The sequence below is a fragment of the Nicotiana tabacum genome, chromosome 14 (assembly GCF_000715075.1).
Source record: "Nicotiana tabacum cultivar K326 chromosome 14, ASM71507v2, whole genome shotgun sequence".
In the NCBI taxonomy this organism is placed as follows: domain Eukaryota; kingdom Viridiplantae; phylum Streptophyta; class Magnoliopsida; order Solanales; family Solanaceae; genus Nicotiana; species Nicotiana tabacum.
Window position 1 is genome coordinate 72,232,398 of NC_134093.1, and position 72,089 is coordinate 72,304,486.

Consider the following 72,089-nt stretch of genomic DNA (forward strand, 5'->3'; position numbering starts at 1 on the left):
ATGGAGACGTATGTACTTATCTTTGAGAGGCTACATGGCTGTTAGGAAAACTTCTCTTTCTTTCTTTCTCTATAGTGCATATTTGTTATCCCTAATATTGAATCTTTGTTCTTCTATTTCTCATAGATGGTGAGGATACGCTCTTCTAGTATAGCTGAGCAACCGCCCTTACCCCAGGCTAGGGCTGCGAGAGGCCGGGACCGAGGTGGAGGCAAGGGTAGAGCATGCGCCATAGTTAGAGGCCCTGCTAGAGTGGCCATTATGGAGCCACCAGTAGCTCCAGCTGAGGAGAAAATTCATAGTTATGTTGAGCCGGTGGGACCAGCTCAGGCTCTGGAGGTATATGTTGCTATACCTGGACTCTAGGAGACTTTGGCCCGTATTTTGAGCGTGTATAAGGGTTTGGCTTAGGCGAGTATAATCCTTGGTTCTACAACTACTTCACAAGCTGGGGAAGGAGCCCAGACTCCTGATGCACATACACCAGAGTAGGTGGCTCGTGGTTATTAGACACTGGGGTTCTGCCTATGTAGCCAGTCGTTGTAGTTCAGCCCAAGATTAGACCATCCTTTACTGTTGAGGAGCATAAGAGGCTAGAGAGATTATAAATATTTCATCCTCCTCAGTTCAGTGGACAGTAAACTTGATCAGTGTCATTGTCTTCTATGCACTTTAGGCCCGATGGACTCCAATAGGGTGGAGTTTACTACCTTCCTGTTGTCAGGACCAGCATACAAGTGGTGGCAGACTTATGAGTTGAGTAAGCAAGTTGATACAACACTACTCACATGGTCTCAGTTCTCACTTTTCTTCCTGGAGAAGTTTATACCACAGACTCGCAAAGATGAGTTGCGTAGTGAGTTTGAGAATCTACTCCAGGTTGGTATGACCATGACCCAGTATGAGATAAGGTTCACGGAGTTAGCTCGTCATGCAATATTCTTGGTCCACCTGAGAGGATAGAATCAGGAGGTTCATGAGGGCCTCAACTATGGTATCTGTTATGGGATGGCCTGAGAGGCAGAGATTGATACTAGTTTTCACCAGGCAGTTGAGATTGAGAGGTGCTTTGCCACGTGATTCCCTTGATATTCCTGTTAATATATCTACATACGGTGGTGATTCTATTGTGGTGGATCATCTATACTGGTCTTATGTGATTACAGTTGGGGGTTATGATACTTGGGTTGATCTTCTGTTGCTTAATATGGTTGATTTTAAGGTGATTTTGGGTATGGATTGGTTATCTTCGTACCATGCTATTATTGATTGTCATGCTAAGACCATAACGTTGACTATGCGGGGTTGCGAGGTTATAATGGAGGGGTTTTGTTGGTTAAGCTCCTAGTAGAGTGATTTCTTTCTGAAGGCTCAATGTATGGTTGAGAAAAGGTGTTTGGCATAAATAGCCTTTGTGAGGGATGTTAGTGCTGATCTTCTACTGTTAAGTCAGTTCAAATAATGAGGGAGTTTCCAGATGTCTTTCCTGCAGACCTACCGGGCATGTCACCCGATAGGGATATTGATTTGGTGTGGGGCACTCAACCCATAGCCATTCCATTGTACCACATGGTGTAACACCCCGAAAAATTTCAAATTACTTAAGTGTAAGGTCTAGTAAATTTTGCAAAGAAAATAATGTTTCATGGTGTCGGACTAGGCTTACGTGTTTGAGGATTACGTTAAGTGTAAGGTCTCGCAAGCTCACCGCGGCTCGGAATTTTTGGGTTGAAAAATGCACGAGAATGAAAAGAATATTTTTGGCAGAAAAATGTAATTCTGCGGTCCATTATGCGACTGCAGAATCACTTTGCGGGCCGCATAATGGCCGCAGAAGTGAGCAGGAGAAGGGCCAGTGCGGGGAAATTATGCGATCGCATAACTGTTTTGCGGTGCATTATGCGATCGCATAACAGTTATGCGGACCGCATAGTGACCGCATACACAGATAGATTTTGGCCAACTTTGGACACCAATATGCGACCGATATGCGGTCCGCATAACCATTATGCGGTCCTGTTCCGGAGCTTCATTTTTGGGTTTTTAAAACCCGACCCTATTTCGTCAAATACATGCTTTGGGTCATATTTGAGCTATTATCTGACATTTTAGAGTGAGAGAGGGTTCCCTAGAGTGAGAAGGTGTTCTCCAATAGTTGTTCTTCAATTCTTGCCCAAGGTTTGGAAGATTGAGAAGGGAACCTTACTAGGTCTTCATCCTAGAAGTAAGATTCTACACCCTAACCCTCAATTTCGAACTTTGTGTAGAAATGGATAATAAACAAGATAATTTCTGGGCAAGAGGGTTGGTTATTTTACATGCATGTGTTATCAAGGGGTGTAGAATGATTGTTGAGCTAAAAATGGTAAAGGTTGGGTTGTGGGATGATGGAATCCTCCATAAAAGGATCTTGAAACCTTAATGCACATCTAGTGTTTGATAAAATGCTCAAATGAGCTAGAACCATGATCATCTTCCTAATTTTGGTTTAATTTGTATATTTCTATAATAGATTGAAGATGCTAAAAATTTCGGAACATTTAGAGTGTAAGGAAGCTCAAGTGAGGTATGTTGGCTAAACTCTCCTCTTATAATTGAATCCCACGATATTCATGTAAATTATGCAAGTTTCGAGTGATTCATTAGGAAATTGGTTATTCCGAGTAAGATTGGGTTGAACGATATATGTTCAACAAGCATCACAAATGCTCTATTAATGTTATGTTACTAATTGAGGATGTGTTAAAATATGGGTTGTGCATTAATAATGTTTCGACTCTAAGTCAAGTTCAAATGAAGGCTATTATGCCAAAATTTGTGAAATATCTCTATGTGCATTAGACTCTAACTTGCTCACACGTGTACTACACACTTTGATTTGAATTGTGTTTGTTGTTGATGATGAGGATGATATTTGAAATTCCTAATGTGAGCATGAAATCCTGAATATGGCCAACGTGCCAAAAATGATCTTATAATTATGGCCACTAGTGCCAATGAAATGAAAAGATGTGAAAGTATAATGAAATGCGATGATTGATATAAAAAGGTTGATGTCTCAAATAAGACGGCCTAGCCGATCGGGTCGTGATCGGACACCATGCCGCACACATGGTGGTGATTGTGCTGGAAATTGTAATTGAAATGGTAATTGTGATTGATGTCCCTAATGAGATGGCCTAGCCGATCGGTTCGTGATCGGACTCCGTGCTAAAGACGGTGGTATTGATATCGAGAGAAATTGTGGTTGATGTCTCTAATGAGATGGCCTAGCCGATCGGGTCGTGATCGGACCCGTGCTAAGAGTACGGTGGTACTGGTTTTGTGAATAATGGTATTATGGACAATGGTACATCAATACTAAAAATCTCCCAATGTGAGATATGGGAATTAATTTGAACACTGTCTTGATCCTAAATCGAGGTTTGATGTTAATAAAGGCTTTCATTGATATTATGATAATCTTGTTTGTATTAATTGTCATTCTATTTAGAGACTGTTTAATTATACATACTAGTGCTATTCGACGGTACTAACGTCCCTTTTGCCGGGGGCGCTATATCTTTAAATGGATGCAGGTGGTTCCACAACAGGAGATATTGTTCAGTGATAGCAGTACACCTTCTTCCCAGCTGACTTGGTGAGCCCCACTTCATTCCGGGGTCATGTATCTTTTGTACTTTGTGTATTCGGTTTGAGGTATAGCCGGGGCCTTATTGCCGGTATTATCATTGTACTCTTCTTTATCTATAGAGGCTCCGTAGACATAGTGTGGGTTGTGTATTGGTACTGGGGAAAGACAAACTATGTTATGTTGCGGTTGTATTACTTGTCCATTTGAGACTTTAAAATTGATAAAACTATTGGAAATGAATTGGTATTGTAGACATGAACACATTTTCGTTTAATTAATGATAATATGTATTATCTCTATTCGTGGATGAGTTTGGGTAGAATGAAATCTAACAGGCTTGATCAGTCGGGTTCACTCAGTTGAGCGCCGGTCGCGCTCCTCGGTTTTGGGGCGTGACAAACTTGGTATCAGAGCCTAAGGTTTTAAAGTGTCCTAGGATGTCTCGGAGCCGTGTCTAGTAGAGTCCTTATTATCGGTGTGTTGTCGACCACATCTATAATTAGGATGCTACATGGGCATTTAGGAATAATACCCTTCTTTCATGTTCTTGATCGTGCGATAAAGCTGGTTGTAAGATTGTTCCTCCTTTAACTCCTGCGTTGCTCTAATTTTCAGTATATGGCACCTAAGAAGAAGATAAGAACTGGCCAAAGAGCCAATGTCACCCCTGGAGTGACAGTTGACCCTATAATTGATAATGCGAGTGAGCACCCGAGGAGTGAGAATATTCCTCCAGTTACTACACTGCCTGACTCTACTACAACTAACCATACCGCACATGTCCCTACACCTACTGAAGGTGCAGCAGTTCCTCCAACTGATATACCAGTTCCACCTCTAATTCCAGCTTTCGATTCTGGTATTTCTGATATTGATCTTAGGGGAGCCATACGGATGTTGGCTCAAATAGTGGCTTCCCAGACCCAGAGGTCAAATGTTGCACCCACTTCTTCCAGTCAGCCAGGGGATTCTACTGGTTCCAGGGTAAACAGGTTTCTCCAATTAGATCCTCCAGTGTTCACGGGTACTAATCCAGAGGAAGATCCCCAGGATTTCATTGATGAGATGCACAAGACTCTCAGAGCTATGCGTGCTACTGAAACAGAGGCAGTGGAATTGGCCTCCTACCGCCTGAAAGAGGTGGCATATTCTTGGTTTGAACTATGGGAGGAGTCCCGTGAAGAAGGGAGCCCTCCGGCGAGGTGGGGTGAGTTTGTTGATGCCTTCATTGATCATTTCTTGCCTGCCGAGACTAAGGCAACCCGTGCTGCTGAGTTTGAGAACTTGAGGCAAGGTAGCCTGAGTGTGTGGGATTACCATATGAGATTCGCGTACCTGTCTAAATATGCTATTTACATGCTGCCCACTATGGAGGCTAGAGTTCGCCGATTTGTGTAGGGCCTTAGTCCCTTGGTAATTAATGAGGCCGCTACAACAGCCTTGAATTCTGATATGAACTATGGAAAGATGGTGGCATTTGCTCAAGCCACAGAGACCCGCAAATTAAGGAACAGAATGGAGCGAGAGGGTAGTAATAAGGCCCGGTCTACGAGCAACTTTGGTGGTTCTTCAGGTGGTAGCAAGTCAACATTCAGAGGAGGGTCGTCAGGGCCATCACAGTCCTTTGCTCAATCTTCAGCTAGTGCACTGCCATCAGGGCCTAGTCAGCAGTAACAGTGGAGCCGTTTCAGGCCCAGTTAGGGCAATAGGGGATCCAATCAGCAGGGTCGTCATGGTGGTAGATTCCAGCGGCAGAGGAAGCCCCCATGCCCTAGGTGTAGAAAGATGCACCTAGGAATATGCTACATGGACATACACATATGCTACGGATGCGGATTGAGGGGTCACATTTAGAGGGATTGTCGTTCGTCCCGCCAGGGTGCGGGCAGGGGCATAACACAGCCAGCCAGTTCTGCAGCTACTACATCCACAGCACCTCCTCCAGCTCGAGGCACTCCAACACCTATAGGGCGTGGTGCAGCTAGGGGTGGAGCACAGAGTTCGAGAGGATCCAGCCGTATCTATGCTATGAGGGGTCGCCAGAATTCAGAGGCTTCTCCAGATTTTGTCACAGGTATATTGACTGTCCAATCTCATGATGTATATGCTCTTATTGATCCCAGTTCCACTTTGTCATATGTCACACCTTATGTTGCTAAGGAATTTGGGATAGAACCAGAACAGCTTTATGAGTCGTTCTCTGTATCTACTCCGGTTGGTAAGTCTATTTTAGCCACGCGGGTTTATAGGGATTGTATTGTTACGTTGCGTGGTCGAGACACCATGGCCGATCTTATTGAATTGAGAATGGTCGATTTTGATGTGATAATGGGGATGGATTGGCTTTACTCTTGTTTTGCCAAGCTTGATTGCCGAACCAGAACTGTTAGGTTTGAATTTTCAAATGAGCCAGTTATTGAGTGGAAGGGTGATGATGTAGTGCCGAAGGGTAGGTTTATTTCTTTTCTTAAGGCCACAAAAATGATCAACAAGTTATGTATTTACCATTTGGTCCGAGTTACGGACACCGATGCTGAGGCACCTACACTTGAGTCCGTGACTGTTGTGAATGAATTTTTGGGAGTATTTCCGGATGCACTCCCTGGGATCCCACCAGACAGGGAGATTGATTTTGGGTTTGATGTGATTCCAGACATACATCCTATATCTATTCCACCCTACAGAATGGCACCAACAGAATTGAAGGAGCTAAAGGAACAATTGAAAGATTTGTTAGAAAATGGTTTCATCCGACCTAGTATGTCGCCTTGGGGCGCACCTGTTCTCTTTGTAAGAAAGAAAGATGGGTCACTACGTATGTGTATTGACTATCGGCAACTTAATAAGGTAACAATCAAAAATAAGTACCCACTGCCAAGGATAGATGACTTGTTTGACCAATTGCAAGGTGCTAGGTACTTCTCCAAAATTGATTTACGATTCGGGTATCACCAATTGAAGATCAGGGAGCGGGATATTTCGAAAATAGCTTTTAGGACCCTGTATGGACATTTTGAATTTTTGGTGATGTCTTTTGGGCTAACAAATGCCCCAGCAGCCTTCATGGATCTTATGAATCTAGTTTTTAAGCCATTCCTCGACTCCTTTGTGATAGTGTTCATTGACGATATTCTTGTATATTCACAAAGTCAGGAGGACCATGCCGATCATCTCAGGGTAGTTCTGCAAACCCTGCAGCAGCACCAGTTATGTGCAAAGTTTTCAAAGTGTGAATTTTGGCTTGAATCAGTCACATTCTTGGGTCATGTAGTTTCTAGTGAGGGAATTAAGGTTGATCCTCAGAAAATTTCAGCTGTGAAGAATTGGCCGAGGCCTACAACTCCAACAGAGATTCGCAGTTTCTTAGGCTTAGCTGGGTATTACAGAAAGTTTGTAGAGGGGTTTTCTACTCTTGTCTCTCCATTGACTAAATTGACGTAGAAGGCAATTAAGTTCCAATGGTCAGATGCTTGTGAAAGGAGTTTCCAGGAATTGAAAGCAAGATTGACTACGGCGCCGATGTTGACTCTACCAGAGGGTATAGATGGATTTGTGGTATATTGTGACGCTTCAAGAATCGGGCTTGGGTGTGTATTAATGCAACATGGGAAGGTGATAGCTTATGCTTCTAGGCAACTAAAGAATCATGAAAAGAACTATCCAACACATGATTTAGAACTTGCGGCGATGGTATTTGCATTGAAAATTTGGCCTCATTATTTATATAGGGTCCATGTGGATATATTCACCGACCATAAGAGCCTTTAATATATTTTCAAACAGAAGGAATTGGATCTGAGGCAGAGAAGATGGCTTGAATTACTCAAGGATTATGACATTGATATTTTATACCAAGCAGGGAAGGCTAATGTTGTGGCGGATGCTCTTAGCCGAAAATCTATGGGTAGCTTAGCACACTTGGAGGCATATCATAGGCCATTGGCCAAATAAGTTCATCGATTGGCTAGTTTGGGAGTTCGTCTTGCGGACTCTAGCGAAGGAGGGGTAATTGTGCAAAATAGGGCTGAATCATCACTTGTAGTGGAAGTCAAAGAAAAATAATACAACGATCCATTGTTGGTGCAATTGAAAGAGGGGATTCATAAACATAAGACCATGGCCTTTTCTCTTGGCATGGATGATGGTACACTAAGGTACTAAGGGCGACTATGTGTTACAAATGTGGATGGTCTCCGGGAAAGAATTTTGACTGAAGCTCACACTTCTAGGTATTCTGTGCACCCAGGTTCTACCAAAATGTATCATGATCTTAAGGAAGTCTATTGGTGGAATGATATGAAGAGGAATGTGGCGGACTTTGTGGCAAGATGTCCGAATTGTCAGCAAGTGAAGGCCGAATACCAAAGGCCCGGTGGGTTGGCACAAAATATAGAAATTCCAATGTGGAAATGGGAAATTATTAATATGGACTTTGTGGTAGGATTAACGCGCACGTCGCACAAGTGTGACTCAATTTGGGTGATTGTGGATCGACTCACGAAGTCAGCACACTTTTTGCCGGTTAAGTCTACCAACACAGCGGAGTAGTATGCTCAGTTGTATATCAAAGAAATTGTCAGGTTGCATGGCACCCCAGTTTCCATCATTTCTGATCGGGGAGCACAATTCACTACTAATTTTTGGAAAACATTTTAGCAAGGTTTGGGTACTCAGGTGAATCTCAGTACAACCTTTCACCTGCAGATTGACGGGCAGGCAGAGCAGACTATTCATACGCTTGAGGATATGTTGCGCGCTTGTGTTATAGACTTCAAAGGTAGCTGGGATGATCATTTACCACTCATAGAATTTGCATATAATAATTGCTATCATGCTAGAATTCAGATGGCACCGTTCGAGGCTTTATATGGTAGGAGATGTAGATCTCCCATTGGGTGGTTCGAAATTGGGGAAGCAGAGTTGATAGGGCCAGACCTTGTGCATCAGGCTATGGAAAAAGTTAAAATCATTAAGGAGCGGTTGAAGACTGCTCAGAGTCATCAGAAATCTTATTCGGATATTATTCAGAGGATTGGTGAGGTAGCATACAAGCTTGAGCTACCACCTGGGATGTCATTAGTACACCCGGTATTTCACGTGTCTATGTTAAAGAAAGTATTTGGAGACCCGACAGTCATTGTTCCGATTGAGACTATTGAGGTAAATGAAGAATTGACTTATGAAGAGATTCCAGTTTCTATTATTGATCGGCAAGTCCGAAAGTTGAGAAATAAAGAAATTGCATCCGTGAAAGTGTTATAGTGAAACCAACTGGTTGAAGAGGCTACTTGGGAGGCCGAAGAAGAAATGAAGAAAAAGTATCCTTATTTATTTGAATAACCATGTAATTATGAGTTGTGCCTTATGAAAATGCTAAGGGATATTCCTATGAAATATGTATGACTTGTACATTTGGTGTTAAGGATATTCCGTTCTAGTAATATAATTGCTTGTGAGGCCACAGTTGGTGTTGTTTTGTATTATGTTACGTTGCTGGATTATGTATATGCTATTAGGATGTGTTTCTGGGGCACTCTGACAGGTGGATAGACCTAATTACAAAGGAAACTCTGGCGAAAGTTTTGGAAATTTAGTGAGTTAGTCAAATTTTGGGTTGCTGGTGTGTGGTATGAAAGACTAAGTTGCATAAGATGTTAATAACATAATTTGACCCCCATTCGAGGACGAATGATCCTAAGCGGGGGAGAATGTAACACCCCGGAAAATTTCAAAGTACTTAAGTGTAAGGTCTGGTAAATTTTGCAAAGAAAATAATGTTTCATGATGTCGGACTAGGCTTTCGTGTTTGAGGATTACGTTAAGTGTAAGGTCTCGCAAGCTCGCCGCGGCTCAGACTTTTTGGGTTGAACAATGCACGAGAATAAAAAGAAAACTTTTTGGCAGAAAAATGTAATTATGCGGTCCATTATGCGACCACAGAATCACTCTGCGGGCCACATAATGGCCGCAGAAGTGAGCAGGAGAAGGGCCAGTCCGGGGAAATTATGCGGTCGATTATGCAATCGCATAACTATTTTGTGGTGCATTATGCGATCGCATAACAGTTATGCGGACCGCATAGTGACCGCATACACGGACAGATTTTGGCTAACTTTGGACACCAATATGCGACCGATATGCGGTCTAAATACACTATTTGGGTCATTTTTGAGCTATTATCTGACATTTTAGAGTGAGAAGGTGTTCTCCAATAATTGTTCTTCAATTCTTGCCCAAGTTTTGGAAGATTGAGAAGGGAAACTTACTAGGTCTTCATCCTAGAGGTAAGATTCTACACCCTAACCCTCAATTTCGAACTTTGTGTAGAAATGGATAATAAGCAAGATAATTTCTGGGCAAGAGGGTTGGTTATTTTACATGCATGTGTTATCAAGGGGTGTAGAATGATTGTTGAGCTAAAAATGGTAAAGGTTGGGTTGTGGGATGATGGAATCCTCCATAAAAAGATCTTGAAACCTTAATGCACATCTAGTGTTTGATAAAATGCTCAAATGAGCTAGAACCATGATCATCTTCCTAATTTTGGTTTAATTTGTATATTTCTATAATGGATTGAAATTGCTAAAAAATTCGGAACATTTAGAGTGTAAGGAAGCTCAAGTGAGGTATGTTGGCTAAACTATCCTCTTATAATTGAATCCCACGATATTCATGTAAATTATGCAAGTTTCGAGTGATTCATTAGAAAATTGGCTATTCCGAGTAAGATTGGGTTGAACGATATATGTTCAACAAGCATCACAAATGCTCTATTCTTGTTATGTTACTAATTGAGGATGTGTTAAAATATGGGCTGTGCATTAATAATGTTTCGACTCTAAGTCAAGTTCAAATGAAGGCTATTATGCCAAATTTTATGAAATATCTCTATGTGCATTAGACTCTAAATTGCTCACATGTGTACTACACACTTTGATTTGAATTGTGTTTGTTGTTGATGATGAGGATGATATTTGAAATTGCTAATGTGAGCATGAAATACTGAATATGGCCAACGTGCCAAGAATGATCTTATAATCATGGCCACTAGTGCCAATGAAATGAAAAGATGTGAAAGTATAATGAAATGTGATGATTGCTATAAAAAGGTTGATGTCTCAAATAAGATGGCCTAGCCGATCGGGTCGTAATCGGAGACCATGCCGCACACATGGTGGTGATTGTGTTGGAAATTGTATTTGTTTTTGGTAATTGTGGTTGATGTCCCTAATGGATGGCCTAGCCGATCGGGTCGTGATCGGACTCCGTGATACAGATGGTGGTATTGATATCGAGATAAATTGTGGTTGATGTCTCTAATGAGATGGCCTAGCCGATCGGGTCGTGATCGGGCCCGTGCTAAGTGTACGGTGGTACTGTTTTTGTGAATAATGGTATTGTGGACAATGGTATATCAATACTAAAAATCTCCCAATGTGAGATATGGGAATTAATTTGAACATTGTCTTGATCCTAAATCGAGGTTTGATGTTAATAAAGGCTTTCATTGATATTATGATAATCTTATTTATATTAATTGTCATTCTATTGAGAGACTGTTTAGTTATACATACTAGTGCTATTCGACGGTACTAACGTCCCTTTTGCCGGGGGCGCTGCATCTTTAAATGGATGCAGGTGGTTCCACAGCAGGAGATATTGATCAGTGATAGCAGTACACCTTCTTCCCAGCTGACTTGGTGAGCCCCACTTCATTTCGGGGTCATGTATCTTTTGTACTTTGTGTATTCGGTTTGAGGTATAGCCGGGGCCTTGTTGCCGGTAATATCATTGTACTCTTCTTTATCTATAGAGGCTCCGTGGACATAGTGTGGGTTGTGTATTGGTGCTGGGGAAAGACAAACTATGTTATGTTATGGTTGTATTACTTGTCCATTTGAGACTTTAAAATTGATAAAACTATTGGAAATGAATTGGTATTGTAGACATGTACACAATTTTGTTTAATTGATGATAATATGTATTATCTCTATTCGTGGATGAGTCTGGGTAGAATGAAATCTAACAAGCTTGCTCAGTCGGGTTCACTTGGTTGAGCGCCGGTCGCGCTCCTCGGTTTTGGGGCGTGATACATGGCTCCAGCCAAGTTGAAGGAGTAGAAGGAACAGTTGTTGGATAAGGGTTTCATCAAGCCGAGTGTTTCCCCTTAAGGTGCACTGGTATTATTTGTGAAGAAGGATGGTTCTTTGAGGATGTATATTGATTATAGTCAGTTAAATAAGGTTACCATCAAGAATAAGTATCCATTGCCTCGCATAGATGATTTGTTTGATCATCTTCAAGGTGCCAGAGTATTATCAAATATTGACTTGAGATTGGGGTATCATCAATTGAATATTAGGGCTTTGGACATTCCTAAGACAATTTCCAGGGCCTGTTATGGCCACTATGAGTCCTTGGTGATGTCTTTTGGCTTGAATAATGCCCCAATAACTTTCATGCATTTGATGAACAATGTGTTCCAGCCTTATCTGGATTCCTTTGTTATTGTGTTCACTGATGATATCTTGATATATTCCCATAGCAAGGAGGAGCACGAGTAGCATTTGAGGATTGTGCTTCGGATTCTAAGGGAGAAGAAGTTATACGCTAAGTTCTCCAACTGTGAGTTTTGGTTGGACTCGGTGGCATTCTTGGGCCACATAGTGTCTAGTGATGGGATCAATGTGGATCCAAAGAAGATTGAGATAGTTCAGAGTTGGCCCAAACCTTCTACCGCTACGGAGATCAAGAGTTTCTTAGGTTTGGTTGGTTAGTATCGTCGCTTTGTGGAAGGGTTTTCATTCATAGCATATCCATTGACTAAATTGATCCAAAAGGGTGCTTTATTAAAGTGGTCTGACAAGTGTGAGAAGAGCTTTAAGAAGCTCAAGACTGTTTTGACTACGGTCCCAGTTTTGGCCTTGCCTTCATAATCGGGGATGTATTCAATTTATTGGGATGCTTCACGTGTTGGTCTTGGTGTTGATGCAGGACGGTAGGGTGATTGCCTATGGGTTGTGCCGGTTGAAGCATATGAGAAGAAATACCCATTACATGATTTGGAGTTGGCAACTATTGTGCACGCACTCAAGATTTGGAGGCATTACTTATATGGCATGTCTTGTGAGTTTACACTGATCACCAGAGCCTCCAACATTTGTTCAAGTAGAAGGATTTGAATTTGAAGCAGTGAAGGTCGTTGGAGTTATTGAAGGACAATAGTATCACTATTTTGTATTATCCAAGGAAGGCTAAAACAGTAGTGAATGCCTTAAGTAGGAAGGCATATAGAGTTTGGCATTCATTCCAGCTATGGAGAGGCCCTTGGCTATGGATGTTCAGGCGTTGGCCAATAGATTTGCGAGGTTGGATATTTCTGAACCTACCAGAGTTCTTCCTTGTGTTGTTGCGTAGTCTTCCTTTTCTGAGCGCATTAAGGATCGTCAGTATGATGACCCCATTTTCATGTCCTTAAGGACACGGTGCATCGAGGGGGTTCCAAGGATGTGGCTAGTGGTGACGATGGTGTATTACGACTTGAGGACGATTTGGTGTTCCTAATATCGATAGATTAAGAGAGTTGATTCTTGAAGAGGATCACAACTCGACGTATTCTATTCACCTAGGTGCTATGAATATGTGTCATGACTTGAAGCAACATTATTATTGGCAAAGGATAAAGAAGGACATCGTTGGCATGCTCTACAATGTTTGAATTACCCGCAGGTCAAGTATGAGCATCAGAGACCGGGCAGTTTCCTTCGGAGGTTAGATATACTGGAGTGGAAGTGGGAGTGCATTACTATGGACTTTTTAGTAGGGTTGCCATGGACTTTGAGGAAGTTTGATGTTGTTTGGGTTAGTGTTGATCGGTTGACCAAGTCAGCCCATTTCATTCCAGACGCGACTTCTTAAACTTCAGAGAAGTTGGCTAAGATCAACATCAAAGAGATTGTTCGCTTGCATGGTGTGTATGTCCCTATCATCTCAGACCATGGCACTTAGTTTACATCACACTTTTGGAGATCCGTTCAGAGTGAGTTGGGCACGCGGGTTGAGCTCAGCACTGCATTTCACCCTCAGACGGATAGGCATTTGAGCGGACCATTTAGATATTGGAGGATATGTTAAGAGCATGTGTTATTGATTTCGGAGGCCAGTGGGATCAGTTTATACCTTTAGATGAGTTTGCCTACAACAAAAACTACCAGTCTAGTATCCAGATGGTTCCATATGATGCATTATATGGGAGGCCATGTCGTTCTCCGATTGGTTGGTGTGAGCCTGGTAAGGCAAGGTTGTTAGGAATAGATTTGTTCGTGATGCTTTGGAGAAGGTAAAGTTGATTCATGAAAGGCTTCATATAGCGCAGTCCAGGCAGAAGAGTTATGCCGATAGGAAGGTTTGTGATGTGGATTTCAAGGAGGGCGAGGAAGTTCTTCTTAGAGTTTCTGTCACACCCCAACCTTGGGAGGTGCAAAAGGCACACGATGCTCGAAGGCACGTGCGAACCAACGTTCGATCTTATGTCTTTATTTAATCATAAAACCTAGGCCAATGAGGCCTCCAAGTAAAACTATCGGAAGGTAAAATGTGCACAACTGACTGTGAAAGGAACATTAATATTTATACAAGTTCACAACTATTACCAATATGGTCATAACCCACCCTTACATACAACTAAACAATAGTATGCACGCCTCTAAGAGTGCCAAGAGAATATACATATACACGACTTGATCGGGACAAGGCCCCACCATATCCAAAATATTTAGAACATATGCTTCAGTACCTATTGACTTCTGAATAGCTACTCCAAAGAAATGGAGTGCAACGCCCAATCATCTGGAATAACACCCTACTGGGGAGGGACGTCTCCGGGTCTATCTGTACCTGTGGGCATGAACACAATACCCCAAGAGAAAGGTGTCAATATGAAAAATGTACTGAGTATGTAAGACTAAGAAAGCATGTAAATCAGAGACATAACATAAGAGATATGAGTACTTGATTTCAACCTGAATACCGAAGATAAACCACCAAGGCGTAACTGTAGAAGCTATAAACTTGAAAGCATGCAAGGTTTATAAAGGTTTAACCACTTATGGAGACTATGCATTTAATACAATATAATATTATTTATCCCTTCCTTGGGGAATATTACTTCATATCGTACCCGGTCTCAAGAGGTCTCGGTTGTACCCGGCCTCAAGAGATCTGGTTGTACCCAGCAATATAGGGGCTCGGTAGGATCTTATATCACATCATTCCGTAATCGGCCTCATAGAGGACTTGGTCATACCCGGCCTCATAGAGGACTCGGTAATGTTTCACATTGTATCCCTTCATACCCAACTGATCAGCGGTTGCACAATAGGTGTCGTACCCGGTCGTCTATAGCGCAGCTCGGTAGTGTAAAATAGATACGTATACATATAAGTACAATGCAAGATCAATTTCAAGAGATATTAAGTTTAAACTTGGAATGAATCATACGTTCTGACTTTAGGATAACAACTGGGAACATTTTAGACTTGGAAATAAATGCTACCGGCAAGAATGTACAAGAGCAGGAACAACATCATTGAGATGGACTCAGAACTACCAAATCTTACAATGTAGAGATCATTTAGAGGAAGGGAGAGACTTACACCAACTCATGCCAAGAAATAAAGTTGCCTAACATAGCTTGTTGAAGAACTAGCTACACTTCTATGATGGTTGCCTCTGCATCCAACGAATATCCCGAATCGATAAAACAAGATGACAGATATAATAGCAACGATTCCAAAATCCTTCACACTAGATCTTCCTAAATTTGGACTAGGTGTGGATGTGTTAAATGAGTATTAATGTGACATCTTAGACATATGAAGTCATATCGGGATGAGTATGGGTGGAATAGTTGTTTTGGAATCAAGACGGAGAGTGAGGTGCATAAGATTCGATAAATCGACTACGTTTATGGAAGGTCTATCTTCTAGAAGGATTTCGTAATATTCCATTGGGAATTTGGGAAAACATAAAACATATATGTTGTAGTCCTTTAAATTATCTTTCTAATGATATATTGTGGAGCCCAAACGGATTTCTGAGGAAATATTTATGTGCATTTTACTGGACAATGCGCAGTATGCGCGCCCAGGTGCGCGCCCAGATGGTTCCGTGCGCAAACGCGCACTTGTGGCAGTGCTACTACCCTGCTGCGTGTTTAGGTGCGCATATGGGATTTCAGGTGTGCGGGAGCGCACCCGAGGAGTCATTTTTAAAGCCCTACTTTGTCCCCCACACCCCAAACACTAAAACTTGCTCTAGAAAGGGAAGCTCTCAAAAACCTATACCATCCAAGGTAAAGTTCTAATGGTGATTCTAAGTTAATTTCAATTCTCCAAAACCTTATTAACATGGGTAAACCCTTCAAATTATTAGATATTCGATTGGGACATCAATTTTGAGAGATGAAACCCTAGAACTCGAATTCAAGATGATTGAATGTCAAAAAGGTAATATCTTCACCCTCTAATTGATTATAGCTTTAGATTAATGATTATAGACTCTAAGTTCATGAGATATGAGTTGATGGATTTGATAGAAAAGCATGAACGGTTATAGGTTTGGGTTGTTGATTGTTGATTATTGATTAAGGGTATTGTATATCTTATGGGTGATGAAGAATGGTATTGATTATAGCAATTTGAGATTTTAGAATTATCTAGGAGCAAGAGAATAGGTTGTTGGGTGTAGAAACACCACTAATAAGGGCTATGAGGCTTTACGCCCATAAGGTGTTTGATAAAATGCCTAAGTGACCAAAACATGAGTATTATTGCTAATATGGAATCCCTTTGACTTGTATTAATATAGATTAAAGTTGAAGGGTTGGCGGATGTTGTATTACGCTCAAGAGCAGGAAGTTAAGGTATGTGATGTTAACTCTCTATGTTTGGGAATGTTAATGATTCTCCCTACACTACGTTTCTTTTACGACGTTACTAATTGCCTCAGAAATATAGTTAAGCCTAGTTCCCTGAATAGTTGCAGAAATTCTATTCTCTAGCTTCATAATTCGTTCATGACTTTCATTCCGAACGTTGTGAGCTCAGTGCGTAATCAATATAGATTTGTGTTTAATTCCCATGAGTCTTAGTCTAGATTACCAGCATGTCATAAATAGATGAAGCATAAGTTCTCATAATCAGTTCATGAATATATGTCTCAGTCTAGTTCTATTCAGCATTCCAGTATCATGTAACTCAATATGATTCAGTATTTTAGTATCATATATTGCAGTATGATTCTCAGTTCCTGATTTTAAATCCCTGAATGTTGAACCCATGTACTTGGTCCTGAGGCCGCAGTTTATACTTTATGCATCTTTGGGCTTGAGGCCGCAGTTTATGCTTTATCCATCTTTGGGCCTGAGGCCGCAGTTTATGCTTTATGCATCTTTGGGCCTGAGGCCGCAATTATGTATACGTATACTTGGGCCCAGGCCACAGCTTGTGCATATATATATATTGGGCCTGAGGCCGCAATTTAATATTCAGATAAATAGGTGGTTCATCATTCAGAAGAGGGAGTATTCATATCCTTACTTACTTTGTTCAGCTCAGTTATCAGTTATCATTTCAGTTATCAAATATTAGTTATCACTTCTCAGTTATCAGTTATCAGTTCAGTTTCATTTTCAGCATTTACAGTTCTTTCTTTCAGTTGCTTTACATACCAGTGCAATTCAAATGTACTGACGTCCTTTTTTCCCAGGGTCTGCATCTCACGATGCAGGTAATGATTTACAGGTTGACGATTCAGAGCGCTAGGATTCTCGTACCAGCTATTTGGTGAGCCCCAGTTCTTTCGGAGCATTACTATTACTTTACATTCTTTCAGTATTTACAGACAATTAGTATTTTCAGTACTTCATTAGAGGCTTCATAAACTAGAGTAACAGTTAGACAGAGTCACATGCTTTTCATGTTAAACATTGTTGTCTTTACATGTGTTTCAGACTTATATTAGTGTTTTCATACTTTGATCTATATCATTCAGACTTTCAGTATATCAGTATGTGTTTCTTTATCTTCAGCATTCAGTATGTTATGATATCACATGTTGATTCAGCCAGCTAGTTGGTTCGCTCGGTGACATGTAGTCAGACACCGAGTGTCGTGTTATGTCTAGGCCTAGGTTCGGGGCGTGACAGGGAAACGGGCCCGGATTTACTTTTTGGTTGACTTTGTGTAATTGATTAAAGATCCAAGCTTTATGCTTTGTAATTATTTCCTTTAGCATTATTTGACACCATGGTGTATTAATTGACTAGATTTGAGTCGTTCGGAGGCCGATTTGTGAGGTAAGGCATTCTTGGAGTATCAATTTTGCTCGTTTGAGGTAAGTATCTTGCCTAGCTTTGGTTGGAGGGACTAGTTTCTTTAATTATTGATGATGGCTATGTGTTGACGGTGACGTACATACGGAGCATCGAGCATATGTGCATGCGCCGTATTTTATCCATATTCGGGGTAGTTTTTAGACTGTGTTATGTCTTGTTTGGATACTATCCTTCTTGCTAGCATGCTTCATATGTTTTTACGACGTCGTGAACTTCTTGAATCATGCTAGAGATCATGTGTAGGTTGACTTCCTGTTCAAACATGATAATTGTTATTTTATGGCGTATCCGTCTAATCTGAGTTGTAGTAGCAGACTCGCACATGTATACACCTTAGAATGCTACATTTCATCAGTCCATGATAGGTTATTTGATATCCATTGTTCATATACATGTATCCTAGTATATGCTTTCGGTGTGATGGACTGGATTGACATCACGTTAGTGATCCATGTGGGTTGAGTTAGCACGTGAGTGGTCCGTGCGGTTGTTAAATTATGGCACGTGAGTTGTCCGTGCAGCGTGTGGATGAAGATCCATCCACTTAGGGTCGTCCTCTTATGTTTCTCTCTTGATGACATAAATGCGGTATAAGAAAAAACTGATTAGTGTTTGGTTTTTGCGTATCTTCTTTTTATGCAAACACCTTGGGTGTATACATGATTTCACCTCATATCTTCTCTATATGCTAGTTTTGGAATGTATACATGCCTCTTTATACATGTATTCTCTTATGCTGCTTTGGTTGAAGAATGGAATCACGGTACATATCTTCTCTATATGTTAAGCTATGCACCTTGATTTGATTATTTATGCATATCTTTTCTATATAAAAATGTTGATGATTCATTGGTGTTAGATGAATTTCTTATCTATATACTGAGTTGTTGAACTGTTACAAGACTTGTGCAAATCTTCTCTAAGTGCACTGATTGGTTGTACCTGTATTTCATGCTTAGATTTTGGTACTGTTGCTATGTACTTGCATATTTATGAACTGAACAGTTTGTTATATGAGTATAATTGGCATATATCGCCACTACCTCGCCGAGTGGTTAGTCATGATACATATTGAGTACATGTGATCGGTTGTACTCATATTACACTATGCACTTAATTGTGTAGATTCAGGACTTGGTCCTAGTTGAGTTGTTGCTATGTTGTTGAGACCGAGGTAGAGCTGCTCTCTGATCGCAGTTCCTGGCGTCTCTTCATATCTTTCATTACTGTTGTTGTTTCAGACAATGTTTTGTATTAGCATACTTGTATTCGTACTATAGAGCGCATAACTCCGTGTTACCACTTTCTGGGGATAGTTGTAATGATTTGGTGTTATTTGTGCTTATTTGGATCGTGACATCTACTCAAACGGTTGCAGATCCATTGGCTCAGCTGATTCCTAGATATGCATATCTTTATTCAAGCAAGATCTTGAGGAATATGTGGGCTTTAATATAGAGTCATTGGTTTTTGATTTATTTTTCTCAACGTTCATGTTTATAATTATTTTTAAAATCAAAATAATTTTGATTTGCATACGCTTATTATTTGAATACCTGTGTACATTCTTATTCTGAATGTTATTGTACATTCAAATGTGAAATGCTTTTTGTGCATTTTTTTATATTATTGAAAGATATGTTAGGTAGATAGTGGTCAGTTTCTAGAAAAGGTGATAGCCTCTAAAAATTTAGCGTTGATGGGAGATGAAACGAGACTTTAAGAAAATTATCATGCAGATAATTCAAGAGCACGTGTCTTAAAGATCTTTAGCGCCGCACAAGTGATGACAAAAAGTCATTATAGTGTTTTGTTGGTGGAAATAAGTTTCATCTAATCTACTTGAAAGGCTAGATGTGAGTTCATGTTTATTGAGTAGATCAAGAAACTCAATTCAGATGCATTTTGTGTCTGAATATCATCTGTACATCATTATCTTATGAGATAAATATATACGCTCCATGGGAAAGGAGAAAATACTATAGTACATATTTTCATAGTATGTGTGCAAATGTCGACCGAAAAGGGTTAACATAAGTTGTATCTCAACTTATTGTTGTGTAAGATAAGTACCCTCACGGCTCCTACCAGTGGCTCGAAGCTTGGTTCGATGTTTGCTATCTTTGCATGCTACCAAATGACCATGGGAGATTTGGTTTGGCGGAGCATGACTAGAAAAGCGAACTGAATTCAAGTTGAGAGACTCGTGACAAGAGAAAGATCATTGATAGAATCTCATTTAGTTTGTGTTTGCTAGTACCAATTAGACTTATGAGTCAGAATTGTGAACACAAGAAACTATTTACATAAGATCTCGTGGATGTATCAATGTGATTCAAATGATCTAGGGAACTAAGCATATATTAGATAATCTACCAGAAGATTTTCATGACGATGATGAGAGGCTATACATTCCTAATAGATTTATAGCAACAAGCTATCACAGTATGCTGGTTGCACGATCTATTTATCCAGTATGAGTGATGCAAGAGAAATGGAAGGAAAATGTGTTTCCCTTAGTTTGATGGAGCTTGAGCACTCCCTTATATATGAGTGGGAGATGTTATGGGCCTGGTACACTCATAAGGGGTGCCAGCTTTAGCCGACCCATTAGGTCTAACCCAAAGCCTAAGTGCAGTCTATATAAACACCATTATGGGTGTTGGGAGACTCACTTGTTCACAAGAGAGAACGACTAGGGTTTGTTCTTTGCATGAATTTTAGAGATGAGTAGTAGGTTGTGAACAAAGGGAATGCATCCGATTTGTGAGGATTCCTGGCGATAGGTGACACAAGTCGTGGTTGCTACAGATCCACTTACGTTAAGGAGAAACCTGTAAGTCTCCTAACTAGTATTTACGGATAAATACTACACTGAATGAACATGATTTGTCATAAGGAATATAGCATGCTTCCAAGTAAAAATTTGATGAGAGATGCCAATAATCCCTTTCTCTTCGTCGGGTACAAAGTGGATGTAGAGAGTGTAGTTTGGCATATCACCAAGTTTGAAAAGGTCAACCCAGGAATTTGGGATAACAAATGATATTTTTTGTTACGACCCAAAATCTCACCTGAGCCGTGATGGAGCCTACACCGCTTGCTACCCAAGCCAACAATAAATATGCGGAAACAAACTTCAACAATAGTAAGAACACGAGGGACAAGATGCGAACGCGGACATCTGCTGCCCGACCTCCTCCAACACTTCCCGAACGCGAAGCCACATGTGTGAACACGATAGACATCTCCCACAACACTCCGCGAATGCGATGGCATCCCCGTGAACGCGATGCACAAATCATCAGTGACCAAAATACTCTACGCGATCGCGAAGCTCCTTCCATGATCACGAAGCTCATCTTATGCACCAGAAAATCAGCAATGCAAACTCATCCGAAATGATCTGAAACGATCTGAAACCACCCTGAAACACACCCAAGACCTTCAGGATCCCGTACAATCATGCTAACAAGTCCAAATACATCTTCCAAACTTATCCAAAGGCTCGAAACACTACAATTAACATCAAAACCAAGAATCGAAGATCAAAATCCTTCTTTTAACTTTCAAACCTTCAAACTTCACCGAACTCGTCCGAATCACACTCAGACACTCTGAATCACAATCAAACTTTGCACACAAGTTCCAATCAACTAAATGAACCCAACCAAGGTCTCAAAACCACAATAGGAGTGAGATAACACCGAAGTCAACTTCTGGTCAAACCTATAAACTCTCCAAATCTTCAAATTGCCAACTTTCGACAAATAGAGCCAAAACTTTCTAGGAACGTCCTAATTCAAATACGAACATACGCCCAAGTCCAAAATCACCATATGAACGTATTGAAACCATCAAATCTCGATTCTGAGGTCGTTTACTCAAAAGTCAAACATTGGTCAACTCTTCCAAGTTAAAGCTTCCAAATTTAGAATCACCCTTCCAAATCAACTTCGAACCTCTTGAAAATCAAAACCAACTATACATGCAAGTCATAATGCGTCATATGAAGCTACTCAAACTCTCAAACCGCCGAACGAAATGTTAAACCTCAAAATAACTAGCCGGGTTGCTATATTTTTGTTGTAAGGTACAAATGTTTATTTTACAATTACAAAATGGTGCAAACACTTCCTCCTTTGATTTATGGAATATTTTCATACTATAGGGTGTGTTTAGTATGAAGAAAAATATTTTCCTTGGAAAATAAGTAATTTTCTTACTCATTTTCTGATATTTGATTAGGTAGCAAAAATATATTTTTAAAATATATAATTTAGACTAACACAAAGGGAAGCAAAATGGGCAATGATGGGGTAGGGTGGGTTAAGGTTTAGGCGTCGGGGTAGTGATGCCGGAGGGTTGGGTGGGGGTGTGACGAGGGGTCAGCTAGGGGTGGGGTGGTGGGGGTCTCGAGGGGAGGGGTTGGTGGCAAGGTGGGATGGGGGTGGTGGGGGTAGTGGGTGGAGTTAGGTAATAAGATGGAGAAGGTTGAAAAAGAATTCTGAAAAATATTTTACCTCCTTTTGGTAGGAAAATCATGTTCCTCCAATTTGTGAAAAATGAGTTCATGAATAAAATATTTTCACAACATTTAAGCCAACCAAATATGAAAAAATGGGAAAACATTTTCTTTTCATACCAAACACACCCATAAAATTAACTGTTTTTCCAACTACAAAAAGTATATATTTCTATAAATAATAAAGCAAGTGTATATATCTGTATAAGATACTTTCACTTTTTGTACATAAACTCTAATTTAAAAATTGTTTTACATTTTCAAATGAGAATGAAAACTCGTAAGCTCCATAGAAAAAGTACTAAAACTATTTTGTACATATTTACTGATTTTCACTCCTCTCTAGGAATCCATCTGCTCCACCATAAACTTTTCTTTTGTCTGCTAAGCTCATCGATACTCTCATTCAGGGTTCTTAAAATTTTCCTTTGAAGCCGAAGAGCTGATGCAAGGGCATTCCTCTGCGTGCTTGACTTATTCTTAGGCTCTATATCCTGTAAATCTCAAAAGGAAATGACGAAAGTGTATCAGGAAATTCTACCCTAAACTCTATTAACCAACATTGGTATCCTGCAGTTTTGAAAAGTTGGATTTCCACAATTTTCACTATACAAATATGTCAAGGAGAAACAAAGGATTTCAAAGCTAGAGGTCCCAACCTTAATGACCGCGACTAGTTATATATGCCATGAGAAAACATACCCTGAGGTCCTGAAGTTGCGCTTCAGTGAAGCCGCCATCTTGTTCTGTTCCTGATTTTGCCATTAATTGAACAATCCAGTTTGCAGCTTCACTATAGTCTTGTTGTGTAGCCCGGAAGAATTGCAGCTTTAGGTTCTGAATGAAGGACAGGGCCAATAGACCTTCTCTATCAAAGTAAGGATGAGCTAAAGCTGTCTTTGCACTAATTCTTTGACGTGCTTTGAAACGAACCATAGATGCTAATAGCTCCCACCCTATTCCACCATCCAAATCTAACAACTCGAAGCCTTTCCTAAGTTCAGGGCTAGCACGAGGCTCTACAGTCTGTCTCCATGAAACCAAATCGTAGTCGCATCTCTTCAGCTGTCGGTTGAATTGAATGAGACTACTATCACTGCGTAATCCTGGGAATGCCTATGATGGAACGAACAGTAGCAAAGTGCTTGTAAAATCTTCAGGAGGTGTGTCAGTAAATGTTAGAAGATAGAAATATCAGCATTTAGTTGACAAAAAAAAAATCAGCATTTAACTTATTTTTGACTGTAACGATTAATTAGTTCCAGAATCTTGTGCGTGAAATACTCAAATCTATTTTATTTTTGTTTAACTATCCGGCATCCGAAGTCCATTGACCAGACGAATCCGAGTTCGCACTGGGTAGGCCCCCTAAGGGGGCTAAACCGCTCCCTACACCTAAAAGTTCTCCATTCTTAGGGCTCGAATCTATGTAAGCTGCACATCACTCAGTGATGTCAGATTCTTAAGAATAAATCCTATCTCCTCGGGGGTGAAATTATTAGATCCTGCCCCAATTTTTAACAGCACCGCTCCACATTGCTAAAGTGTCAATTAGCCATTTCCAGCTGTTGTTTTATCATATTATATATTAATACGTAATGTGGATCCAGTTGGAACATGTAAGATCACATCTAATGCTCAATTTGTTAAAAAAGTTTAGGATTCCAGATCTTGGTTATAGGAGCTAAAGAAAAGGAGAAAGGAAACCTAAGAAATAATGGCTCTGCTTGCTGCTAGCTTAATATCCATAGCGTCGAAGTTCCTATTTGCAGGTCATACTTCAATTTCTTCCTCCTGTACTCAAAGGAATGATATCTATATATTCAAATAAGGAGAATTAAAAGAAATGGACATTCTCTTTGTTGTCTTCCTTTTAATTCCTGAACTCAAAGGTCTAGGTTCTCCGGGAAGAGCTAATTTTATCTAAGAAATATTTATGGTTTAACAGCTTTTGAGTTGAAACTTACCATTTGCAGGAATATGAGACCGACACTGTAGATGTCAAATCTATCTGGGAGATTCAGCTGTTAAAAGAATAGGATAAAACATAGTTAATTTTACAGATAAAATAGAGGTATTGGGCGAAAACTGAGTGACTGCGGTCATCAAACCTGCCATAGAACTGGGGAAAGTGCAGTTGCAACTGGAGCAGATGGTGCAGAAGGGGTTTGTGTACTCATAATATATTGCTCTGGTGCAGCGTATCTTGACCGAAAAAGACAGACAATTAGATAAACAAGTAAACCAAATTCTTAAGTAAAAGACCTAGCCATATAAATATACCAAGTTATAAATGCTATTATCTGAAAGTCTGCTGAAAAACAGATAATCAATAACATAGAATGCTCTAATGAAATCTATTTTTTATTCACCTTTTAATGGTACAAAGGTAAGAGTGAAGAGCATACCAAACTCATTAGTCAATATACAGTTGGATTAACATAGTGGAACTTAAATTGATCCTTGAGACATCAAGTGAAATAAGAGATCGATTCACTTCGTTATACTTGAATAACGAACATAATCATTTATATTCTGTCCATCTCTTCCACATGTAAATTAAGATAATATAACTAATACCATTAAAAATAACAAGCAGAAACATGCCATAAATCAAATGTCAAAGCCATCTAGGACAACACCATTGCCGGTAATGTACACCTTCGAATGTGCGAGACAAGTACTCATATCATTATTAAGTACATAACATACTCATAAATAGGGAAAATCTGAAATTTCAATCCTCAATTTCAGGCAGATTACTCTGTTTGGTTCCACATTTTTTTTAATTTACAGCATGTAACATTCAATTCGTTAGCTTGAACAGTCTGGAAAGAACACCTTTAAGCTCAAATATAAGGTTGATTTTCCTGATAGTCTTCTAAGAACTTATAAGGGTTAGCACCTATGGTTCATGTACGAGGTCCAAGGAGATCTGGTTATAAATATCAAAAAGTGTGATTAACAACATTAAAATATGTAGGTGGAACAAAATGTCTTATTGTTGTAGTCAAAAATTGGAAATGGATCGACAAGCATGTTGGCTCTGTACTTTATTAATCCATGATAGCACCAAAATACCCAGATTAAAATGTTGAGAGATTAGAATATAAAAAGGATGAAAAATGCATGTACTTTTTCTTGATTGTTGTATTTGATTTTGATTGGAGATTTTTTTGAAATGAATATTCAAAAAGAATGATAAGAAGACATCAATATGAGCTGAATATTATAACCTAATCTATCAAGGGGATAATTAATTGCAAGAAGCAAAATGTAAAGTAGGTCACAGAATTTTTAAAATATATATCTGGCAGTATTAGTGTAAGTAAAATAGAATGTGCCTGCTGTTTGAACAAGAAATTTCCACTTCCGCATACACAAACTACTCATTCCACAGAGTAGGAGGGAGATAACCTTGGATCTAAAAGAAACTCTTTTGGAATATAATTGATCCCTACTCTCAAATCCGCTGCAGCTCCAAGATCAATTATTTTGAACGTGCGAGAACCTGCTTCAGATATACAAGAACGGATTAGTTACACAATCAAACTTAACCACAAATGTTAACAAGACTATTTACCTTCAGAGAAAATTATGTTTTGAGGCTTAATATCTCTATGGACTATCCCCGTGGAGTGAAGACCATCCAAAGCAAATAGGAGCTGTCTCATAATTGTCTGAATGATTCTATTTTCTCTATCCAAACCCTTGGGCAAGTCTTGAACCTCTCCAAGGATCAATGCTTCTACCTGATGATTTAATAAATCATGATAAAGTCAATGAACAAAAGAGAGAGAGAGAGAGAGAGAGAGAGAGAGAGAGAGAGAGAATATGTGTGTGTGGGTTGGGGGTGGGGGTGGGGGAAGGAGAAGAAATCAGATAGTAATATTCATAGCTATTTGTTTTGTTCTTCAGACTAAATACCATTACTTGTTTAGAATGTGAAAACTAATACTTTTCATAGTGGGAGTTATAAATTTTGAATCAGCAATCCAGCACCTTAATCATGAACAAGAAATAGGAAACTAAAGACAAAGCAAGGTGAATAGCAGACTACAGAAAACAAGACCAAATTACAGTGTTATGCACTAAGGATTCAGAAATCAGAAGTAGAGAGGGTCATGTGAAAGGAAAGAGAATACTCGTTGGCCGTGAAATCTCTCTCTTTTACAATGTGAGGTGAAGACTGGAAGATAATGTGTCAATACTCAAAAAAAACTTGACGACATATATAAACATGGTATGAGCGGGTAATTAGGCTTAAATTAGAGCATTTATTACATATCTGAACTCGACGAGGCAGTTTTATGACTGCACTGAATGGTGAATTCTCATGGATAACCTTCTGTAGAATCTTTTCTCAATTAGAAGGGCATGTGCTTCATCTTAGTCTATCTCTTTTAAATTAGCGGAAAACTGCATTTTCGGAATGTTTTATTCAACATCCCTTGTCGTTTAACTTGTTCAGTATCTATGACATACTTTCACCACTAAAATCAAATACCATTCTTCTCAGCTCTATATTTACTAATTTCCCTTCACACATAAATGCCTTAGACGGATTTCTCTTATATCTGAACTGAGAATGTTTTATGATACCTTTTTCTCAAGAATGTTTCGTTCAATAGAGAACGTTACAATAATAGTTATCTCTGCGAGGATTTCTCCTACACTTAGATCTTTTAGGTGACTAATATAGACCAATGGAGCTCACCCTCAAATATCATATTATCCTTTGACAACTGTATATTCTTTAGGTTCTATCTTCCATCTGATCTTCCCTTTCTCTCAGAGGGAAACCTCCAAAAGACCTTGGGAAACAAATAGCCGTTCACCTCAATCATAATGATATAAGCCCAGAGCTGTAATTTCATCCAGGATAGTTCGTAAGAAAATAAGGAAATTCTTAACGATGAATGAGAAAATTTAGAGTACATATGTTTGGATCATTTATACAAGGACTGCTAGTGTTGTGTCTCTTTTTCTAGGTTTTTAGATAAACTACACAATGTGTATTCGACCTACATATAAAAGCTGTTAAAGATGGAGAAAACCCTAAGCTAACAAGAAAATGGAATATCATGATAAAGAAAGTACCTACATTGTAGGGAAACTCTCTACTCTGCATCAAATCAGTAAGTGTAGCTTCCCCTTCGAAACGCCAAAGGAGCCAATACTCTGCTCCTTTCTTTGAAGAATTCTAGCACCATTTTAAACATAATTTATTCAAACTCTTAGAATTAGATTGCAATTTCCAGAGGTGTGATAGTATCTAAAGATGAACATGATAATGGCTATCAAACAAAATAACAAGTGTACCTCTAGAAACCCATAGAGAAAATCAGCACAACTGTTTGCACAAGCTCTTCGCACTCGCTCATTCATCCATATTTCCACTGCTCCATATTCAGTTGCTTTTTTTAAGACGAAATCACCACCCTTGAGGTAAATAAAATCGGAATTAACCACTCGTACCTGTTTGAGTTACAAACCATTCCTTGGAGCTTTTGTATACAACAACGGAAAAGTAACTTAATGTAAAGTGCCAACATCAAATTGTTAAGTGCGTTAGGACTTAGGGATCAGAATATATCGCTAAACTTAGAGAAATTTTATCAGAGACATACCTTTGACGATGGCTTTTTGGCCAAAGAAACTCTATAAACAGCACCAAAAGATCCCTCACCCAATTTCTTCCCCAACACGATATCATCCTGCAGAGAGAAGTTATGAGCATAATGTCACATATCGAAGAAGAGGACCTAAGCAATTGAGATGTGGTAAGTATCACTATCACATCACCTTCTTATAAGTAGGTCTAAACAATCTTTCAACAAAGGCAAGAACAAACATATCGAAGAAACCAGGGGCCACACCAGGAGTAGCCCAGAGGTAAGACAGGGTACCCAATGCCAAAATAACACCAGGAACAGTCACTGTGATCCCATTTGACTTTGGCAGTGTGCTTCTGTATATTATATCACCACACTCCATTACAGTACAGGGTAGTCCTACCCCAACTCCAACAAAAAGATCATGAGCAAAGCCTAAACATTTCACCTCCATGAGCGTAAATTATCAACTTTCTGGGTAGCTTCTTCAACAAAGATAAAGGCTTCAGCTTGAGTTTGTTGCCCAGAAATGAAGAGTGGCTGTGGCTGTGGAGTACAACTCCACCTATGGCAACTGAAGCCATGGCTTTCTACACTATAGTTATAGTTGGATCAGAAAGGGCGCTCATCAGAAACTTGTTAGCTTTGGTTTGGACTTGTTACTGAATTTTTCGGATATTTCTTTTTGGGAGATTTCTTTTATATCAGTGGCAGTTATTGCAGGTGTATTTTTTGTGGAGGGAAGTGCTTGATTAGATTGGCGAAAATCCATAGCCACAAATGACACAGTTTCACCGATTGGCTCTGTCTTACACATATTTAGTGGGCTTCTTTTAAGGCACCAGGAGCCACTTTTTAATACCGTTTAAAATATATCCACTCTTTAAAAATATATTTAAAAATTAGTCATTTCACTCAATTTGAGGACTAAGTATCAACTTATTGTGTGTTTGGTACTAGAAAATAAAAATGAGTGGTTTTATCACTTATTTTCTCTTATTTTGTTGGTGAGTGAAAAACTTTTTCTGCAAAATATTTTTTAGTATTTAGTTAGAGAGTATAAAATATTTTTAGAAAAATAATTTTTTATGCTACTCACATCAAGCCACCTTCCCCAAAATCCCTATGTTTCCTGTACTCCTTCCCCCCTCCACCCCCTCCCCGGACTCTATTTTCTTCGAGAATTTAAATATTCTTTTCAAAATTCATACAAATCCAAAAAAACTAATGTACTACTTTTTCTACATCATGAAAAAAAGTATTTGTTTTGTTGAAATGAAAAAAACTACTTTTTTCACATTATGAAAAAAGTACTTGTTTTGTTGAAATGAAAGAAAATACTTTTACTACATCATGAAAAGAATATACTCATTTTGTTAAAATAAAAAAAAGTACTCTATCTACAACACGAAAATAAAATACTCTTAACAATAGTTCTATTTAGGGTGAGTGGTGGGCGAAGTTGGGGTGGGTGAAGTGTGGTTGGGGTAAGGTGTAGGGGGTTGGGGTGGTTTGGGATTGGGATGGGTGAGGGTGGGTTGGTGGGCCTGGGGAGTAGAGTGGAGAAGGTTAAAAGGGAATTTTGAAAAATATTCTCTCCTTTTGATAGGGAAAACAATTGGAGGAAAATGAGATGATGAGGAAAATATTTTTCAAAATATTTAAGCCAACCAAACATGGAAAATTGAAAAATATTTTTCGAAAATTATTTTCCTTCATACCAAACACACCCTTAGTGTTCTTAATTTTCATGCTGCTAATTTGAAATTCAAGACTTAAATGTCTTGAATTTCTGAACTACTAATTTAAATTCAGGACATAAGGTTCGGACTTTTGGGCACAATTTTCGAACGTTAGGGCACGATGTCCTGAAGTTTGAACTTTGAGGTTTAAACTTCAGGACGTCGTGTCTTGAAATTTGAGCGAATTGGCTAATTTTTAAATATATTGTAGAAAATATGCTTAAAAGTGGCTACCTGGTATCATTTCCACAATATACGAAGGGCAAAGTGCACAAATAGCCATTTTGACCTATATTTAAGGAATAGTCAAAATTTACAAAATTTCTAAAGTTTAGCTAGATTAGAATCAAATTTAGACATGCGAGTTTGAAGCTAGGCTTTGGCAGAGACCAACTTGAATTTGAACTTTCACTTTTCAAACTTTAGGCCTTTAGGGATGAAGTTAAGTCTTTGGCGGAACCCAACTTCAGATCGAAACTAAGCAGCATCAACAACACGTTCGGTTTAATTTTTACCAAAACTGGCTAAACATGAAATAGTTTTTATAAACTGAATATGATTTTAATAGGGGTTCTACAAGCGACTTCCTAGTGTCATTTCTACATATGCGAACGAAGAAGTTGTACATTTGAACTTATATTGATGTGGTAAGGAAGCATCAAAGTTTTGCCCTTTCGTGTTGGGCTCCTTCTCTTCCAGGTGTCAGAGGCCTTATGTAACGATCAGTCAATCGTTTTGCGTATTAGAATCCCATTTTTCCATTTGATGCTTTCCATAGTTTCTTTTGATGGTTTGTGACATGCGGCGATAGTTGGTTTGGTTTCGCCAAGGCTCGGGAGTGATTGGAATACTTAGTTCCATTTTGGAAGCTTAAGTTGTTAGAGTTGACCAAAGGTTGACTTTTAAGTAAACAACCTTGGAATCAAGTTTGAGGGTTCCTATAGGTTGGTATAATAATTTTGGACTTGGGCATATGTTCGAATTTGGTTTTGGATGTTCCTAGAAGATTTTCACTCTAATTGTTGAAAGTTGGCAATTTAAAGAATTAGAGAGTTCTTAAGTTTGACAGATAGTTCACTTTTGAGTTAATGAGATTTGATTGTTGTTTTGAGACCTTGCATAGGTCCTAATGGATGATATGAACTTATGTGCAAAGTTTGGTTGTGATAAAAAATATTTAATTATGATTCGGACGGTTGGAAAGTTTGAAAGTTAAGAAATGAATTTGATCTTCGATTCTTGATTTTTGTTGTTATCTTTTATGTTTAGAACCTTGAGATAAGTTTATATGAAGTATATAGACTTGATGGAATGATTGGACGGGGCCCCGAAGTGTTCGAATGAGTTTCTGGGTGATTTCGGACCATTTCGGAAGAGTTTGCAACAGTCGATACCACATGTTTTGTTGCAGTACAATGCGATCGCATAACAGAGGCTCGCGATTGCGTAGAAGAATTTCTGGCCGGCTGATATGCTTAGCGATTGGGGGTGTAGGGACGCGATTGCGGAGAAGGAATGAGGTTGGAGCTGTTGTGCAAGCCTTGGTTCACGATAATTGAAGGTTGTGTGGTCGGCAAGCATCGCGATCGCGACATTGGAGATGTGTAGAGTCAGTAGGGGGTCCGACAGATATTTTTTGTTGTTACATGAGGTGATTTGCGATCGCTTAAGGGCACTGGTCAGTTGTGCTCTACGATCGCGAAGGCTCAGGCATTATAACATAGAGTAACCCATAGGCAGTATATAAGTGTGAAATTTTGGGATTTTTGCCCGTCTCATATTTTGAGACCTATACTTCAAGAGGGGCTATTTTGCAAGGAAATTTTCACTCAAGTCAAGAGGATAAGTAATTTCTATACTTTTTTGATAATTTCAAGAATTTACACGAATTTTAACCACTAAATCAAGGATTTAAAGCATAGAAATTGGAATTTTTTCGTATGAACCTAAGAGAGTAAACTTGGGGGTTTTGAACATGCAATTGAAACCCGATTAGGAATCTAATTATATATTTGGACTCGTGATATTTTGGGTTATCTTTATTCATGCTCAAATTTGAATTCCGGGCCCGGGGCTCGAGGTTGACTTCTTGTTGACTTTTTGATTTGGGTTAAAAATTAAATTTTATTGATATGACATTAATTCCTAAAGCTTATATTGACTCATTTACATAATATTTGTCTTGATTCAGGTCGTTTGGTTATAGATTTTAAAGGAAAAGCGATTTTGGAAAGTTGAAGGTATTCCTTGGAAGAGGTAAGTCTCTTGTGTATCCTTGTAAGAGGAAATTCTCCACATAGGTGATCTATTTACTACTTGTTACTTGATTGGGAGCTGCTTATATGCGAGATGAAGAGCGTATATGCGTTAGCTAGGTTATGACCATGTCCGAGTAGAATTAGGCTTGTAGCATGCCTTATTTGGACTGTGTGAATTATTTATCCATGTTTCTTTGATTTTATGACTACATGATGAATCTTAACTATGATTAGAAATCATGCTTCGAGTTATGGCTTATTGATTTGGGTATGAAGGGATTCTTTCACCATATTGAGCTTTTCTGATTAGCCATAGTCATACACTTCTCATTGATTTATAATTTAGTGGCTACTTGGCTTATTTTACTCATGTTAGAGATCATTATTAGACTTATGAATATTGAACAAGCATATGGAACTATTATGAAAAGTTGAATTATATGATCTGTAGACATCTCTTATCCACGTGAACAATGATCCGCATATTTATTAATATGTCCTGGTGCATCTTAGTTATATTATTTCATACGCATATGCATGAGTTGGAGAGTTGGATATGGAGGAAAGTTGAGGATTTTGGCACTAAGGACACTATGAGCGGATGTTGACTATTGGTCATTTATTGTGATTAGATTGATGCTTGAATATAGATCTGTCCCTCCAGAGTCAAATGACTACCCATGTTACTTTGGTCCATGTGAGTGTAGGCACTCAAATTGGTGCTTGGTTTGGACACGTAGACTGTGTCAGGCACAAGGGTTTGTGTTGTGAGGTACTGAGCGTGGGTTCTGAGCATTCATATATATCTTAGACTTATGCAGTAGCTCTTATATAACTAATGATTGGTACACATCATATTTTATGCAAGAATTGAGTATTTGACATTGTATTTGATCTCTTTATCTGAAAAGCATGCCTAAATTCCATATTCACTGTATCCTTATGTTTTGTACATAATTGGAGATACAATGTCTTATTGCATATCCCATTTATGATTTCACTTGATATTTGGACTGCTAGTGAGTGTCAATGTCGATGCCTCGCTACTACTTCTTTGTGGCTAGACTTGATACTTATTGAGTACCATGATTTTGTACTCAAACTATACTTCTGCACATTTTTTGTAGATCCTGAGGCAAGTACTAGTAGTACCCATCCAACAGTGTAGGATCTACCTGAAGACTTCATGGTGAGATGCCTTATTTGATCCGATCTGCAGCACATGGAGTCCTCCTTCCTTAATTTTCTATCCCCGTCTATTTATCTATTTCCAAACATATGTTGTTGTTCAATTGAGACAATTTAGTATTGTTAGATGCTCGTGATAATGTGACACCGGAATTTGGGAGATTGTGAGACTATTATAGTTGTGTCTAGACCCTATCTTAGACTTTTGTATTTATGATGTTGATTTGAGACTTATTTCGCTTTTTTAATTCACATCATGACTCTGATAATGACTTAATTATCTGCTTTTATAATTTTTGTTGAGTTTTGGTTTGCCTAGCAAGTGGGTTAAGCACCATCACAACCAGTGGAGGCAACTTTTTGGGTCGTGACAAGTTGGAATCAGAGCTCTAGGTCCTAAGGGTCTCACAAGTCACGAGCAAGCCTAGTAGAGTCTTGTGGATCGATACAAAAGATGTCAGTATCTATATGTGAGAGGCTATAAGGCTTTAGGGACTTTCCTTGTTTGATTCCTTATTGTGTGTGGATTATTATCCAAGTCTAAATCTTTCTCTTCTATTCTCTCACAGATAGTGAGAATGCGTGCTTCAGCAGTTGCAGTAGGTGATTGAGAGGCAGCACCTTCGGTCATAGCCAAGAGGGGTAGGACCCGGGGCAAGGCAAAAGCTCCTACCAGGAGTCGCACATCTACAGCTAGAGGTGGAGCACCCACCGGAGCCCATGAGTGTACTAGGGTAGTGTCAGTGGACCTACTAGCGGATCAGGTGGAGGATCAAATCATTGATGATCATGTTGTGGCTCCAGTACCAGCTCAACATCCGGAGGGTTTTGTTGATACACCGGTATTTCAGGAGGCTATGTCCAAGATGGTTAGTTTCATTTATGCATTAACTCAGGCTAGAGTAGTTCCAGTGGCCCCAACCATATCTCAAGCTATATGGGGAGATCAAAGCCATGTCACCTGTACTCCAGAGCAGGTAGTGATGATGTTTTAGACAACGAGAGTATTGCCAACTAGCAACGAGCAGCCCATAGTAGCAGCTAGACATGCGGTTATGCCTGCCATGTTTGTTGAGGAGAAAAATAGGATGGACAAGTTTAAGAGGCTACATGTGAAGACCCAAAATTTCAACCTGTCGTGACGGCGCCTAACATATTTACTATGCAAAGATGACAATCAGATAAAAACTAAGCATTTGAATTAAAACATGATTTAATAAGTTCAACAACGGAAAATCTCATAAATATCTGATAAAACAACTGAAACTCTACTACAACCATCCTAAAACCTGGTGTCATCTAGTACATGAGCCACTAAGTGTCAACATAGTCTGAAACTCTAGTACAACCGTTTGAGAAAATAGAACAGTACTGAATAAAATAAAAGGAAGGAGACTGGAGGTCTGCGGATGCCAAAGAAGCTACCTTGAAATCCTCTAAGCGGATGAAGCTCCAAATCTAGCAACCCGCATGACCAGAAGTACTTGGATCTGCACACGAAGTGCAAAGTGTAGTATGAGTACAACCGATCCAATGTACTCAATAAGTAACAAGACTAACCTTGGCCTGAAAGCAGTAATGAGCTTAGAAGGATAAAGTCAGAACAAATATATTGCAAACACATATATAGTAATGAGAATGACAGTGATAACTCAAACAAAACTTCCAAATTTAGCTCGTTCATGGTACAGAAATTTAGACATGCTTTCAAGTTCCCAATTAAAGGCCAACACGGATAAGAACATATAAAGTATAACTAGCATGAAGAATTACACATCTCTATGCCTACATGTCAAATATGCATGTCAAGTACAGTATCACAATGATAATTCTAGGTACTCACACTCTTAGAGTACTCAATCAGTCTATCTCAAATTCCCGCTCATCACACACAATCACTCAGCACTGTACAGGTGCATGGCATCAATGCCCATCGCCAAATCATGTGTATATAAATCACGGTGCATGCACTCACTGCTGGTATGTCAGACTCTGGAGGAGGGATCCTACCCAACCACTAATATAAAGCCTATAAGGTCTTCTGCGGCTTGCAGCCTGATCCATAATAATAAATAAGCCCATAAGGCCCGCTGCGGCGCGCAGCCCGATCCACAACATTACTCACAATCCGGCTCTCAAGCCCAACTCAGTCATCAATCTCTCCAGTCTCACGGGCTCACAAGTCTCATACTACTCAGCCCAAACAATGATAACATGATGTAATAGTGAATGCTAATGGAGACTGAGATATGATATGCAAATGAATAAACATGATTGAGTACATAGTTGCAGTTTAAGCAAATAACTCAACAGTAGAAATAATCTCAGTGGTCCTAACAGAATAAGTACATAGCCTAAACATGATTTCTAACATGAATCACAGCTCAATTACTCTAACACATAGAGATTACATGGATAAAAACAAGACTTGATATCAACACAATATAAAAATCCACCGAATTATGATTACCACGGTGCACGCCTACACGCCCGTCACTTAGCATATGCGTCACCTCAAAACAACCCACATAACACATTTTTCAGGGATTTATACCCTTAGTTCCAAGTTTAGAAGTGTTACTTACCTCAAAGTGCGCAACTCAATGCTCCAACAAACCCTTGCCTCGCGAATCAGCCTTCGAATGACTCAAATATAGTCACAAACAACTTAATATAATCAATACAAGCTATAGCAATCGATCCCATACGATAAAGCTAAGTTCTTTAACCAAAGTCAAAAAGTCAACACAAAAAGACAACCTCGGAACCATGCCTAGGAACCCAGCAAAATTTAAAAAATCCGAACACCCATTCAATAACGAGTCCAACCATACCAAAATCATTCAATTCCAACCACAAATCGACCCTCAAATCCCCAAATCTTACTCTCCAATACCTAGTCTAAAATCTCATAAGTAAAAATATGAAAATAATAACCTAACCCACGATTTGGTGTTTTTAACTCTGCCCAGGTGCTCCTCCTTCGCGAACGCGGAAAATGCCTCGCGTTCGCGAAGCACAAAAATATTCCAGCAGAAGAATCCTCTTACGTGAATGCGACATCCCAGTCGCGAACGCGATGACCAAGACCACAAAGCTTCGCGATCGCGTTCCTTACCTCGCAGTCGCGATGAGCAAAACACCTGCCACCCTAGGCCTTGCCTCCCTTCTATGCTAAAGCGACATGCCTCCCACGTTCGCGATGCAAAAATCCTACAATCTTTACGAACACATTCCAATTCTCACGAACGCGAAGCACAATCTGACCTGTCACCCAAAGTCTCTTCGCGATCGCGAGCCCTCCCTCACAAACGCGTATAAGGAAACTAGATACAACAGATTCTGCAGTCCAACAAGTCCAACAAGTCATAAATAACACAACTGACCTTTTTTAACTCCCGGAACCAAAATCCGAGCCTGGTATCGACAAAGTCAACTCTCGGTCAAACTTCTCAACCTTTCAAACCTTCAACTTTCCAACTTTCGCCAATTCATGCCGAAATGACCTACGGACCTTTAAATCAATATCTGGACATACTCTTAAGTCCAAAATTACCACACGAAGCTATCAGAACCATGAAAACACCATTCTGGAGCCGTTTACACATAAGTCAATATCTGGTCAACTCTTTCAACTTAAGCTTCCAACCTTGGGACTAAGGATCTCAATTCATTTTGAAACATCCCCGAAACCAAACAAACCACCCCGACAAGTCACATAACCACAAATGAACATAGAATAATCAATAAATGGGGGAACGAGGCTACAATACTCAAAATGACCGGCCGTGTCATTATACTACATCCTCTTCACTTTGATGGTGGCCCTTCAGAGGATGCACATGATTTTCTAAATAGATGCCATCAGATTCTTGACAACTTGGGTTTGGTAGAGTCCAATGGGGTGGACTTTACGATATTTCAGCTGAGAGGGGCTGCAAGGAGATAGTGACAGACCTACGAGCTGGGCAAACAAGCAGGTTAATATCCACTTTCTTGGACTCAGTTCTCATATTTGTTTCTTGAGAGGTACACCCTACTCGCCAGGAGGGATGAGTTGAGAGGTCAGTTCGAGCATCTTCAACAATATCGCATATTTATCACCAAGTATGAGGTGAGATTCGTAGAGTTGTTCTGTCATGTTACTTTCTTTATCCCCATCGAGGCAAAGAAGGTGAGGCAATTTATTGAGGTATTGAATTATGACATGAGGGTTGCTATTGATCATGAGTCATCGATTGATACCAATATCCATTAGACCGTAGTAATAGATCGGAGGATTTAACGCATTCGTCGTTAGGGAGAGAGGCCATCTTGAGGGATAAGAGACCTCGTCATTTTGGTAGTTTCAGTGGTGCCTCATCTGGAGGTAGGGTCCAGTTTGGTAGAGGCTATCATGGTATGCCAACTCAATCCATGCAGCATGTGGCCTATGGTGCAGTAGCTCGATCCTTTTCCAATACTCCAGTTCTATTACGCTCTCCCAGTGAGTTCGTATCATGCTCCGTCCGTTCAGGGTTCCTCCATCGGGGTAGATTCAGGTTCATCAACCTCAGTCAGATAGAGGTTGTAATGTGTGTAGAGAGTTTGGCCCTACGAGAAAGTATTGCCCCATGCTTGTTAGAGGTGCAAATCTGCAAATTTCTCAGTCAATCGTTCTCGCACCAACTGCACCATCCTTTCCTAGTCAGCTAGAGGGAGAGTACATACAGCTAGAGGCCTCCCTAGAGGAATGGGTTAGGTCAGTGGAGGTCATATCGGAGGCGGTCAAGCTCGTTGATATGCTTTTCCAAGTAGACTTGAGGCAATGGCCTTAGATGTCGTGATCATAGGTATGGTTTCAGTCTGTCATAGAGATGATTTTGTGTTGTTTGATCCGGGGTCTACCTATTCATATGTATCATTATATTTTGCTTCTCATTTGGATATGCCTCGTGGTTCTCTTGATATTCCTGTTCATGTATCTACACTTGTCAGCGATTCTTTTATGATGTATCGTGTATATTGGTCTTATGTGATTACTATTGGGGATATGAGACTAGGGTTGACCTTCTTTTACTGGATATATTAGATTTTGAGGTGATTTTTTTGTGTGGATTGGCTATCTTCGTATTATGTTATTCTGTATTGTTACGCTAAGACTGTAACGTTGACTATACCGGGATTACCGAGATCGGAATAGAAGGGTTCTCTTAGTCATATCCCTAGTAGGGTGATCTCAATTTTGAAGGCTTAACGGATAGTTGAGAGGGGGTGTTTTGCGTACCTGGATTTTTTTTAAAGATACTAGTACTGAGACTCCTGCTGTTGTTTCAGTTCCAGTAGTGAGGGAGTCTCCAGATGTGTTTCCTGCAGATCTACCGGGCATGCCACCCCAATCGAGATATTGATTTTGGTGTCGATTTGGTGTCGGGCACTCAACCCATATCTAAATCCCCCATACATTATGGCTCCAACTAAGTCGAAAGAGCTACAGGAGCAGTTGTAGGAGTTGTTGGATAACAGATTCATTAGGACGAATGTATCTACTTGGAGGGCACCGATGGTGTTTGTGAAGAAGAATGATCTGTGACGATGTGCATTGATTGCAAGCTGTTGAACAAGATGACTATCAAGAACAAATATCCATTGCCTTATATTGACTTATACCACATGTCCTTGGGAATGATTGTATTGAATTTTGGTATTCTTATTTAAATATCAATTCAATGATTTTTGGCTTAGATTGTGTTTCATATTGATTGGTTACCTTGCGGGTCGGGTTAGGTACTATCATGATTTGGTGGGATTTTGGGTCGTGACACTTCAAGAGGATTTTCCCCAAGGCAAGAGGGTAAGTTATATCTTGTTGAGTTAGATATGATGGGATTCTTTTACTGTGTTGGGCTTTCTACTTAGTTGTAGTCATACTATTACTATAACGACTTGATAGGTTGTTTTGAGTACTAGCTTCTCTTCTTATGATTCGAGACCTTTCATAGCGCTATTTGATGATTTATGATTTGCGTGTGTGGTCCGTTTTAATTTCCTGAAAGTCTAAATGTGAATTTTTAAAGAAAACTTGATTTTGAAACTTGAAAATGGCTAGAGTTGACCACGATTAACATTTTTGGTAAACGACCTTGGATCGGTGTTTTGACGATTTCGGTAGGTTCGTGTGATAATTTTGAACTTGTACGCATGTTTGGTTGGGGTCCCGGGTGACCCGAGGCCGTTTCAACGCTAGATATGAAAATTAGAAATTTGAAGTATGAATTTTGAAGTTCTTTGAGTTTTGCCATTTGATTCTTGAATTGAGGTGTTATTTTGATGATTTGAGCTTACGAGCGAGTTCTTATGATGCTATTACACTTGTGTGGACATTCGAATTGGAGCCTGAGGGGTTCGAGTGGGTTTTGACTAAGTTGTAGACTATTTTTTCAAAGCTAGGATTTGATGGTGCTGTACACCTCGCATTTGCGAGTGCTAGCTCGCATTTGCGATGCTGGGAAGGGTCAGGGAAGCTTCACATTAACGAATCTTTGGTCACTTTTACGAGCTGGTGAGCTTCGCAATTGCCAGTAATATGTCGCAATTGTGACACTAGGTAGCATGGAGACAGCTTCGCATTAGCGAAGCTTTGTTTGCTTTTGCGAGGGGCTGGTCCTTCTCAAGTGTGAAGGTTTAGTCGTAGTTGTGACATCTAATAGTCTAAGACACCATACACTATTCACATTTGCGATTAGTGGTTTGCTTTTGCGAAGAGTTCACAATTGCGATATCTGCAACTGGGTAAAAGGTTGGGATTTCGGGACTTAGCTTATTTTACTCTATTTTGAGACCTAGACTCCACATATAGGTAATTTTGGAGAGCAAATTCTTCCCAACTTCATAGGTTATTAACTTTAACTTGTTTTTGTTCAATTTCCATTACTTTTTCATGAATTTCAACTATCGTATCTAAGATTTCATAGAGTAGAAATTGGGGTTATGGGTAGAAATTAAGAATTTTGTAAAATTGAGATTTAGACCTCAAATTGAGGTCGAATCTCAAAACAAATCACATATTTGGACTCGAGGATGAATGGGTAACCGGGATTTGGTCTTAATTTTGAATTTTGACCACGTGGGCCCGAGTTAATTTTTTGTTGACTTTTTAAAATTTTTAAGGATCAAATGTTTTTTGTACAAGGATAGTTTCTAAAGTTTGTTTTGACTTATTTGAGTAATATTTGACTAGATTTGGGTGATTTGGAGGCTTGTTCTAAAGGAAAATCCGTGTTGGATTGTTGATCCTATTCCGAAAAGAGGTAAGTATCGTGGTTAACCTTGATTTGAGGGAATTCAGACATGTTTGGTCTATTTTCTTTGTGATATATGTGTGGGAATGACATATATGTAAGGCGACAAGTGCATATGCGGTTGTCATGCGTATACACATGAGGGGTGTTCTAGATTGATGAGCAGCAGACCTCAGCAGGGTTCTTGTGCCATTACGCCGATACTGGTTGCTCCGCTGCCCGCACAACCAGCTAGAGGCGGGGGTCAGACAACTAGAGGTGGAGGTCAGGCCATTAGAGTTGGAGGCCAGCCAACTAGAGGCCATATGAGAGACAGAGGTCAGAGTGGTGGGGCCTAACCCTGTTTTTATGCATTTCTAGCCAGGCCTGAGGCAGAGTCGTCTGACGCCGTCATCACAGGTATTGTTCCGGTTTGCCATAGGGATGCCTCAGTTTTATTTGATACAGTCTCTACCTATTCATGCGTGTCATCCTCTTTTACTTCATATCTGGTTATGACTCGTGATTCTTTGAGTGTTCCTGTCTATGTGTCCATGCCTATGGTAGATTTTATTGTAGTAGATCGTGTTTATCGCTCATGTGTGGTTTCTATTGGGAGCCTTGAGACTAGTGTAGATCATCTACTTCTTGATATGGTGGACTTTGATGTTATTTTGGGTATGGATTGGTTGTCACCTTATTACACTATTTTGGAGTATCATGCTAAGATGGTGACTTTAGCCATGCCGGGGTTGCCTTGAGTGGAGAGGAACTCCTGGCCATTCTACTAGCAGGGTTATGTTTTATGTGAAGGCTCGGCATATGGTCGAGAAGGGATGTCTAGCATATTTATCCTATATCTGTGATCCTAGTGTGGAGGTTCCTTCCAAGGATTCAGTACCAGTTGTGTCCGAGTTTCCAGATGTGTTTCTTGTAGATTTATTGGGGATGCCACCCAACAGAGATATCGACTTGGCTCCGGGTACTCAGCCCATTTATATTCCACCATACTGTATGGCCCCAGCTGAGTTAAAAGAATTGAAGGAGCAATTGTAGGATTTGCTTGACAAGGGATTCATTAGATGTAATGTCTCACCCTGGGGTGCACCAGTGTTGTTTGTGAATATGAAGGATGGTTCGATGAGGATGTGTATAGATTATCGACAGTTGAACAACGTCACTATCAAGAACAAGTATCCGTTGCCGAGGATATATGATTTATGCGATCAGCTTCAGGGTGCCAAAGTCTTTTCGAAGATTGATTTGAGATCTGGCTACCATCAGTTGAAGATTAGGGCATTGGATGTCCCTAAGATAGCTTTTCAGACTCGGTATGGTCATTATGAGTTCCTAGTGATGTCATTTGACTTGACAAATGCCCTGGCAGTATTTATGGATTTGATGAACCTGGTATTCAAGCCTTATTTGGATGCTTTTGTGATCATCTTCATTGATGATATTTTGGTCTACTCCCGCAGCCGAGAGGAGCATGAGCAGTATCTGCAGATCGTACTTCAGACTCTAAGAGACAGTCAATTATATGCCAAGTTTTCAAAGTGGGAATTTTGGTTGGATTCGGTTGCCTTTTTGGGCCATGTTGTATCTTCTTAGGGCATTAAAGTGGATCCTAAGAAGATTGAGGCAGTTCAGAACTGGCCTAGACCTACTTTAGCTACAGAGATTCGGAGCTTCTTAGGTTTGGCAGGTTATTATTATCGGTTCGTAGAGGGGTTTTCATCTATCTCAGTCCCATTGACCATGTTGACACAGAAGGGTGCTCTTTTCAGATGGTCCGATGAGCGTGAGTTGAGATTTCAGAAGCTCAAGACTGCTTTGAGCACATATCCAGTTCTAGTTTTGTCTTTAGCATCGGGTTCATATGTAGTTTATTGTGATGTTTCAGGGATTGGCATCAGATGTGTCTTGATACAGAAGGGTAGGGTGATCTCTTATGCTTCACGTTAGCTGAAGGTTCACGAGAAGAACTACCCCGTTCATGATCTAGAGTTGGCAGCTATTGTTCATGCATTAAAGATTTGGAGGCACTACCTTTACAATATGTCGTGTTAGGTATTTACTGATCATCAGAGTCTACAACACTTGTTTAAGCAAAACGATCTAAACTTGAGGCAGCGAAGGTGGTTAGAGCTGTTAAAAGACTATGATGTCACCATTTTGTACCATCCAGGGAAGACCAATATGGTAGCCAATTCCTTGAGCAGAAAGGTGGAGAATATGGGTAGCCTTGCATATAGTCCAGTTGGTGAGAGACCACTAGCATTGGATGTACAGGATTTGGCCAATCAGCCCATGAGGTTAGATGTTTTGGAACGCAACCGGGTTCTTACTTGCGTGGTTCCTCGGTCTTCTTTGTATGAGCGCATCAGAAAGCATCAGTATGACAACCCCAATTTGTTTGTCCTTAAGGACACAATGCAGCACGGCGATGCCAGGAGGTTTTTATTTGAGATGATGGGTGTTGCGGATGCAGGGATGGATTTGTGTGCCCAGTGTGGATGGGCTTCGTGAGTTGATTCTTGAGGAGGCCCACAGTTCGCGGTATTCCATTCATCCGGGTGCCGCCAAGATGTATCAGGATTTGAGTCAGCTTTATTAGTGGAGAAGAATGAAGAAGGATACATTAGATTATGTGGCTCGGTGCTTGAATTACCAACATGTGAAATACGAGTATCAGAGGCCAGGTGATTTGCTTCAGATACTTGAGATTCCCGAGTGGAAGTGGGAGCGTATTACCATGGGTTTCGTTGTTGGGCTCCCATGGACTTTGAAGAAATTTGATGCAGTGTGGGTCATTGTAGATAGGTTGATCAAGTTGGAACATTTCATTACGGTGGCGGCTACCTATTCTCCAGAGAAGCTGGCTCAGATCTATATTCGAGAGTTTGTGCGTATTCACGGCGTGCCGATGTCTATTATCTCTGATCAGGGCACACAGTTCACATCGCATTTCGGGAGAGCTGTGCAGCGGGAGTTAGGTACATAGGTTAAGTTGAGTACTACATTTCACCCCCAGATGGGCGGACAGTCCGAGTGCACCATTCAGATATTGGAGGACATGCTACGTGCCTGTGTTATGGATTTCGAGGGTTCTTGGATCCGTTTCTACCACTTGCTGAGTTTGCCTACAACAACAACTACCAATCAAGTATTAATGTCTCATTATGAGGCCGTATATGGGAGGTGGTGTCGTTCTCTAGTTGGTTGGTTTGAGCCGGGAGAGGCTAGGTTGTTGGGTACTGATTTGGTTCGGGATGCCTTGGAGAAAGTCAAGTTGATTCAGGATCGGCTTCGTATAGCCTAGACTAGGTAGAAGAGTTATGCTGATCGGAGGGCTTGTGATGTAGCATTCATGGTGGGAGAGAGGATTTTGTTGCGGGTTTCACCCATGAAGGATGTGATGAGGTTCAGGAAGAGGGGTAAATTGAGCCCTAGGTATATTGGTCTTTTTGAGATCCTTGAGAGAGTTGGTGAGGTGGCCTACAGACTTGCATTACCACCCAGCTTATTGGCAGTTCACCCGGTGTTCCATTTTTCCATGCTCCTAAAGTATCATGGTGATCCGTCCCATGTATTAGATTTTAGCTCAGTCCAATTGGACAAGGATTTGACTTATGAGAAGGAGCCGATATCTATTCTAGCCCGACAGGTTCAGAAGTTAAGGTCTAAGAGTTATCCTTCTGTGAGAGTGTAGTGGAGAGGTCAGCCAATCGAGGAATCTATATGGGAGTCCGAGTCCGATATGCGGAGTAGATACCCACACCATTTCAACAGTCCAGGTACTTTTCTATGTCCGTTTGAGGACGAATGTTTCTTTTAGGGGTGGAGAATGTAACGACCCGATAGGTCATTTTGAGTACTAACCCTTATTTCCATGTTTTGGGACCTCTATTAGCTCCATTTTATGTTCCTCCATTTGCTTGCGCACTCTGTATTTTTTTCCGGAAAGTTTTAGGTATAAATTTGAAGAAAATATAATTTTTTGGCTTTAAAAATAACTTGAGTTGACTACGGTCACCATTTTGTGAAAATGACCCCGGATCGGTGTTTTGACAATTCCGGTAGGTCCGTATTGTGATTTTGTACTTAGGTGTATGCCCGAAATTGAAATCGGAGGTCCCTGGGATGATTTGACTCATTTTGCCGAAAGCTAGTAGTTTGAAGGTTTGGAAGTTTTTTAGGTTTGACCGAAGGTTGACTTTATGGTTATCGGGTTAGGATTTTGGTTCTGAGACATGGTATAGGTTTGTTTTTCTATTTGAAACCTGTCTACAAAATTCGGTGCAAACTGGAGTTGGTTTGATAGGATTCAGACGCTTGGTTGTAATTTTAGAAGTTTTTGAGTTTTCTTTGAAATTTCATGCATTTTGAAGTCGGATTCGTGGTTCTAGGTGTTATTTTGGTTTTTTGATCATGTGAGCGAGTTTGTATGGTCTAATTACACTTGTGTGCATGTTTGGTTTGGAGACCAAGGGGCTCGGGTGAGTTTTGGATAGGCTACAGACCATTTCGGACTTAAGACGTTGCTGGTTTCATATGTTTTCTAATGTTTGGTGTTTTGTGCTTCGCGATCGCGAAGCTACTCTCGCGATCGCGAAGGGGAAATTGGGACTGGGGCGGAGTTACTCTTTGCGAAGGCGAGGCACTAGTCACGAACGCGAAGTGGAGGGGGGCTTACCCTTAGCGAACGCGACCGGCCTTCCGCGAACGTGAGGTTTTGTGGGAACCTAGGGGTGGATGGACTGTTACTCTATGTGAACACGGACCATGGCTCATGAACGCGAAGGCAGGTGGAACTAAGCCTTCGTGAATGCGAAGGTAACATCGCGAAAGCATAGACCTTTTGGTCGCTAATCTTCGTGAACACGCCAGGTGCTTCACGAACGCGAAGAGCACCCGACGCCTAGTTATTAAAATAGCTGAAAGTCGGGATTTTCTTCATTTTTCACCATTTTCAAGTTTGAGCTCGGTCTAAAGGTGATTTGAAGGGGTTTTTCATACCCCACTTCACTGGTTAGTAAATTTTAACTTGTTTCATTACATTTCCATAAACACCCATTGATTTTAACCTTTAATCTAGGATTTTTCATGGTAGAAATTAGGAATTTGGGTAGAAATTGGGGATTTTGTAAAATTGAGAATTAGACCTCAAATTAAGGCCGAATTTCAAAACTAATCACATAACCAGACTTGGGGGTGAATGGGTAATTGGGTTTTGGTCTGAATCTCGAGTTTTGACCAAGCGGACATGGGTTGACTTTTTTCCAAAATCATTAAAGATTGAATCTTTTTCACCCGTGGGTAGTTTTTAAAGTCTATTTTGAATTATTTGAACTATATTTGGCTAGATTTGATTGGTTTGGAGGCTAATTCTGAAGGAAAAGCCGCGGTTGAGCATTGATTTGGTTGCAGAGTAAGGTAAGTGTTGTGTCTAACTTTGACTTGATGGAATTAGGACTTGTTGAACTATTCGTTATGTGTATTATGTGGGGAAGCAATGTATATGCGAGGTGACAAATGTATATGAGCCGTCACGGGATTTAGCATGCAGGGTTGGAGTATTTACTTCCATATTTTCATTTGTTCCATGTTATTTCGTGTTATATGCTTTAACTGTTACACGTTTTTACTTGACAACTATGCAATATTTATTACTTGTTATTTAGCTGCTACTTGCCTTGATTTGTACATATCCCATGCGATCTCTGCTTATTTGCTACTTGTTTCAATTTGCTTTAATTGTATATTTTAACTGTCACCTGTTTTACCGGTTTCCATTGTTTGAGATTCCGAAAGGTTGGATATTCCCCATTTATACTGTGGTTCTTTACTGTTTGTACATTTTACCCCTCTGTGTTGTTACTTTGCAAGTATTTTTGTTGAGTTATTTGAGTTAATGATTTAAATTATTCGGGGATCGGGTTGCACGCCGCAATGGTATTGAACAGTATTGAAATGATAAGAAGGAATAAGGCCAGATTATGATATGAACAGATGATGATATTGTGGGATATGGTTGCGCACCGCAACGGATTTGATATGTTATATTGTACTTGTTTGAGATTGCAGAATCATTCTTGGTATTGTAATATGAGGCTTGAGGCTTTGTTATTCTGGGCTCTCTGGTAGTTCGTTTTCGGATCCGTTTCATGAGTTTATTGCTTTATTCTATTCCTTTTTCTCCTATTATTTTAATTCGCACAGGTTATTTGTGAGTGACCTGCCATAGTCTCGTCACTATTTCGTTGAGGTTAGACTCAACACTTACATGGTACATGAGATCGGTTGTACTCATACTATACTTTTGTACTTCTTGTGCAGATACCGGATTTGATTCCAACGGCACGTAGTAAGACTGCTCAGATTGAGCTACTTGTGCAAACTTGAGGTATAGCTGGATGGCGTCCGCAGCCCTGAAGTCCTTCCAATCTATCAATACTATTTATTTAGCTTCAAAGCAGTTGTATTTTGTTCAAACTTTATCTATAGCACTCTAGATGCTCATGTATTCGTGACTCCAGATTTTGGGATATGTTTAGATTACGTTATTCCGTATTATATCACTTTATTTCATATTATTACGAATATTATTGTTAATATTTTGATTCGAATTGTTAATACTGATTAAGTAATTTAGCTAATATTATCTTGCCTAGCAAGTAAAATATTAGGCGCCATCAAGTGCCGAGGGTGGGGTTCCGGGTCGTGACATCTAATATCCAATGCGTTTAAGGGGGTGGAGGGGTTAATTTTGCAATATTTAAGAAGTTTGGGGGTCAAATTTAGAGGGGAGTTTTGGCCAAAATCACATTTTTATCTTTGCAAACCCTAGAAATAGTTTAGTTCTCTCTTCTCTCTCATTTTGAAGTCGGTCGTGCCTCACTCCTCCCCTTCTCTCGAACGGCCGCTACCGCCTTCTCCAACGAGCTGGCTGGCCGGTGGCTATGCCTCTCCCTCTCCTTCTTCTCTTCCCATCAGTTTCCTCTCTCCTGCCTTTCTCCCAGTTGCTTCTGCCATAGATCTAGAAAGAACCTTTAACAAAAAATGAACTCTGGCGACCTTCCCCCAATCTCCGTTCACCTCAGCTGCTTGTTCTAATAATTTTTTTTGCTTTATAGGCTATAAATTTAAAAATGGAAAGGAGTTCCACCTCCTTCCTCGCTGCCCGGATCTGAGAAGTTTCAATCGAAAAACTCTACTCTGATGACTTTGCTTTTGTTTTGTTTTGTTATCTTGCAGGTCATTTACTATGTAACGTTTCCGCCGGTGGAACCTTGATTGGCCAAAAACTTTACATTGAAATATTTTGGTTCATCTTTGTATTTCTTGGCTGTTAGTTTATTCTCGCATCTTGCTTTATGAAACCTTCAATCTTAGAAGGTTTTAGATTTGTAGTTATGTCACTAAGTAGTTACCATCGATTGATGCTTGATAAATCCAATTGCCTAAGGAATATATATGTTTTTGATACTTCCTATGTGATGATACAATCTTCATGGACCTTTGGCTATAGTTGTTCTTTTGTTATTTCCGTCAATATTGAAATTTGACGTTGCGCATTCTCTTTTGCGTTGGGTATTACTAATAATTAACAAGTATTACACTGCTACTTGAACAAATAATACATTGACAGATGTTGATGAATTTCAAATGAGGTTACATAAGTGGGCTGCGGCTGATGAAAACAATACAAATTATTGAGGCCACCACCTTATTTGTCCCTCCGAAACTGGCCCGAAAAAATAAATAAGGCGATAACGATAATTATCAGAAAAGAAAAGTCGAGAACGCAAGAAATTCGCCCTTCGAATGGTGATAGGGTTGACCACTGTAGTCGCAACAAAGGCTATTCCAATTCTTATGTCTAGACGGAAATCAAATATACAACCCGACACTCCCAAAAAATCATTTTCTAAAACATGTCAATATGTCATACTTAGTTAATTTTTTATGTTATATTATATTATCTTACTATCACGATCCAAATCACACCATAGGGGCCGTGATGATACCTAATCTTTAAAACATGTTAAGCCAATCATTTAGAAATAGTGAAATCAATAAAACATAATATAATAAAGCAGAGTTTAACATAAATGCGGAAATAGAGTTACACGACGATAACAAGCCAAAGCGGCGATAATCAAAACAGCTACCCATAACTAGATAGTATAGAGTCACGAGCTCTGATTGAATACATAAGAATATCTCAAATATACAATATTGTTCGGATATAAAAAATGACAGTATAAATATAAGGATATGACTCCAAGGGACTGCGACGGTCAATGCAGCTCTACCTTGAATCCTCACGGTCAAAGAAGCTCTCACTGCTTGGGTATACTACCTACAACACCTAGATCTGGACAAAAATAAGCAGAAGTGTAGTATGAGTACCACGACTGACACCCAGTATTTATCAAGACTAACTTCGGTGAAGTAGTGACGAGGTTCAGGTCATATGATACTCACTAGTTAAAAACCTGTGCAATAAATCAATACTGGCAACAACATATATAAGGGAAAGCAATATCAACCCTCTCGTAGAGCATGTGATGATAACTCAATGCAAAAAACTAATTTATTCATCAAATTATCAAAGAAGTGGGGCATGTAATAGCATGTCAAATTTAACTAACAACTCATTAAAATACAAGACGGAAGCTTTTAAGAAACACGTGAGAAATCAAAATATCAATCCCGTTTCAACACATAAACACATCAAGAAAAACACCCCAAATCATCACACAATAACATTAACAATGCCACTCTTATTTCTCCGCATGCACACAACAATGAAATACCTCCCTTATTTTACCGCATGCGCATATCACCACCCTTATACTCCACACAACAACAACAATGAAATGCCACCCTTGTACTCCACTAAATAACAATCAACTCACTGAACATGTCTACACATGACACAATATCACAAAACAATAATACCAAAGTTTCATCAAGATATAAGTTCACAACTTATCAACAAAATGCTCAAGGACATGACAATAGCAAGTGGACATGACAGTAGCACAAAAGTGTGGAGGGGTGTTCAACAAATAAAGCATGACTATGGCTAAGTCAAGTGTAGTGGTCATGATCATGTAATCACAAAGTGGTTTAAGCATGTTTCATATAAAGTACAATATCAAATTAAGGCATATTAATAGCCTACGGTCTAATCTGGTCATAAACCACATATAGCATCCGTGTACACGCTCGTCACCTCATGCACATGTTGTTTTTAACATAACATGAATAAGAAATTAAGGCTAAATCCTAAGAGGTTATTCCCCCACACAAGGTTAGGCAAGATACTTACCTCAAATAAGCCAAATCAATACTCTAAAAAGCCTTGACTCTCAAATCAGCCTCCGAACGGGTCAAATATAGCCAAAAATAACTCAATAATATCAAACACGGCTATAGAAATCAATTCCATTTAATAAAGCACCAATATTTATCAAAAATAAAAAAGTCAACCCGGACGCACCTCCCGAAACCCAAAACAAAAGTCATAAATTCCGAACACCCATTCGAATATGAGTCCACCCATACAATTTTCATCCAAATCCGACTCTGAATCAGGTGCCCCGTTTTTCATTTTAGAAAGGTTTTGCCAATGTAATGATTTGATCGATCAATTTGTGTATTTGAGCCATGTTTTCCCTTTTGAGGCTTCCTGTATGTGTATTTGTGGGTATGTCACTTGCAGAGATGGTTGCTTTTGTTTCGGAAAGGTTTTGGTGTAATTTGGAACGCTTGGTTCTTAGTTTGGAGGTTTAAGTTGGAAGTGTTGACCGATGTTTGACTTGGTGAAAGAACTCCAGAATGGTGTTTTGATGGCTCCAATAGGTTTGTATGGTGATTTTGGACTTAGACATATGCTCGGAATTGTATTCGGAGGTTCCTAGGATGAATTGGCTTTTTTGCCGAAAGTTGGCAATTTGAAGGTTTTGAAATTTCTTAAGTTTTACCATAGGTTGAATTTATGGCTATCGGGTTTGGATTTTGTCTATAGAGCTTGGAGGAGGTCTTTTTTTTTTTTTTATTATTTGTAACTTGTGTGCAAAGATTGGTGTCATTCCGAGTTGGTTTGGTAGGAATCAGACGCTTGGTTGTGATTTTAGAAGTTCTTGAGTTTCATTGTTATTTCTATGTGTTTTTGTGTTCTATTCGTGGTTACAGATGTTATTTTGGTGTTTTGAGCTCACAAGTGAGTTCGTATGATGTTTCTAGACATGTGTGGATGTTTGGTGTGGAGCCCTGAGGGCTCAGGTGAGTTTCAAACGTGTTTCTCAATGTTTTAGACTTGGTTCATAATTGCTACTTTTGTAGGTGCTGTAGGTCTCGCAGATGTGAGATCGTGTTTGCCTTTGCGGACCTCGAATTTGCGAGGTACATATCACAATTGCGATGGTTGCCTGAGTGGATTGGTTTCGCATTTTCGGAGCCAGTGTCACAATTGCGTGGTTTGTTGGGCGTTGGGGGGTGTTTGCTTTTGCGAACTATGGGATCACATTTGCGATCTTGCTTTGGCCTGACCTTGTTCGCAATTGTGGATAAGGTGTCAGATTTACGACGTCTGTGGGACTTGGCGGACTTCACTTTTGCGAGCCAAGGGTCGCATTTGCAGTAGCCACATATGCGAATCCAAGGTCGCAAATGCGACTTCTGCAACTGAACAAATAGTTGGGATATCGGGACTTAGTCTCATTTTATCATATTTTGAGCCCTAGACTCGGTGGGAGGCGATTTTAGGAGGGGATTTTTACACATAGCTATTGGTTAGGTGATTTTGACTCAATTTTGATATTACAAAATGATTACTTAAGGATTTTAACATCAAAATCATGAGATTTAAAGGAAAATTTTAGCAATTTTTGACTATATTTTGAAAAATAAAAAATTGAGTTTTGAGAGTCGAATTGGACTCGGATTTGAAAATCAGTAACGTATTAGGACTCGTGAGTTATGGGTAGTCGAGATCTACCCCTCGACTCGGGTTTTGACCTGGCGGGTCCGGGGTTAACTTTTATTGACTCTTTGAAAATTGTGTGAAGATCTCAACTTTATTAATCAAAATTGGATTCTCTTGCATTATTTGATATTATTAAGTTATTTTTGGCTAGATTTGAGCCGAGCGGAGGTGAATTTTAAAGGAAAAGCTTTTTTAGAGTATTGATTGGGGATATTTGCGGTAAGTATCTTGCCTAACTTTGTGTGGGAGAATTACCCCTTAGGAATTGGTCTATTTAGCATATTTGTGTTATGTGGAACATGTACTCAAGGTGACGAGTGTGTACATAGGCGTATGTGTGGTATATGACCGTATTAGACCTTAGGCTATTAATATGCCTTAAATTGGGATTGTTTGATATATGAAACATGTTTTGTTGTTGAATACTCCTCGCACTCATATGTTATTGTTATTATTCTTGTGCCGTGGACTATATCATGATGTAACCTTGGGGTATTTTTTTTTGTTTTGGTGATATTGTGGCTCATGTGAACATGTTGTGTGAGTTGATTGTTATTGTGTGGAGTATAAGGGTGGATAGATGTTTATGCGGCGACATAAGGATGTGCATGTGGCAAGATAAGGGTGGCTATTTATGTGCATGCGGTGACATAAGGGAAGCATTCTATTGTTTATGTGCATGCGGTGACATAAGGGTGGCATTGTGCGGATGTTATGAGATATATCTGGATGTTCCATTGTTATTTTTTATATGTTGGAACCGAGATTGATGTTTTGATCACAAACGTGTTTTCTCTTAATTGTTTCTGCCTTTTGCTCTATGAGTTGTTGGTTGAATTTGATATTGTCATGACCCAAAACTAGCCTGTCGTGATGGCACCTAACGTGGTACTAGGCAAGCCGACACTTTAAAAATACTTCCAACACTTTTAAATGAAATAAGTAACACCGGTTTTAAGCATCAAAACTCTCAAAAAACAATTCCCAACATCAGGGTGTCACTGAGTACATGAGCGTCTATACAACACAAGTCTAGAAATACTGTCTATGAAAGACTAAAACTAAATAAATAAAGCTGAAAGATAGGGAAGGAGAGACAAGGTTTGCGAATGCCAGGCAGCTAGCTAACTTGGAACCTCCAAACAATCAAGCTGTGAAAAGAAATCAACACCCACCGTGTCCGGAAACACCTGGATCTGCACACGAAGTGCAGGGTATAGCGTGAGTACAACCAATTCATTAAGTAGCAAGACTAAATAATGAACTGAAAGTAGTGACGAGCTTCACGAATATAGTTCAATTACAAAAATTACAACATAGAAAGATAGGCATGCTTTCAAATCCGACAATTAAGGCCAAAACAATTAATTCATCTCAAGTTCAATTGAAACAGGATATAATATCTCTCAGAAATTACATGACAATGATAAATGCCAGCTGAAGTACAACAATAATGAAATCAAGTGCAAAATCTCAGAGCAACAGTCACTCAGTCCTCCCATGCACTCCAACCTCACAGTCACTCATTCCTCACAGTCTCTCATTCCTCTCAATCGCTCGGCACTCGACCCTCAGTAGGTACACTCGGTAGGTACTTGCGCTCACTGGGGGTGTGCATAGACTCCGAAGGGGCTCCTTCATCCCAAGCACTATAACAAGCCAATAATTGCATAAATCAATAAAACATGTTGTGACATGCAACCCGATCCCATAAATATTCTCACAATCAGGCCCTCGGCCTCCCTCAGTCATCAACCTCTCTAGTCTCTCGGGCTCTCAGTAATCATGATAATCAGCCCAAACAATAGTGATATAATGTACCAATAATGAGCAATAGAGACTGAGATGTAATATGCAAGTAAATCTGTGACTGAGTACAAAACAACAATTTTGCAGATAATTCAACATGTACACGCCCTCTGTGGATCCCTGCAGTGCCAACATATAGTCTAAACATGATTTGCAGTTCAATTTCTATAATGCATGGAGAATATACGGATAATAACAGATTATTCAACTATACAGTACCTAGGAATTTACCAAGTCACAATTCCTACAGTGCACGCCCACATGCCCGTCACCTAGTATGTGCGTCACCTCAAAACAATCACATGACACATAATACAGGGTTTCATACCCTCAGGGCCATATTCAGAACTATTACTTACCTCAAGTCGTGCAAATCCCTACTTCAACACACCCTTGCCTCGCGAACAGGCCTCCAAATGCCTCGAATCTAGCCACAAACAGTTCGATACAATCAACACGGGCTAAAGGAATCAATTCCATAAGAAAATACTAAGTTATAAATCAAAAGTCAAAAGTCAACTCAAAACTTAGCCCCCCAGGCCCACGTCTCGAAATCCAATAAAAGTCACGAAACTCGAAAGCCCATCCATCCACGAGTCCAGCCATACCGAATTTACCAAAATCCGACACCAAATCGCCACCCAAAACCCCAAATCAAGCTCTCCACCTTAAATACACACAAACTAGGTGGCAAATTCAATGGGGAGACAAGATTATTGATTAAAAATGAACACAAGTAACTTACCTTAAGAAACCCCACGAAATTTCTCTCAAAAATTGCCTAATCTCGAGCTTGAAATGTTCAAAATTAAGAAAAATCGCAAACCCTTGAATTTAAATGTTCTGCCTAGCCTTTTTGCTTCTGCGGTTCATTTGGCCGCTTATGCGTCACCGCTTTTGTGGGAAACCATCCGCATCTGCGAAAGTCACTACTGCTGACCAACTGCTTTTGCGGTCGCACATCCCGCTTCTGTGGTCGCGCATCCCGCATCTGCGGACTAGCCTCCCCAAGCTCTCTTCTGCTTCTGCGGACCAGCCTCCCTAAATCGTCCGCACCTGCGCTACACCCAAGGCCATACCAAATCTCGCTTCTGCACCACTCCAGCTGCACCTACAACATCACACCTGTGGCCAACCCCTCGCAGGTGCGATCACACCAGAGAACTCCCAGCTTCAGCAATGCACTAAGTCCCATTTTTGATCTGTTAACCATCCAAAATCAACCCAAGGCCCCACGGGACCTCAACCAAACATAACAACAAGTCCTAAAATATGATACGAACTTAGTCGAGCCCTCAAATCACCTCAAACAACATCAAAAATATGAATCACACCCCAATTCAAGCCTATTGAAACTAAGGAAATTCCAATTTCTACAAACGACGTCGAAACCTATCAAATAATGCCCGATTAACCCCCAAATTTTGCACACAAGTCACAAATGACACCATAGACCTACTCCAACTCCCGGAAACCCAATCCGAGCCCGGTAACCACAAAGTCCACTCTCGGTCAAATTTTCAAATTTCCAACTTTCGCCATTTTAAGCCTAATTCAACTATAGACCTCCAAATCACAATCCGGAAATGCTCCTAAGTCCAAAATCAACCAACGGAGCTAATAGAACCATTAAAACTCCATTTGAAGTCGTTTAGACACAAGTCAACATCCGATCAACCTATCCAACTTATCATTTCAACCTTGAGACTAAGTGTCTTAATTCATTTTGAAACCTCTCCGGACACGAACCTACTACCCTGGCAAGTCATGTAGAAATAGTAAAGCATAAAATAAGTAGTAAATGGGGGAACAAGGCTACAACTCTCAAAATAACCGACCCGGTCGTTACATCCTCCCCATCTTAAATAAATATTCGTCCTCGAACGGGTCTAGAAACATACCTGAAATCTCAAATAGGTGTGGATAACTGCTCCACATCACCCGCTCGGTCTCCCAAGTAGCCTCCTCAACTGGCTGACCTCTCCACTGCACCTTCACTGAAGCTATGTTCTTTGACCTTAACTTTTGAACATGTCGATCCAAAATGGCCACCGGCTCCACATCATAAGTCAAATCACCATCCAACTGAACCGTGCTGAAATCCAACACATCAGAAAGATCGCCGACATACTTTCGGAGCATAGACACATGAAACACTAGATGCACACTCGACAAACTAGGTGACAAGGAATGTTTGTAAGACACCTCTCCAATCCTCTGAAGTACCTCAAACGGCCCAACATCCGACGACTCAATTTGCCCTTCTTTCCGAATCACATAACACCCTTCATGGGTGAAACCTTAAGCAGTACCTTCTCCCAAACCATAAAAGCAACATCCCGAACTTCCTATCGGCGTAACTCTTCTGTCTAGAATGCGCCGTGCAAAGCTGATCCTGAATCAATTTAACCTTGTCCAAAGCATCCTGAACCAAGTCAGTACCCAATAGTCTAGCCTCTTCCGACTCAAACCAACCCACCGGAGATCGATACCGTCTCCCATACAAAGCCTCATACAGAGCCATCTGAATGCTCGACTGGTAGCTGTTGTTGTAGGCAAACTCCGCGAGCGGCAGAAACTGATCCCATGAACCCCCGAAATCAATGACACAAGCGCATAACATGTCCTCCAATATCTGAATAGTGCGCTCGGACTGTCCGTCCATCTGGGGGTGAAATGCTGTACTCAACTCAACCTAGGTGACCAACCCTCGCTATACTGCTCTCCAAAATTGTGATGTAAAATGCGTGCCCCAATCTAAAATGATGGACATTGGCACACCGTGAAGGCAAACAATCTCGCAGATGTAAATCCTAGCCAACCGCTCTAAAGAATAAGTAGTCCCAACTAGAATGAAGTTCCCGGACTTGGTCAGCCGATCCAAAATCAACCAAATGGCATACTTTCCCATTTCCATTTCCGTGGGAGCCCAACTACAAAATCTATGGTGATCCGCTCCCATTTCCACTCTGGAATCTCTAGCCTCTGAAGCAATCCATCCGGTCTCTGATGCTCATACTTTACCTGTGTCATGCCCCGAACCTGGGGAGCGAGACCGGCACCCGGTGCCTCACCTATCCTTGCATACCAACTTGCGACTAAGGGAATCTGAACATATAATGTCATACTTTGACCATGGGCCACATTGCAAGACAATTTGTAAACCAAAATATAAAACTGAATGGATACCAAAGCTGACTAAACATCAATATAAAGCTGGGCCGGCAAATCCCTCATGACTACTGCAGCTGACAAACCAACAAAATATACATACAAGGCCTACAAGCCCAACATACTACACTAACTGACATGTTATGTCTACAAGCCTCTATTACTGGATGTACTGTAATCGGAACAGGGCCCCGACCTACCAATAACATATATACACATACACATGATGTATACAAAACTCTAGACCCGGCAACTCCGAAGGACGTGGAGATTACCAATAAAGCTGAACTCGGGCAACACCTACTGACGAGATCTACCAGTCTGTCTGTCTGAACCTGCACGCATGAAATGCAGCATCCCCAGAAAAAGGGACGTCAGTATAAAATAATGTACTGAGTATGCAAGGCAATAAAATAACTGAAAGCTGAAACTGAACTGGTAATATAATAACTGGGGGTTAAAGATAATCTGAAGATATACTTACCTGCTGATACTGACTCAACTCTCTCAATCTAGTAAGTAAAATAGCTGTCCGGCCCTATAAGGCTCGATATATATATATAACTGCTCTGCCATAGTAGGCTCGCTCATAGGTGCTCGGCCATACTAGGCTCTGTCTCTTGACCAACTGGGCTCGCTCATAGGCGCTCGGCCACAGCAGGCTCGGTATATAACTTACCATCTGATTAGAGGTTGCCCAATAGGGGCCTGCCCATCGATTATAGCTCGATGGTAATGAAAATACTGTAATACTGTATATATAGGCTCTCTGCTCTCTTGACTGGAAGAAGATAATACTCAATTAAATATGAAGTCCAGATAAGGAGAATACTTAATTTATGAGACTAGGATAATGTATATAAATTCGGGAGAATGAACTTCTCTTTATACCTCGTTATCAAACACATGTAATTACGATATCATGCCAAAATGAAGGAAGGGCTTAGCCTTAACATACCTGGAGTAGGGAAAAATCCGTATGATATTCTTGAGAAAGATTGCACCGTACTCCCTTAGAATTGCAAAAATCCCATTGTTATTACGCAGTGCAATTTCGTATGAATTTCCTTAACTAATCCAAGAACTGCCGTAGCTATTGTAATATGAAGTCTCATATGAACTTCCAAATCTCCTCCAAAATAAATTTTTATATGCATTGAAGACAAAGTGTAGGGATGAATAGGATGACTAATACAAACCCCCTTTCTACGTGTTGGCAAGGATGGCTAAGAGTGGTATCTATGTGTCCACTTAATTTGATTACCTAATTTCAAGAGTCACTTATTAAATATTCCTCCACTTACTGCCACGTGGGGGAGGGGAGGGGGGGCGCTTTGTCCCCACCTATCATTATCCACAAATCCTTAATTAATTTGTTAATCCCCCATTAACCAATAATTACCCAATTATCCACATAATTAGGAATTATCTCAAATTACTTAAAATACTACTCACTTTTAACACACTTTGCACACATTTCTATTATGGTCATGTAGTACCTTGTATGACACTAGTCCATAAATACGGGGTATTGTTGCTTGGACCGTATTTTATCTCAAAATGTCAAACTTCGACGAAAATTCATTTTCTTCGATTTGCTTACCCTCTCACCTTCACGAATTTACTCATCACTTGTTTGAAGTAGCATACTGCTTATAATCTCCAAATAATCTCATCCCCGAACTTACATCGATTAACTTACGACGAAACTTTGACGTACGAAAATGCGAGATGTAACATCCTTCCCCCCTAGAAACATTCATCCTCGAATGTTTACTCTTAGAGACTTTAGGAAAATTTTGCCAGAGTCTTCTCCGTGTGCTAGATTAAAACTAACCTATACGCAACCAGAAAACATACTATACATTCCACACATGGCCAATGTCTATAATTAGCAACACTTGGCTTCACACAGCTGTCCATTATAAATTCTGAAAGTCAAAAATAAGAGCTTACCTGATGACCTACTGGCCTGAATAGAGCTGTGCCGAAGTATCCCACCTCGAGCCATATCTTCAGTTTGAAATAGGTGGGGGTATTTATACTTCATTTCTTCCTCCGCTTCCCACGTCATCTCTTCCACATTCTTGCTTTTCCATAAAACCTTCACGGAGGCTACCTCCTTATTCCGTAGCTTGCGGATTTGTCAATCTAGGATGGCAACCGGAATTTCCTCGTATGACAAGTCCTCCGTAATCTATACATCATCTGTGGGCACCACCCGGGTAGGATCGCCAATGCACTTCCGTATCATAGATACATGAAACACCGGATGGACAGACTCTAATTCCGATGGCAATTCTAACTCATAAGCTACTTGGCCCACTCTCTGAATGATCCTATAAGGCCCAATATACCGTGGGATAAGCTTTCCTTTCTTGCCAAACCTCATCACACCCTTCATAGGCGACACCTTTAAGAATATCCAGTCATTAATCCCGAACTCTAAGTCTTGTCGCCGCACATCAGAATATGACTTCTGAGAACTCTGGGCTGTCGACTGTCGCTCCTGGATAAGCTTTACTTTTTCTATGGCCTGCTGAACCAGTTCTGGCCCATGTAACCCAGATTCTCCAACATCAAACCACCCTATAGGAGATCTGCACTTACGCCTATACAAAACCTCGTACGAAGCCATCTGGATACTGGAGTGGTAACTGTTATTATATGCAAACTCAATAAGAGGTAGATGTTCATCCCAACTTCTTTTAAAATCCAACACATATGCTCTTAACATATCCTCGAGTGTCTGAATTGTGCGCTCTGCTTGTCCATCAGTCTGTGGATGAAAAGTTGTGTTGAGATTCACCTGAGTCCCTAGACCTCTCTGAAATGACCTCCAAAAATGTGCTATAAACTGGGCCTCACGGTCAGATATAATAGATATTGTACTCTGTATAGCCGCACTATCTCCTTAATATATAACTTTGCATAGTCTTCTACTGTATATGTAGATCTGACCGGTAGAAAATGAGCTGACTTCGTGAGCCTATCGACTATCACCCATATGGAATCGAACTTATGATGAGAACAAGGTAAACCCGTGATAAAGTCCATGTTTATCGCCTCCCATTTCCACATCGGGATCTCTATAGTCTGCATTAGCCCTCCGAGCTTCTGGTGCTCTATCTTCAACTGTTGGCAACTAGGACACTGAGCGACAAACTCAACAATGTTCTTCTTCATATTGTTCCACCAGTACACATCCCTAATGTCATGATACATCTTCATGGACCCAGGATGAATGAAGTACCACGAATAATGTGCCTCTGACATAATCCTGTCTCGTAGCCCTGCTACATCCAGAACACACAAACGACCCCTGTATCTGAGAACCCCATCTCCCTTGAGCTCTAACAACGGCTTTTTCTGCTGCGGAACTCACTCTCTCAACTCGACCAACTCTGGGTCCTCGTACTGCCTCTCCTTTACTTCAGCTATGAGAGATGATTTTGTAGTATTTTGGAGTACAACTCTACCACCGCCAGAGTCTACTAACCGAACCCCCAAACAAGCCAATTGACAAATCTCTCTAGTTAATTGTCTTTTCTCGGCCTCTACATGTGCTAAACTACCCATAGATCGGCGACTTAAGGCATCTGCTATAACATTAGCTTTCCATGGATGGTAGAGAATGTTAACATCGTAATCTTTCAATAACTCAAGCCATCGCCTCTGTCGCAAATTCAACTCTTTCTGCTTGAAGATATATTGCAGGCTTTTATGATCTGTGAAAACATCAACATGAACACCAAATAAATAATGCCGCCATATCTTAAGTGCATGGATAACCGCAGCTAACTCGAGGTCGTGGGTAAGATAATTATGATCCTGCTTCCTTAACTGCCTTTAATCATACGCAATTACTTTCCCATGTTGCATCAGGACACATCCTAACCCGACACCTGAGGCATCACAATACATGGCATAACCATCTGGACCCTCTGGAAGTGCTAGAACTGGCACTGAGGTCAACCTGTTCTTAAGCTCCTGGAAACTATGCTCGCAAGCCTCTGTCCACTAAAACTTAATTGCTCTCTGCGTCAACTTTGTTAATGGTGCCGCCGAAAGGGAAGAAAATCCCTCTACGAACCTCCGGTAGTATCCTGCTAAGCCTAGAAAGCTACGAACCTCTGTCGGAGTGGTAGGTCTAGGCCAGGAATTCATAGCCTCAATCTTTTGAGTGTCTACCTTTATACCTCCATCGGATACAATGTGCCCCAAGAATGATACAGACTTCAACCAAAAATCACATTTAGAAAACTTAGCATACAATTTACTATCAAGGAGGGTTTGGAATACCGCTCACAGGTGGTCTGCATGCTCATCCTCTGAACGTGAATAAACCAGAATATCATCAATAAATACTATCATGAACAGATCTAAAAATGCCGGAATAGGCTATTCATCAAGTCCATAAATACGACAGGTGCATTCGTCAACCCGAAGGACATGACAAGGAACTCGAAGTGGCCATATCAAGTCTTGAAGGCTGTCTTGGGAATATCTTTCTCCCGAACTCTGACCTGGTGGTACCCCGACCTCAAATCTATCTTTGAAAAACATCTAGCTCCATGCAATTGATCAAACAAGTCATCTATCCTTGGAAGTGGATACTTATTCTTAATAGTTACCTTGTTCAGTTGCCTATAATCGATACACATCCTCAGCGAGCCGTCTTTCTTCCGTACAAACAGTACCGGTGCACCCCAAGGTGAGGTACTGGGATGGATAAAACCTTTCTCCAGCAAATCTTTTAAATGCTCCTTCAACTCCTTCAATTCGGCAGGTGCCATTCTATACAGAGGGATGGATATTGGTTGAGTTTCCGGAAGCAAATCGAAGCCAAAATCAATCTATCACTCTGGAGGAATACCTGGAAGTTCATCTGGAAATACATCTGCGTACTCTTTGACTATTGGAATAGACTGAAGTGTAGGTATGTCAGCATCTGCATCTCTAACTCGCACAATATGATAAATGCACCTTTTTGTGATCATTTTCCTCGCCTTCAGATAGGAAATAAACCTACCTCTGGGAGTCAATGTATTACCTACCCATTCAAGGACTGGCTCACCCGAAAAATGAAATCTGACTATCTTTGCTCGATAATCAACTATGGCATAACAAGCTGCCAACCAGTCCATGCCCATGATAGCATCAAAATCCAACATCTCTAGGTCGGCTGAGGTCTAACGACTATAAACTGTCACCGTACAACCTCGGTAAACCCGTCTAGCAATAATCAATTCTCCGACCGGTGTAGATACCGCAAAAGGATCACTTAGTATTTCAGTCACTATACCAAACTTCCCCGCTACAAAGGGGGTAATACACAATAAAGTAGATCCTGGGCCTATCAAGGCATAAGCATCATGAGAGCAAATGGTCAACATACCTGTCACAACGTCTGGTGAAGACTCCTGGTCCTGTCGACCTGCTAAAGCATAGCTACGATTCTGGTTACCACTTGAACTGGAACCTCTAACTCTTCCTCGACCTCTACCGCCCGAAGACTGAGACTCGCACCCCGAAGGATGCACAGACATAGATGATGCTATTGCTGAACTCGCTGGTTGTGCCATACCCCCAAAATCTCTATTTGGGCAATCGCGCATCATATGCCCCGGATATCCACATGTATAAAAAGCATCAGAACTGGCTCGGCATTGGCCCAAGTGTCCTCTACCACAGATGTCACAACGCGATGGAAATGGCCATGTCTGCCCTGAACCTCACTGTCGCTGCAAACCCGACACCTGTGAGCTCTCACTTGGTCCTGACTGAGTATATCGGTCATACCTGTAACACTATAACTGAGGTGGCGGAGGCCTAAGTGGCCGTTCGAAGTACTGGGGCCTATAACTACCCTGAGACTGCTCCTGAGACCTGGCTAATCTCATCCTCTTACGCTATCCTGACTCAGTCCTCTCTGTACCCTGCTGTCGATTCCTACCCCTTTCTATATTCTGGGCGAATGGCTGAATTCGGGAGATATCTATACTATCCTGCAATGCAGCAGTGGCACATGCCTCAGTCCACTCTGGGCCAACCCTGCTATAAACCTGTGAATCCTATCCCATATAGTAGCAACTATGGATGGTGCATATCTTGCCAATGAGTCAAAATGAAGACTATACTCTCGAACACTCATATTGCCCTGCTTGAAGGCTAGAAACTGATCGACTCGAGATTGTCAGATCTCCTGTGGTAAGTACTGGTCAAGGAAGGCATCCAAAAAATTCTCCCAAGTAGCTGGAGGTGCATCACGTCCCTTGGACCTCTCCCATCCCTCGTAACAAGGGATGGCTATATCTCGGAGTCAAAAAGCTTCTAGCTCAATTGCCTCTTTCTCCGTGGCATGCATAACCCGAAAGATCCTGTGGAGCTGGTCTATGAAATCCTACGGGTCCTCACTCTGATCTATCCCTGTGAACTCTGGGGGACTCAAAGCAATAAACTCTTGGACCCTTGAACTTCCAGACCCCTCAGAAGATCCTGCACTAGCGGATGCCCTAGCATGTTGTTGGGTAGCTACCAACTGTGTCAACAAATGCACCGCACTCCTCATGTCCTTATCAGATGGAAGCAGACGGAGAACTGGATGTGCAGTCTCCCTAGGAATCTCCTCAGGTGGTGGAGGAGCCGGTAATGGCTGGGTAGGGTTCTCTCCCTGGGCATTCGATTGGGCCCCATCTATTGGGGGTACCCTACTGGTCCCCTCACCTACTGCTGTATCTCTCCTATGACTAGCCGTAGTCTTCCTAGTCACCGTCATATGTGCATGCAAATGCAAACACGTAAGTTTAACTCAAATTTCCTATAACTCAGTTCTATAGCACGATTTAGATTTGAAAGAAGTGTAACCAACTCCTAAATGCCCTGTAGTCCCTTGCTTATATAATGTGGTGCACAACACATCTATAAACAAGACCCTACTAGACACGACTGGTAGACTCCCTAGGACAGAACTGCTCTGATACTACTTTTGTCACGTTCCGAACTTGGGGAGCGAGACCGACACCCGGTGCCTCACCTATCCTTGCGTACCAACTTGCGACTAAGGCAATCAGAACATATAATGTCATACTTTGGCCATGGGCCACATTGCAAGACAATTTGCGAACCAAAATATAAAGCTGAAGGGATACCAAAGCTGACTAAACATCAATATAAAGCTGGGCCGGCAAAGCCGTCATGACTACTGCAGCTGACAAACCAACAAAATATACATACAAGGCCTACAAGCCCAACATACTGCACTAACTTACAGGTTATGTCTACGAGCCTCTACTACTGGATGTACTGTGATCGGAACAGGGCCCCGACCTACCTATCACCTATATACACATACACAAGATGTATACAAAACTCTAGACCCGGCAACCCCGAAGGACGTGGAGCTTACCGATAAAGCTGAACTCGAGCAACACCTAGTGAGGAGGTCTACCCATCTATCTGTCTGAACCTGCACGCATGAAATGCAGCATCCCCAGAAAAAGGGACGTCAATACAAAATAATGTACCGAGTATGCAAGGCAATAAAATAACTGAAAGCTGAAACTGAACTGGTAATATAATAACTGGGGGTCAAAGATAATCTGAAGATATACTTACCTGCTAATACTGACTCAACTCTCTCAATCTAGTAAGTAAAATAGCTGTCCGGACCTATAAGGCTCGGTATATATATATAACTGCTCTGCCGTAGTAGGCTCGCTCATAGGCGCTCAGCCATACTAGGCTCTGTCTCTCGGCCAACTGAGCTCGCTCATAGGCGTTCGGTCGCATCAGGCTCGGTATATAACTTACCATCTGATCAGAGGTTGCCCAATAGGGGCCTGCCCATCGATTATAGCTCGATGGTAATGAAAATACTGTAATACTATATATATAGGCTCTCTGCACTCTTGACTGGAAAAAGATAATACTCAATTAAATATGAAGTCCAGATAAGGAGAATACTGTATTTTATGAGACTAGGATAATGTATATAAATTCGGGAGTATGAACTTCTCTTTATACCTCGTTATCAAACACAAGTAATTACGATATCATGCCAAAATGAAGGAAGGGCTTAGCCTTAACATACCTGGAGTAGGAAAAAATCCGTATGATATTCTTGAGAAAGATTGCACCGTACTCCCTTAGAATTTCAAAAATCTCGTTGTTATTACGCAGTGCAATTTCGTATGAATTACTTAACTAATCCAAGAACTGCCGTAGCTATTGTAATATGAAGTCTCATATGAACTTCCAAATCTCCTCCAAAATAAATTTTGATATGCATTGAAGACAAAGTGTAGGGATGAATAGGATGACTAATACAAACCCCCTTTCTACGTGTTGGCAAGGATGGCTAAGAGTGGTATCTATGTGTCCACTTAATTTGATTACCTAATGTCAAGAGTCACTTATTTAATATTCCTCCACTTGCTTCCACGTGGGGGGAGGGCGGGGGTGGGGGGGGGGGGGGGGCTTTGTCCCCACCTATCATTATCCACAAATCCTTAATTAATTTGTTAATCCCCCATTAACCAATAATTACCCAATTATCCACATAATTAGAAATTATCTCAAATTACTTAAAATACTACTCACTTTTAACACACTTTGCACACCTTTCTATTATGGTCATGTGGTACCTTGTATGACACTAGTCCATAAATATGGGGTATTGTAGCTTGGACCGTATTATATCTCAAAATGTCAAACTTCGACGAAAATTCATTTTCTTTGATTTGCTTACCCTCTCACATTCACGAATTTACTTATCACTTGTTTGAAGTAGCATAATGCTTATAATCTCCAAATAATCTCATTCCCGAACTTACGCCGATTAACTTACGACGAAACTTTGACATACAAAAATGCGGGATGTAACAACCTGCTGACAATTAAGACACCGAGCTACAAAGCCCACTATGTCCTTCTTCATTCTTCTCCACCAATAGTGCTGCCTCAAGTCCTGGTACATTTTCGCGGCACCCGGATGAATGGAATACCATGAACTGTGGGCCACCTCAAGAATCAACTCACATAGCCCATCTACATCAGGCACACAAATCCGACCCTGCATCCTTAACACCCCATCATCCCCAATAGTAATGTCTATGGCATCACCGTGTTGAACCATGTCCTTAAGGACAATCAAATGAGGATCATCATTCTGACGCTCTCTAATGCGATCAAATTAGGAAGACCGAGAAACCACACAAGCCAGAACCCGACTGGGCTCCGAAATATCTAATCTTACGAACTGGTTGGCCAAGGCCTGAACATCAATTGCAAGAGGTCTCTCACCAACGAGAATGAGTGCAAGGCTACCCATACTCACCGCCTTTCTACTCAAGGCATCTGCCACCATATTGGCCTTCCCGGGATGATACAGAATAGTAATATCATAGTCCTTTAGCAGCTCCAACCATCTTCGCTGCCTAAAATTTAGATCCTTTTATTTGAACAAGTGCTGGAAAACTCTGGTGATCCGTAAATACCTCACAAGACACACCGTAGAGATAATGCCTCCAAATCATCAATGCATGAACGATGGCAGCCAACTCCAAACCATGAACATGGTAGTTCTTCTCATGGGGCTTCAACTGGAGCGAAGCATAAGCAATTAATCTACCCTCATGCATCAAGACACACCCAATACCAATCCGAGAAGCATCACAATACACTGTATAAGAGCCCGAAGTTGAAGGCAAAACTAGAACTGGAGTTGTGGTCAAGGCAGTCTTGAGCATCTGAAAGCCCTCCTCACACTCATCCGACCACCTAAAAGTAGCACCCTTTTGGGTCAATTTGGTCAAAGCCGATGCAATAGACAAGAAACCCTCCACGAAGCGACGATAATAACCGGCCAAGCCGAGAAAGCTCTAAATTTCTATAGCTGAGGACGGTCTGGGCCAACTCTGAACCGCCTCTATCTTCTTTGGATCCACCTGAATCCCCTCACTAGACACCCCGTGCCCCAAGAACGCCACTGAACTAAGCCAAAACTTACATTTGGAGAACTTGGCATAAAGCTTCTCTTCCCTTAACCGCTGCAACACAATCCTCAAATGCTGGGCATGCTCCTCCTGGCTACGATAGTACACCAGGATATCATCAATGAACACTATGACAAACGAGTCGAGATAAGGCTAAAATACACTGTTCATCAAATACATGAATGCTGCTGGGAGTTGGTCAGCCCAAAAGACATCACAAGGAACTCATAATGAACATAACGGGTCCTGAATATTGTCTTTAGAATATCCAAGTCCCGAATATTGAATTGGTGATACCCAAACCTCAAGTCAATCTTATAGAACACCCTCGATCCCTGAAGCTGGTCAAATAGATCATCAATGCGTGGCAAAGGATACTTGTTCTAGGTCATAACTTTGTTCAACTGCCTATAATCGATGCACATGCGCATAGTACCATCCTTCTTCTTCACAAACAAGACATGTGCACCCCAAGGCGACACACTTGGTCTAATAAACCCCTTATCAAGAAGTTCCTAAAGCTGCTCCTTTTATTCCTTCAACTCAGCTGGTGCCATACGATACGGTGGAATGGAAATGGGCTGAGTGCCCGATACCAAGTCAATACCAAAGTCAATATCCCTGTCGGGCGGCATAAGCAATAGGTCTGCAGGAAACACATCCGAAAAATCTCGCACCACCGAAATAAAATCAATAGTAGGAGTATCAACACCAACATCCCTCACAAAGGCCAAATAAGATAAACAACCCTTCCCAACCATCCGTTGGGCCTTCAAATATGAACTCACTCTGCTGGGAACATAGTCTAGAGATCCTCTCCACTCGATCCTTGGAAACCACGGCATTGCCAACATCACGATCTTAGCGTGACAATCTAGAACAACATGTCATGGAGACAACCGATCCATACCCAAGATCACGTCGAAATCAACCACACAAAGCAATAAGATATCAACTTTAGTACTCAATCCCCAATAATCATTACACATGACTTATATACATGGTCCACAACAATAGTATCTCCCACTGGCGTAGATACATGAACAGATGAAACTAAGGACTCACGGGGCATATCCAGATAATGAGCAAAATACAATGATACATGAGAATAAGTGGAACCAAGGTCAAACAATACAGAAGCATCCCTATGGCATACTAAGACGATACCTGTGATCACTGCATCTGAAGCAACAACATCTGGCTTGGCAAAAATAGCATAGAATCGAGCCTGACCACCACCTGATCGGCCTCCCCTCTAGGGCGACCTCTAGCTGCTTGGGCCCCACCCCGAGCTGGCTGGACGGGTGGTGAAGTAGCTTTTGCGAAATTTGCAGCCTGACTCCTCTGCTGCACTAAACCTCCCGAGTGATGAGGACTCTGCCTCTACATATGCCCAAACTCCCTGCACTCAAAGCAACTCCCCGGTGCTGGTCGTGGGGACTGAAGGGGGACCCGAGTATCGGGATAACTATTAGAAGGACCTGTCATAGATAAACCCTGAATTGATGGAGCACGGGACGAACTATGAGCTGGGAACTCTGAGTTGGAAGGGCACTAAGATATGACTGACCCTGACGAGCACTGTATGAACCATGACTGGATGATGCACCACAGTGAACTGGGCGAGCCATCTGAGAGGGCCTATAAGGACGACCCCGACTGTGGTAGGACTGCCCTCCAGAAGGAACACCACCAAAACCACCCAAACATTGAGGCCTCTTGGCCTCCCTCTCCTCACGCTCATGACTACAGACCATCTCTATCTGCCGAGCAATATCAACCACCTCATCGAACGTAGCACCAGATACCCTCTCCCGAGTCATAAGCAACTGCAGCTGATATGTGAGGCCATCAATGAACCTCCTAATCCTTTCCCTATCAGTGTGAACCAACCAAACTGCATGATGAGCCAACTCTGAAAACCTCATCTCGTACTAGGTCACAGACATGTCCTCCTGACGTAGCTGCTCAAACTGTCTACGCAGCTCCTCCTTATAAGACTACGGCACGAACTTCTCCAAGAAGAGAACAGAGAACTCCTGTCATGAAAGTGGTGCTGCACCGACCAGCCTATGCCTCTCATAAGCCTCCCACCATCTGAAGGCAGCCCCAGTAAATAGAAAAGTAGTGAACGAGACCTTACTGGTTTCTAGAATACCCGTCGTGCGAAGAATCCGCTGGCACTTATCCAAGAAGTCCTGGGCATCCTCTGACTTAGCCCCACTGAATGATCGAAGCTGAAGCCTCCCAAATATCTCTAGCCTTCTCTGCTCATCATCAGTCATAACGGGACCCACCTGGGCCTAAGCAGCTGCAACTGGCTGGGCTGGTAGTATCCCCGGTGTCTGGAGTCTCTGCATCACCTACTTTGGAGTACGGGTGGCGGGAGTCTAAGTACCTCCCCCGACCTGAGAAGTGGCTACTGCGGCCGGAACAAAGACCGTCTGAGCAAGGCTGGTGCACACTGTCAAAATCTGATCTAAGGCCTCCTAAAGGCCTGAAATCACAATGGGCACCGCTAGTGCCTGCGCTGGCCCCACTGGCTCACCCATATCTAGTACCTACTCCTTGATGGTAGGCTATAATCTCATATTTTATTCACTTGTTGCACTCTAATTTACTGCACTTTAATTGTGTTTGAGCTTTAATCGCTAGTGTTTTTGTGTGTTTTTTGCCTTGTAGGAGTAATTCCAAGTGATATAGATGTTATGAAGCTAATTTGAGTGATTTGGAGCTTTGAAGTCTAAGTAAAAGCCCAAGGGATTTAGCCGCGATCGTGTTTGGGGATCGAGGACCAAGTCTGGATGTCAAAATTGAAGTAAAAAACCGGACTCCGTGAAAACTACACTAGCATGGCGCGTGGCGCCTGTGCAAATTCCTACTGCTGTCAAAGTGCAAGCTCTCTGAAGTTTCCCATTGCTGCCCTGCCAGGTGCGTCGCCCCATGCGGCGTGGCTGTATAAATTTTATAGAGTAATTGTCTTAATTCGCGCAGGGGAAGGTATTTTCGTCTGGGCCCGACCCTACATGGTATAAATACATGGAAAAACAGTATTTTTGGGACTTTTGAAACATCTAAGACCTAAGGAGGCTAAGAAGGAGGTGGGTAAGCGAAAGCACAAAGGATTCATCATTCAATCCTCACTCAAGACAAGATTTTGGATCGTTTTATGTTTTTCTTTATATTTGTGATGAATTACTCCATATCTATGGAGTAGTTCTTTTTAGGGATTGATGGATTTGGTGTATTGATATTTGTTTATGGATATTAACTCTAGTTTTTATGCAATGAATCATTTTGGGTGTTTTAATTATTGCATCTATATTCACATGTTCATGTAATCGAGAGAGGCATAGTTGTGATATCTTTGCATTATCTTGTTGGCTGAATTCATTAATTCTTCTTAGTAATCTAAGTAGGCTAGTTGATTTATTGTTTAGACCTAGTTAGGAGGATAATTGAGAGAGGTTCTCCTAAAGACCAATCCACTACGAACTCTTGCATATCTTCACCGAGCTTAAATTGGTTCATATTATGAGGTTGAGACTTAATCGAGAGAGGAGTTTCTACTAAACGTTTGAACTAATAATTTAGTGAATTCGAGAGACTCAATTGAACATTAGAAGTGAATTAATTAGATTTAAATCCCGTACATTTATCTTGCACCTATCCAATCAATCCCTATTTTCTCCCATTGATATCTTCCTTGCTTACATTTGTTTCGATTGTCATTCGTCAATTAGCTTTAGATTCTTAGTAAATTTTAGTTTTAAATCAAATAACTCTAAACTTTTGATTATCTTGGATAGAAATCTATCTGCAAAATATGATAATACTATTTAACTCCAATCCCCGTGGATACGATATTATAATATACTATATTTGACTAGCGAGTATATTTAAGTGTGTGTTTTGCGCTCATCAAATTTTGGCACCATTGCCGGGGATTGGAAATCAATAGTGTTTGAAATAGTTTATAGTGCTAATTCAGGAAATTTTCTTTTATTTATTTATTTTTTTTTTACATTGGTGCTTTTTATATGTGCGCATGCTACAAGTTAGATTGGTGAAAGACTCGATCTTCTGGGAAAGAATTGCTACTATACGAACCAAAAATTGAGAAACAACTATGATAGTTGAGGAAGGAAAGAAATCTCCCCGAGAATATAGAGAAGGTTGGGCAATCCTCAACCAAAGAAATTATGGCTGGAGATGATGATAATGTTGTTTTGGCTGCAAGAGAGGCAGCCCCACAACGTGAAAAAGCTGCACGAGATGCAGAGGAAGATGCTCTTCGAAATGCACAACTTGTCTATGAAGAGGAGAGGGCTCGGAGAATTGCTCAGAATCGACCTGTGGGTGCAGACCAGTTCGGAAACATAGCTCCTGGAGCTGGGAGACCACTTGGTGATTACGCTAGACCGGTCTATAACCAAGGCTTATCAAGTATTAGACCACCTCCAGTAGCTGTGAACAATTTCAAATTGAAGCAAGGGTTGATCCAAACTCTTCAAATTGTCGTGTCTTTAGAGGGAAGCCAAACGAAGATCCAAATACACATCTAATGGACTTCGAGGAGATTATGAACACCTTCCAATACAATGGTGTGTTACAAGATGCAGTGTATTTAAGGGCATTCCCCTTCACACTCAAAGATGATGCAAAGTAGTGGCTTAGAATCTTGCCCCAAGGATCAATTAGATCATGGGAGGAGATGACCAGAAAATTTCTTAATAAATATTCTCCTCTGCTAAGACGGATAAGTTTAGAAGAAAAATCCATAACTTCTGCCAGAGAGAGAATGAAACTGTATTTGAAGCGTGGGAGAGGTTCAAGGAATTAGTTCGAAAGTGTCAACATAGTGGGATTGAACTCTGGATGCAACTCCAGGATTTTTGGGATGGTTTGACACCAGCCTCAGGTAGAACATTGAGTAATGCAGCTGGAGGCCCTTTGATGAAAAAGTCACCAGAAGAGATAGTCACTATTCTCGATGAATTGTCTGAAGATGTAAATCAGTGGTAATCTAAAAGTGATGAAAGAAGACGGGCGAATGGTGTTCACCAGGTTGATGCTAACACATCTATGCAGGTACAACTTGATGCCATGGCGAAAGAGATAAGGAAGCTGACCTTAGCTTTAATATAAAGTGAGAATAACACAACTTGTGATATATGTGGAAGAGAACACCCTACTCATGAGTGTCAGGCCTCTACTGAGGAAATAAATGTTGTGGGGAATTATAACTTCAATGCAATGGGTTAGAAGCACCCCGGTTTTTCATGGAGTTCACCTAGGGGTACTGCAAATGCATGGTAACAAAACAACTCCAGATTCCAGGGAGAATGAGCTCTAAGCTTCCAAAATCAGCAAAGGCAGCAGTTTCAACCTCAACAAGCTAATCATCCTGTGTTAGAAGATCTGATGAAGTCCTTTATTGTCAATACAGATGAGAGGTTAGATGCTCATGGTGCAGCTATCAAAGAACTTGGCACAAGG

At 40.8% G+C, this 72,089-nt stretch overlaps 1 protein-coding gene and 1 non-coding gene across 2 annotated transcripts; both read right to left on the reverse strand.

Annotated features, from left to right (window-relative positions):
- Positions 1–22,698: 22,698 nt before the first annotated feature.
- Positions 22,699–28,853, reverse strand: LOC107821355 (serine/threonine-protein kinase STN7, chloroplastic). Its single transcript, XM_075229658.1, is given in 11 exon segments — positions 22,699–23,048; positions 23,257–23,670; positions 24,522–24,578; positions 24,666–24,759; positions 25,972–26,065; positions 26,138–26,302; positions 27,655–27,757; positions 27,877–27,996; positions 28,185–28,271; positions 28,360–28,605; positions 28,607–28,853. Coding segments are annotated over 11 exon segments (1,689 nt in total). The 5' UTR covers positions 28,754–28,853; the 3' UTR covers positions 22,699–22,886.
- A 42,498-nt stretch (positions 28,854–71,351) lies between these two features.
- Positions 71,352–71,458, reverse strand: LOC142169321 (small nucleolar RNA R71). Its single transcript, XR_012699029.1, has one exon. It is a non-coding gene; the product is annotated as a small nucleolar RNA R71 (small nucleolar RNA).
- Positions 71,459–72,089: the final 631 nt, after the last annotated feature.